The following is a 67,223-nucleotide window of genomic DNA, read 5'->3' on the forward strand; positions in this document are numbered from 1 at the left end:
TTGGGGGGGTTAGAGGTGGTTCGTTATAGGTTGGAAATTAACCCTAGCTGTCTATGTTTTTGAACATAACCTACATGACAACCAATCAAATGAGAGCATCCGTCCGCTACAGAGCAACCCAGAACACAGCATGCCATGCTTATGTAACTGCAGGGAAGAGACCACTGATGCAACAGCAGAATATATAGTGCCTTGCAAAAGTATTTGCCCCCCTTGAACTTTTCAAACTTTTGCCACATTTCAGGATTCAAACATAAATATATGAAATTTAAATTTTTTTGGGGGGGGGGCACAAGTGGGACACAATCGTGAATAAAATAAAATATCAAATAAACAACTGAAAAGTGGGGTATGCAATATTATTAACGCAAGGGGGCCGAATAATATTGCTCGCCCCACTTTTCAGTTTTTTATTTGTTAAAAAAGTTTGACACACAATAAATTTCATTCCACTTCACGATTGTGTCCCACTTGTTGTTGATTGCATGATTTTATGAGAAAAGTACACAGTGAAATTCTACCAAAATCATACAGGTGATAGCCAAGAGGTCCCTCTGTTTAATGACAGTGGAATGGTTTAGGCATTATGGGCAATTTTTGAGAAATCCATATTGGTAATATTTAGTATGAGTTTATGAGAAAAGTACACAGTGAAATTCTACCAAAATCATACAGGTGATAGCCAAGAGGTCCCTCTGTTTAATGACAGTGGAATGGTTTAGGCATTATGGGCAATTTTTGAGAAATCCATATTAGTAAATATTCAGTATGAGTTTATGAGAAAAGTAGACAGTGAAATTCTACCAAAATCATACAGGTGATAGCCAAGAGGTCCCTCTGTTTAATGACAGTGGAATGGTTTACGCATTATGGGTAATTTTTGAGAAATCCATATTGGTAGGTATTCAGTATGATTTTATGAGAAAAGTAGACAGTGAAATTCTGCCCAAATCATACAGTTAATAGCCAAGAGGTCCCTCTGTTTAATGACAGTGGAATGGTTTAGGCATTATGGGTAGTTTTTGAGAAATCCATATTGGTAGGTATTCAGTATAAATCCATGAGAATATTATACAATGAGGTCCCTCTGTTTAATGACAGTAAAATGTAATCTGTATTTCTACATGTCCACCAGGATTACTATTCAAAGCTAGTTAAGTGTTTATAGAAAAGTAAATAAATACGTAAATGTAGGAAATAATCAAAGCGTGTTTTGCCTCTTTAAAGTGATTTAAAACGAAATATATTCCTAATGTCTTGTTAATTTTGGCCCATTTAGTCCATTTTAGCAATGCGTGCATTTATTTAGTAACAGAGACATCGCTGCTCAAAGGCGGGTGTTAGACTCTCTATCTGTCCCAAAGCGGATGTGGTGTTCTCCGCAATGAAAAACCGTAATGACGCGCCTATACGTGCATTCGGATTTGAAGCGCGGATGGCTTGACCGTCAATTTCCAAAGTGCGGATAGCTTGACTCCAGTCCCTTGTTCTGCTAGCACACTTGCTCTTTAGCTAGCATAGATTTCCCTCAGCAAAATTTTAACAATGTTATAAGTTTAGACATAGAAATCGACACGTGAACATATTATTTTAGTCTATTCTCATGCACATTGCGGTCATACTATGCTTCATGACTGTATAATTGTCTCTAAACATTACTCTGTTAACCTGTGCTGCCCTTGAAGCGTTTTAGCACCAGAGGTTTACCAGTATCTAAGGCAAGGTATAGTTTAATAAATTGGAACAAATATATGTCATAAATGAATGAATGGGTCTACCAGCATAAGATGACAATGGTAATGAAGGTTTTTTCAGTGTGTTTAAAAAACTAGTTCATGTTTTAATATGAATGATAAGTGTAGGACTACTAAATTATATAAAGTACAGCTATTTTTTTTCTGGTAGGTAGGTGGCAGAATTTAGAACACTATGTATCAAGTACCCAAAGAGTCTCCCATGATTCTATTTGTGTGAGTATCTCTATGAAACCGTGTCAGAAAAATTATTGTAAATGTTTTTTTTTTCCTTTTTCCACTAGTTTACGAGTGTTCATATCTTCACAGGGTAGCTTGCAAAACTTGCAGTCCACATGTAATGGTTTTTGAAATATACATTTTACACATGTTGTGTCAGTTTGGTGTGTAGCTGTAGAATGATACAATAATACACAAGAGGGGGTGCTATAACGTGAGATATTGGCACTGGTGTGCTACGACTGCACAGAGTGACAATTTATCCTGTTATAGCATGAACTTTGAGTGAATTATTGCGATTATACCACAGTTCGTTATGGCACTTTATTATTAGGTTTTAAGATAAAGAAAACAGTGGAAATTTGTTTATCAATCTTCCGCGAACAAAAATAGTTCCATTCCATCACACTCTTTCCATTCCGTTTTGCTCTTTTCAACAAACTCTGGATCTTTAACTTGTGCGATGTTAAACCCATCTTAATCAGGACAGAAACAGAGAGAAACGCATCATGTCAATAAAATGTCCTGGTTTAACCATTGTTTACAGTGGATTCAGATTGTAGAGATATATATCGTACAACAAATTACCCCAAGTTCTCTTTGTTTAAGTTAAAAGTTAGTATATTGGAGTATCCCTCCAGAGCCGTGCTGGTGAATGAGAGCAGTGGAGAAAAAAAGACGTGCCTTGACTCGAGTTAAACACAATCACAGAAAACACATAGATGTATAAATTTACTTTTTTTTCTGAGATAAATTATTCTCTGAATGTCACAATTATTCTATTAGAAAAAAAAAACAAAATTAATTAAAATGACAGTCTTCATGACAGATTTGCGGTCATTACTTTATGTATAGGCAGTAATTACTGTTGGTCTGTGTACCTTTTCTATAAAGTGTTAATTTTGCCATTTCTGTAAGACCTATTTTGTCTCTCAATTAATATTTTTCTGTTGTTTTTTTTTAATTATATTTTTATTGGTCTCAACCGAAGTTTGGTCTTTTTTTTTTCCCAATCAAATTTGATTAAAATATCGTTGCTGTCCAATTAAACATGCATCTCCATTTTTGTGGATTTTTAGTTTACTACATCATTTGAACACAGCAGCTGTCCTTCCCACTGTGGGAAAATAATGAATGGACCAATAGAAATGCTCCGTAATTACTTGGGATAAACTATATTTACATTGACTTGTATTGAAAGTTGAGAATGTTCCTTCTTCTTTAAAGTTACTATTTTGGGAGATAAATGTTTTTAATTGGACAGCAATGATATACTGACGTTTCAGTCACATAATGTAAATTGTGAGGGATAAAAATAATTTAATATCTCTTGAAATATAGAAAGTACTTTTCTGTGCCAGTGTATTTAAGTGTTGCATTGTGCAGGTCATTTTTTCCACTTTTTTTTCTGTTTTTCCCCACTCTGGGATAGACGTGTTCAAGGACCTCGTTACCTTGAGACGTTTACAAAGGAGGTTGTGCAACATCCAGACAACACTACTACCCTTGTGCCACGACGAGCAAATAAAGCCTGGTTGTTTGATAATGGCCATGTGAAATCTGCAGTTGAATTTAACGTTGAATGGGGCGAATCAGAGGTGATGTCCACAATTCAGAGGGCTTTTATGCCACAGGTTCATAGTTGTAGGTGAGTGTGTAAAATATTAACCTACTTGGACCATGAAATGAACTGAATGCTATCCATATATTTATTTCATAAATTTCAATATGTTGTTTAATTAATTTTACATGTGAAGTTTGCAGTTGCTAATGGGTTGACACAGCAAACTTGTGAAACCCTCTCTAGCACCCCATCAGGAAATGAGTGGACGTATGTTAAAGAAGGTCTTCCTCCAGCGCTCCATATATGTGCAACCTGACAAAGTCCTCCTTCAACAATCTGTAAGTTTGCTTTTATGTCTTTATTTAACAGTGCAATCATTCAGTAATTAAGTATTTTTTTTCAGTAGATGTTAACGTGCGATGGCTCTCTGTGTTCTGAATGTAAAGACATTTGTGCTTTAGGAATTCCCAGTTTCTAATTAAAATGCCATGTTTTGTTCAGTCAAGTGAAAGTGGGGCGGAAAGTCCTGGATCTGAGAATGGAAGTTCAGATGCTTCCTCAAAAATGAGAATGTGACTGTTGGTGAGTAAAATTTATATTGTCAGCTGAGGATTGGACTGTGGTAGTGATTCAGGTAAATGTTAAATTTACCCATAACCCATAACAAAATGAAACATATGGCCAAAAAAAATTTTTTATCAGGTTTTTATTACTTTTCCCACTTTTTTCACAATTGCCTAAATGTATTTTTGTCTTGCTTTTTAAATAAAAAAAGAAACTACAAAACCTCAAGATTTCAGACTGGCTTAGATCATCATCAATAGAAGCCATGAACATCAATAGAGGATAAGGTTACATTGTGAATGGTCTTTTAAACCAGTGTTTTTTACAACCTATACCCCTTCAGACATTAAGCCACCAGTGTACCCTATTTCGCTCCTTATAAATACCCAAAGTCGTACTACAACTGCGGATTGAACCGCATCTGTGAAAGTGAAACTAAAGGCCACCACACAACATCTGGTAGCAGAGTGCTGCTAAAGAATTCCGGCAGGGAGAACCCAAACACGTTCAAGTTCATTTTCACACTTGTATACATTGAATCAAATAAAGTGTTCAGCATAATTTATCACGCTTGTTATCAGTTTATTACCTCTTCACAGACTGGCTGTTTTGGCACTGAAAGATATGAGCTGTAAAAGGCTAGGATAGCAATGTTAGCAGAGGTAACTCGGCATTAGCATTTGTTTGTCTTGCACATGTTCTCTACTGTGGCTTTCTGGGCTCTCAGTACAGCTTTAATTTAATGTTGTAATGGCAACATGTATGTGTACATCTGTTCAAAACTATAGTTTAGAATTTTTGGAAGTGGCGTGCCAGCAGTGCTGGCAATTTTACAGTGGCAGGCCACGATAGCGGAAACAATGTACCACCGAAGCACAATATGCCTTAAATTAGTATTAGTGCTGTAACTCTGTATTTGTACTCCCTCTTGACAGTTGAGCAGAACAATGTCTGCAAACGGCCATGCCTGGATAATTCTCTGACACTTTAAAATGCTTCCACACATCATATTTGCTTTATATTTAGATTTTATATTAGCAGTATTAATGATAAATTACTTGTCTTACACATTTTGACTGGCAGTCTGGCACATTTCACTGCAGGTTTTTGTGGCGTTGATATATTTTGATAAGATTTGCCATGATTTAACATGCTTTCAGGATATTAATGATCTTGGAACTATATGCATTATCAAGATACTGCTCCAAAGGGTACAGTAATGACATTGTGTTTTTGATTGTTTGAAAAGTAGTTCAGCAAGATGTGCTAAATATTGTGATGGATCAGCAGTTGCAAGACAGATGCAGATTAACGTCTGCTCTACCAGAGGAAAATGATGTGATATTGATCTCACAAACAGGTCCAAGTGAAACAGTCAGAGCAAGCACATTATACAGGTGTGTAATAGCGTAGTGGTAGTTGTAGAGGGTATACAGTGCTTTTCTTGCCACATCTTACTTAGCTCATTAATTATTTATACTTTCATACCTGTATTAAAAAAACATACAATTTAGGTGAGAGGTGTCATCACATTGACAGACACTTTTAGGTTAGGTATATACTACACTGTGCAGTAATAACTAGTGACTGGTGTAGTCTTTTATCATTATAGGAGATGAATAGTTCATATCATATCTAACAGTAATGTTACAAAAGAGAGGCCATATTTCAGCAGACTATGAAAATGAATCTAGGAAATGCAACATGTAATGCTCTTTAGCGTGGTTTGCTGGAATGTTGATAAATGTATATTTGTTGGTCCAGAACTATGTCCAATGTTATTTATTACTCATTTTAGTGAGTATGTAAGTTTGCTGGAAATAGAGGAGTATGAACCAGAAGAGGCAAGCCTCCAGGAAGCAATTGCAAACTCTCTATCTGAGACCAGTTTGGGGTCTTTGAAGTAAGACTGTTAAAATCTTATTGCTTTTAGTTTTATTTTTTGTGTGTGAAAAGTCGTTTTAAAAAGGATACACACGCTTGTAAAATGACATTTTTGTGATTTAACAACAAAAAAAAAATGAAACAGATAATCTTTAATGTGAACTTGCAACCTAGTCAAAACAATCGAACATTGGGGTAAAAAAAAAAAAAAAAAAAAAAAAAAAAAAAATACTTAAAATAAACAGGTTGTGTAAGTATGCACACCCCTATCCCAATACTCTGTTGAAACACTTAATTGCAGCAGTCGTTTTGAGTATTCCTGCTTGACACTTCGTTTCATAGCAGTATTTTCTCACCCTTTCTTGAATTTATCGTATTTGGTGAAACCATGCCTTGTTTTCATATTTTTTTTAAATCACAAATTCCTACTGTATTACAGGGGTGTGTAGATTAAATGTGTTCAAATTAATCAGCTAAAATCAATTCTTAAAATCTTGTTTCACTTTGGCTTGATGCATTTTAAAGATGATAGCAAGCAATTTGTGGAATTTCAGTCAATCTGGCAATTGTTGATTTTAGTTGGTAGAAAGCAAAGCAAACTGGTCTTTTATCCGATTAAAAAACTCTGGGTGAAGAGTTCAAGGTCAAGAGTTTTTGTGACCTTAATATTTTGGAGGGAAACACAATTATGGCAGAGTCTTGCACTAACGTCTTAGTAGCAGATAAAGAAATAAAAAGCCAAATGATTGACTGCATGCATATATTTCATGTTAATTTATCTGTTTATTTTTCTGTTGCAGCAATGATTGTCCAGCAATTAAAGACATTATCAGAGGGCTTAATCATCAACTCAATCCTAATGAAGTGATCTGATTTAATATAATCAAAAGGAATGTGTGGGATAGGGCCACAAGAGCAATGACAAGACCAAACTTTTCCCCTGACAAGTGGATGTTAAGTTCACAGATGACCATGGTATTTCCAAAGGTGCTGTAGACAATGGTGGATCCACTAGAGAATTTTTCAGATTATGTCTTCAAGAAGTAAAAGACTCTTGTGGAATGTTTGAGGGGGTGCCAGACATGAAGACATTGTCATGCGAAAAATGTAAATGCATTGAAGGTTTCAATGAAATTTTCAAAATATTGCATATAGTTTAATATTTTAATTAATTAATTTGTGTGTTTGTTTATTTATTTATATTTTGCAGCTATACGGTCCAATTGGGGGCGGCACGGTGGTGCAGCAGGTAGTGTCGCAGTCATACAGCTCCAGGGGCCTGGCGACTCAAAAGTGTCCGTAGGTGTGATTGTGTGAGTGAATGTGTGTGTGTGTCTATGTTGACCTGTGAAGGACTGGCGCCCCCTCCAGGGTGTATTCCCACCTTGCGCCCAATGATTCCAGGTAGGCTCTGGAGCCACCGCGACCCTGAACTGGATAAGCGGTTACAGATAATAAATGAATGAAAAAAAGGTCCAATTCGTACTTCCTGGCAGGCCAGCTAATGGCCATGTCAGTTGTACACGGAAGTCAGAGTCCTGCTTTCTTTTCCCCTGTACTATTTAATTCACTGGTCTGGGGTCCTGATAACATCAAAGTTACCATCTCAAATGTACCTGATGTGGAAACGAGTGAAAAGTTGCAATCGGTATGTCTTTTGTGTGATACATTCTTTGCAAATACGTTTGTGTTAAGTGTGAAACTGTGCAAATATCTGTGACCTCATGTTCATTTAGTTATTTTTATCCTATAAAAATAATCATTGAGTAATGGTTATTCATTTTTTCAGTGTGGGGGGGAAAAGCAGGAATATCAACAAAGCTTAGAAAATCTTAGAAATTGTTTGCATTTTCTGCTTCTCATGATTCAAGTAATCCCAAACACATTCAGTTATGTATAGGTTTGGAATCTCGGGTGGTCAGTATACTGTTTTGAGTATACTTCTTTGTTCATGGTTCTTTATTTATTTACTGAAGAACCATATTTTTTAAGTGTGACCAGGTTGCAGGTGGTTGTTTGGAGTACCCATTTTCTATGGAGCTTTTAATCATTTTTGAAATCCAGGTTTGGAAACTCCTGGTTTTATATTTATTTATTTATTTTCTCCTTCCTTACTCAAGACACTTATGTCTAATTTCCTCACAAACATTTCCTTTAGCCAGTGTAGAAGCATATGAGAAAGAAATGTTCAAGGTAGCTAAGCTGAATTTGTAGATGTTAGTGTCTCTTTGAAAGGAAACATTAATGTTAGTGATTGTTCTGGAAACGGCTATTGTAGGAAGGACACAGCTGCTAGTTTAAGGTTGGAAGAATGGAAGAATTAAAATGGTACTAGTGTGGACAAATGAAATACTGATGAAGCTTTTGGTAATTTTATCATAATAAGTTAAATGTGTGCCTTTTTCCCCTGACAGCGATAAATGAGTAATGTATGCTAAATGGCAATTTTGACAGAAAAATTAAATAAATTATTGGATGGTCTATAAGTACTATGTAACTATAATAACTGCTGTTATTGGGGTTTTAGATAAAATGTGCAAAGACAGACAAGGAGTTACAGGAAGCTGTGACTGCAGCATCATGTCTGATAAGTCTTGCAGGATGCAGACGCAAGATTACGCTGACCAACAAGAAAGAGGTGTGCACAGAACTGGCAGAATGGTATGTGCTTCAGAGGACAAGGGCACCATTTGAAAGGTATGGATTTAATTCAGTTTGATATTAACAGTCAGGGAAACAGATATTACTTACAACAAGCTAGACATGATATAATAATCAGTGAAAACAACAATGATGTGTTTCCATTTAAAAAATTGAATGTTTTTAAATCGTTTGTCTTTTATTAACTGAACCATTATTTGTGTATTATATTTCAAATGAAACTGTGGGTTTTTAATGTAATTGACAGTTCAGGCATACATTTATTTTTTCAGAAGTTATCCAAATAAGATATGGTCTTTTGTTATGTTTTGGTATTAAATTTAGGTTCCATGATGGTCTTCAAAGCTTGGGTGTCTTGGATGCACTTCAGAAATACCCAGAAATATTTTGAGAGATATTCATGAAAACAGGCATTCCACTGACTGCTGCAGCCATAGAGGTCCTCTTCAAGTGCAAGATGGCTGAGAGGGGTAGCAACAGGTTTGATGCACAGTGTCACACCTGGGGTTATTGGCGAGACTACCTCCAAGATGCAGAGGGTAAATATTGTTTATTTTTGTGAGAAGCAAATATATCTTTTCTGTGATTGAAAACATTTGATGTATATTTTAGTTGACCTAGAGGCAGTCACCTTGGAAGAAATCCTTGTCTTCACAACTGGATGTGACTCCATTCCTCCTCTGGGCTTTATCCCTTAAATTGTCTCTTGAGTTTGAAGAACACTCTGCATATCCAACAGCCAATACGTACGACAATATCCTCAGGGTGCCTATTAAAACTACATATGACGATTTTAAGTTAGCCCTGGATTTCGGCATTTGCAATGCAGCAGGCTTTGGAAAAGCATAAAATTTGACACCTCCAACACAATCGATCCATATTTTCAGTTACATATTCTGTGTTGTATTTTTATGATTTTCCTAAAATGAAAAATTGAATAACTTAAAGATGTGATTTCCATTTTCAGAGCAAACCATTTTTTTTTTGCTTGTTCTTATAATTTATGTTGGAGTGTGCTAGCATAAGAATTTTGAAGTCAATGCATGCTACGGTACCACACAACACTTTTCCATTAAAACAACACAACGCAGCTCTCCAGCTCTCGTTTCTGATAAAGGTGCGTTGGAAAGAAGTGAGCCATTCTTAATATAATTTACCTTTAAAAACTTTGCAAACATATTTATATTGATCTTTTTTTCGAAAAATACACAATGGATATCTAATTTGTATGAATCGTGTGTATGCTCAACCTAGCCTTTAATTTATATAAATAGGGAAGCGAGTTTGCTGAATATATGCAGGAATTAGAGGACAAAACATGGAATGGAAAGATGCTAGACAAATAGCTACTACACCTTTAAAACTAATGTGTGTATGTATGTGTTGCAGTGCCAGTGAAGATGAACCCAGAGAGAAGTATCCACAAAATAGTTAGCTTAATATATTACATACTACCATGGTTGCTACTTGCCCAGAATAGTACTGCAGGGGATGTTAAAAATTTCAGATTGTCTAAGGATAATTTGTTTTAACTTTTTTTGCTAATTTAATTTGTTATAGTCAAATGAGTAACAGCTCTGGTTATGTAGTGGTTTACGTGCTGTACACACATGTCACACTCACGTCCCATCTGGTCCGTTTTCTCAGCACATGGCTTTGTTTTGTTTATGTTCATGCCCCGCCTTTGTTCCGCCTCCTCGTCTTTTCCCTTGTTATCCGTTTCAGGTGTTTCTTGATTGTTGTCGTATTTAAGTCCCCTTCCCTTACTTCCTGGTGTCGTTCATTGTTCTTTGTTCCTTGTTCAGTTAGCGTTGTTCTTCGTATGGTTTGTAATGTTCTTCGTTTCTCCTGCTCGTTTTGCTTGCTTGTCCCTTGCTCGTTTCATGCCCCAGTCGAGTTGTGTTTGTTTCGTTTAGTTGTGTTAAATAAAGTCTGTGTTCTCAGCGTTTGCGTCCGCCCTCCTTCAAGTCCGCACCCCTCATCCCTTGTCGCCCCTTACAACACACCTGGATCCAACAAATTATTCTTGAATTGAAGTGTATGTTAGAGTACAGGAAAAACTAATGGTAACATATTCTAGTTAAATGTCTAGGTTTAAGTGTTATTTTGTTTTAGATTTAATCCTCCACAATCCATCAGCATTTCAGCCTAAACTTCTACATTTTATTATAGATGATCCACAGCATATTACAGTTAAAACTTAACATTTACAGTTAAAACTTAACATCAGGTAAAGATGTTAAGTTTTAACTGTAATATGCTGTGGATTTACTACAAGGTAGACTGGTGTTTTAATTTGAACTATATGAAAGACAGAGAATGTCCTCTAATTTTATTATGTCTATGTCAACTAATAGTAAAAGACATCTTAGAGTCATGAAATCCTTTGATTTGCGGTGAAGGAGTGCAAAGAGGCCACTTAGTGAAATTTACAAAGCTGTACAGGTATGACTTAAAGCATCATGAATGTGCAACATCATGGAAAATTGTGTGCTTGAACACTGGTCTCCTGGACAAGGGATACGTGCCATGCTCAAAAGAGTTCGTGATGTCAGAGGAATCCGACCTTGTTATAGGTTCCTAAACTTTTTCCATTATTAAAATAAGCATATCATTGAACAAACATTCATTTGTACACACGCACATCCATAACTAAAGTCAGTAAACCAATACTTAATGTCTGTCGTCTGATTTGTATGTGTAGGGATGATGTGGGTCAAATAATGAAGGACATTGATCCCAGTGGTCTAAATAGGAGATCTCCGGGGAAAAAGAAAATGGAACACAGAAAGTACTTAAGTCGTGGACCAAATAATACTTGGCATATTGATGGTAAAATTTATAAATACTTCTTGTGTGTATTTGACTAATAGAGCAAATTCATGGTAGCATTCACAGTAAAAACTATATCATTATTATTATTGGGTGCAGGGAATGACAAATTAAAATTCTTTGGAATCTGGGTTCATCTGGCTGTTGATGGGTATGTGCTGTTTGTTACAACATTCTAGTCTCTCTCTCTCTCTCTTTTCATTTTAAACACCTAAAAGTCATTTTCAGATAGATACAATAAAAATAAGTTGCGTAGGTTATTGCTGTGCTATGTTGTTGCTATGATATATCTAAACAGATTTTCTAGGAAGATTATTTGGCTTAAGGCTGGCACTTCTAACTGGAAGCAAAGGTTTATCTCAAGGTACTTCTACAGTGCTGTCCGTGAGCATCATGGTATGTATTTCTATTTATTTGATTTAAGTACAATAACGGATTTGATTTCAAATGTGCATTTTCTTATAGGTGTGTAGTGTTATTTTGATAAATGTGAGGAAAGGAGAACCTTCTCGTAGGTCAAATGCAGGTGGCATTTCACCTCCGGCAGGAAGGTGACCAGGCGCAGGACTGCTTCAGAATGGGGACCTTGGTGCATAATCAGTGCATGTTAATGTCCAAGACCTTTTAAAATCTGCTGCTTAATATCAAACTAATGTTTTTGATCTAGGGAATACAATCCATACGTGAGATCATAATAATAGTCATGAATCCAATTTAAATAATTGCTTTGACTGATTTTGTGCAGGACATTTTAAAAGAGAGGTGTGTGCTTTCACATTACATAAGAGTCATTCTATGCCAACTTATATGAGGGAAAACATTTGAACTTTAATTCATTGGTGGCATGGTGGTACTATAGGATGTGTCACTCTCGCTCAGCTCCAGGGTTGTGGATTCAAACCCTACCTCAGATCACTGTCAGTTTAGTGTATTCTCCCCATGTCTCTGTGTTTGTTTCCTCCTACAGTCCAAAATGCACCATTTGGTAGGTGGATTGGCCAGTCATAACAGTTTATAGTGAATGAGAAAGGGAATTTGTGAGTGTGTGGAAATATATTTTCAAAATAATCTATGCATAATACATGGCTCCAAACAGTAACCATTTCCCTCTGATAAATAGCATACGTCCTCAAAATTTAGTAAGGTTATTGGTTCATTTTTAAAGTAAACTTTTGTTTACTACTTACTCAAAATATTTAATGTTAAAACATAAACTTGACCATGAGCAATAGAGCATACATCATTTCAAAATAAAATTGAGACATGAAATTTTTCATAAATCATTTTGAAACCGGACTGATTACTTTTTACAGATGAAATTTTGAATATTTGGTATGTCCGCCAATAAATTGACCTGTTATTGAAAATTATAGCATAGGACCAGAATTTTATTTATACCCATTTAATAATTTTGTTAAGTTAGGTCATTTTGGGACTTCTTTTCATATTTCTTGTTTTATTAGAGAGCTGAATGTATCAACAGCACATTGAAGAAAACTTGGATCAAGAAATGGCAAGCAGCATTTGAAGTAATATGTCAAATTATTCTAGTTTGTCCATCATTTTTTCCTTTACAGTTGAATCCATCCATCCATCCATTATCTGTAACCGCTTATCCAATTTAGGGTCGCGGGGGGTCCAGAGCCTACCTGGAATCATCGGGCGCAAGGCGGGAATACACCCTGGAGGGGACGCCAGTCCTTCACAGGGCTTACAGTTGAATATTCATTACAATTACAAGTTTGAATACTGATAGCATCTCAATATTATTTGTAGACCATGATGGAGTATGGCCTGCTCGACTTGGACAATCCTGTGCAGACGTAAACTAATAAAGATAAGGAATATGACTCTTCAGTTACACACTTAGCTTTCTGATTTCTTTCATTTGCTTCAAGAAGAACTGATCATAGAGCAGATGATGTGGAACACACATGACATTCACCAGCAACGCAATGTTTCAGGACCTTTTGGGAAGCCAGATGTTCTGTTCATTTCACCACCACATGGTATTTCTCATGCTTCTCACATTATAAATAGGTAAACAAGCACTATGACAGAGTAACAACAACCTTTATGTTCCTACAGGCTTTGCTAATATGCTTTGCCATATAGATGATGATCTTCTACAGCAAGCAGAACAACTTGTATGTGGGGAGGACGAACATTCTTTGGTGGCAAATGAGTCCTTCAGAAGAATGTCACAGACCATTCTTTAGAACACAAAGTTCCCACCACCATCAGATGGGTGCCTGGCTGCTTACCTTATGCTACATGGAGAAATTCACTACTGCTCTTGAAAGAAAGAACTTTCGTATACCATCCACATTTGTAGAAGCTAATGAAATATATGATCTACTGTCTGAGGACATATTTAAATAGCATATATATTCAGTTCTAAATATTTTAATGTTATATTGAGGGGATAGCTTTTTGGTTTCAGTTCCTCAAAACAGTGAGCTGCGTGGCACTTTTTGTCAGATATGTATTAATTAGTCACTAAATTCAAAACATGTTAACTGATGCAAAATTTTATTTGCATCAACAAATTCAATTAAAATTACTTTGAAAAAGATGCAGCATACAACGTTTGAAATGGTTGTTCTGAGGAAATATTTAGCCTTTTGTGAATAATCCCATTCAAGTACTTAGAATTTACAAACAAAAATAAACAATACATTTTCACCACAAATCCCGCCACTATGTTGCCTGAAAAACTACCACTGACATTGGTTGTAGTCTGTTTCGTATATAGTATTCCAAGATAGAAAAAGAACCACCCACACACACCAAATTGACTAGATATTTCCCAAACACTGTCTGTGTGTGTGTAGTATTAAAACCTGGGAACTCTTAACAGAAAACTGAAAATTAAACTGACGAGAAATTGTCATATACATTGTCATATACACAAAGTACATATAGTGTACTTTGTGAACAGTACTCAAATATAGGAATAACAAAAATTAAGGTAAAATGCATTAATTTTATAATCACTTCAAACATCTGCCAGACACCTTGAGTTTTTGACGCCAGTGTTTACCATTTGTAGTCATAACGGTTCTTCATATCAGGCCCATTTACAGATTGTAGGTACTTTATAACAGAGGAAGCATCTAGTCTTGATGCAGGGTCATAGTCCAACATTAATGTAACAAACTGGTATGCCATATTCATGTGTTGGGTAGCATGTGGTTGCGCATTTACAGTCATCAGACTGCATAACTGCCTTTGGTTCTTCACTTTCCATGGTACGGACTGTCTAAGAAGCTCCAGGAATGTGGCTCCCAGAGACCAGAAATCAGAACTTCTGGTGGCCTGCTGAAATTGAAGAAGACATTCTGTAGCCATGTAAAGAAATGTTCCTCCTATTGGCCCCACCCCACCTTCAAGAAATCTGCTGCCTTGTCTTAGTACAACGGTGTCCCTAATGTTGGCAAAGCCCCAGTCTGTCAGCACTGCCTTCTTTGAGTAATGTTCAACCTGTTGGGTTTCATCACAATTTATTTTTGAGGTTACAAGCATATGGTTAGCTTCATGTAGTGATATTTTGCACAATAATGACAATATTTACCAAAATATTTACTGGCTTCAAATCTTGATGGATGACATTTTATATCCAAAAGTTACCATTAAATATCAAATGTAATTATTTCATTGGTACTTCATAGAGGTGTATGGTGCCGTTTTCATGTAAACTTCTTAATGCAAGATTTAAAACATTCCTTTATTGATATTTGTGTTCAAATTTCTTTCACCACAGGTACATAAAAATGATAAGATGTTCACCTTCACACAACTATGGTCACTGTGTAGCACATCATGCAGTGTTGTTCCATGTATATATTCATTTGCCAGCAAAAAGCAGCTCTCAACACGGGCAGCTGCCATGAGCAGAACAATGTTAGGATGACTCAGTCGCCTACAAAATAGAAGAGAAACCTGACGGTTCTTGACTACAGCCATTTCCCCCTGTCAATTTCAGATGAATAGTACATATCGTCTCATGTATAATATTCAAAATAATACAGATTTGGTTAAATTTGTTGGTACCCTTACAGCTCACTGAAACAATGCAATATTCCTCCTGAGAAGTGATCAAATTAATGTTCTAATCTGTAACTACGTGCCTTCAGTATGTCCTAGAGTAAAGCAAATTTAAATTGGAAAAAAAAAAAAAATAGTCACTCTGCTGTTTGGTATAATCACTTGCATCACACTCAGAAAAGTCTGATATTAACAATGCAACAATATGTTGTGATGGCAGTGGCATTTACAATGGATGGTCAATGGATTAGGAACCCCTACCTTGTATCTACACTCATTGTTCAATTTGTCTGTTCCATTGTCCATAGAGGTACTCTTTGTAGTTCTATGGTCAGGACCCTCAGAAAACCCCACACCCACAGAGCAGGTATGATGTAGTGGATCATTCTCAGTGCTGCAGTGACATTGATGCAGTGGTGGTATGTTAGTGTGTGTTGTGCTGGAATGAATGGATCAAACATGACAATGCTGGCAGAGTTTTTAAAGTCCTCAGTGTCACTGCTAGAATGAGAATACTCCCTCAACCAAAAATATCCATCCGACAGCATCCTGTAATTGTAGATCTATGAAGTGTGCCTGTATGGTCAGGGGAACTCATAAAAAGGACAGTGAGTGTAGATTATAAGATAAGGGTTCCTAATTCAGTGATTGTGCAATGCATAAAGAAATGCTCCCATTAAGGTAATTCTTAAGATGTCTGCAGGGAACTGACATGATAAAAGCAATCAAAAAGTTACTAAACATCCTAGTAACACTTGCATGTGTTCAATGGGAATGTAGCTTTGTTCAAGTTAATTATTAAAATTCAATATCTTACAGAGAGACATTTATTTCATGCTGTATGTCTTTCTCTTCCATGCCTGTTGACCCACATGAAACCTTCTTCACTGCAGCAGGTGTTCCTTGGAAGGAGCCAGCATACACCCTCCAAAATGTTCCCTCACCCAGCAGATTCTCCTCATTGTAACTTATAAGTGACTGATCAACATATGGCAATCTTGGAAGATACACTATAGGACATTAAAAGAAAAACATGAGTTCAAATTTTGCATTGATATTTAACTGGAACACTTAATATTGGCATGACAAAGTTCAGAATGTTAAATTATTTTTTATTTATCCAGCTACATTATTTCCTTAAAAATGTATTGTTAATTTCATAATAATAAATTACTTACGTGATGGCAATACTGTGACTATGTTTGAGGTTATGTAAAACACCTCTTTCTGTCCACAATTGCCTGTATCATTGGACTCTCCACCTCCATCCAAGACTCCACTTACTCCTGGCCCTGCACCTGTGGATGTCTCTGTGCCTCCTCCATTACTCTGGGCTTCAATGAGATCTGCACATATGAGTGCCCCAGAGTCTGCTCCTGTATGCTAGCTTTCAGTTGGAACTGCACATATGAGTGCCTTTGATTCTGCTCCTCAATGCTGGCCTTCAGGTGGATCTGCACATATGAGTGCCTCTGAGTCTGTTTCACTGCCTTGGTCCTCAACTGGATTTATGATATTACATATTCCAGAACTTTTATCTGTGGCAGTCCCAAAATCTTTAGATTGCCTTACATTTGAGATTGTGACAACATTTCTGGGTCTCTTGGACTGGAAATCCTATAAATAGCCACAAAAATAATAGAGCTGAATAGAATGTTAAGCAGCTGAGCCCATTGCGTGTGCAAATAATCTTTTTTTACAAGATGCTTCTAAAAGTTTTGATTAATTAACAAAAATGAATTACTAATATTTTACCAGATCTGAGTCCGTATCACTTTGAAAAATTTCTGGAATAAAAAAAAAAAAAAAAAAACAAAACAAAAAGATAGAACAAATCATTAAGGCTTTACCAATATGCAAACATAATAAAAGGCAAAAGTAAATCGGATAAACATAAGACCCAAGCCAGACCTTATATTTTCTTAAATAGAAGACACTGATGCATACCTGAGGTACTACAGCTTTCTCCTAAGCAGATGACTTCTGAAGCATAAAAAAAGGCAATGATTACTACTATTAAGAACAAGCTGATAACACAAATCTGAATTGTTCACAGGTGGAACTTAAAATCTTAATGCTCCCCTCATTAAAGGCTATTACATAAAATGTTTACAAATACACTGTCATATGCCTGAAACGTCAAAAAATCTTATGCAACAATGGGAAGTTTTTCACATTAACCATTATTTTACATTCAACATTCCACATAAATGGTTTCTCTACAGTGCACCATTACACATCAAAACATTGAATTCATTTTTTTACTTCCCCATAATTGAAATAGGCTATGTAGGCACTGTTTTGAAAATTGTTGAAATTTCCATTTAATTCCTCCTCCCAAAATTTAAAATACCTTGTTCTCTCCGGCCAATATAAAATGTTTTTTTCCAAGGTGCTGTTATGTCTGAAACAGATTTATACTCCTAGCTGAACTGCTCTCTTGTCCACCTAGTGCCATCTGCTTGGCAGAGTGTAAACGTACTTCCTTCTATCTCCTCCTCTGTCCAAAAGTTCTGCTTCCCACCATTTATGAGCTTGTCATAGCCTTTGGTGTCTGTCAGCATAATCCGTTTTGGAGCTTCATCAAGTATGATTTTGTGATACCTCCCTGGTTTTTTCATGGTTCTTGGTTTCCATTCCATGGGAGCCATTTTCACCTTGCAGTACGAAACAGTGTTTATGGTTATTATATATTAAAGGAATTTTTTTTTAACCTGGGACTTTATTAGCTGTTTTGCTAGCTGTATTAGCTGTTAAAAATTTGAGCTGACTCTGTTAGACAGATATCAGTATTCATTTAAGCTCAATGGTAATACAAAACTAATGCTAAATTAAGGAATTCAGCTAACTGTGTAAAGACAGACATGTAACTTTATGGAAACTTAATTTTGTTCTCCTTACCCATGAACTTCTGCCCAAACTTTTCACAATTTTTCTCTGCAATTAAAATAATATTATTCAGGATATGCAATCAAAATAAATAAAAAATATTGAGCTCAACTAGACACTTGGTGTAATATATGGAAATTCTACCCTGTTGGTTACCAGATTTTGCATCTGCTTCTCTGTTTTCACTCAGTAAATTTCTCATTTTGGCATCAAAGCCCTTTGGAGTAAGCTCACCTTTAAACGAATATTGAAAGAACAAACAAAGTTAACAACATTAAATGACTAGCTTAAAATCATATATGGCACGTGTAAAAAATGTTGTAAAATAAAGATAACTTCAAATGTAAGGGAATTAATTGTTTATTATTTGAAATTAAAAGACAACTTAACGTTGTTTTTAATAATTTGCGTTCTTTACAGACATAAAATTTATATTTTTTGTAACATTATTATTATTATTATATTTATTATTGGTAAAGTAAATCTAAAGTGTTCTTATATTAACTCAATAATGCAGAATTCATAAAATAAATATCTATAACAGAATTTGTACACAGTACTTTTGCACAGTACTGTATACACATACAGTATCTCACAAAAGTGAGTACACCCCTCACATTTCTGTAAATATCTTTTCATGGGACACCTCTATTGAAATGACACTTCAATATAGCTTAGAATATATAGTGTACAGCTTGTATAGCAGTATAGGTTTAATATGTTCTGAAGATACTCTACACACAGCCATTAATGCCCAAATAGCTGGCAACACAATTGAGTACACCTTACAGTGAACATGTCCAAATTGTCACCAAATCATGCCATCAAACCCTGCCAGGTGTCATGTGATGTGTTAGAGTTAAAAGGTCTCAGGCATGAATGGGGAGCAGGTGTGTTAAATTTGGTGTCACACTCTCATACTGGTCACTGGAAGTTCATCATGACACCTCGTGGCAAAGAACTCTTTGAGGATCTGAAAAAAGAATTGTTGCTCAACAAATAGATGGCCTAGGCTATAAGAAGATTGCCAACACCCTGAAAGTGAGCTGCAGCACGGTGGATAAGACCATACAACTGTCTAACAGGACAGGTTCCACTCAGAATAATCCTCGCCATGCTCAACCAAAGAAGTTGAGTACATGTACTCAGCATCATATCCAGGGGACTGGCCAAGCATATCTCCAGACCTAAACCCTATTGAGCATTTACATTTACATTTATGCATTTGGCAGATGCTTTTATCCAAAGCGACTTACAAAAGAGAATCTAACATTCAAACTACAGCACAATTTATAGAAATTACCTTACATTGAGTGCAATATACCAGGAAGTAATAAGTGCATGAAAGAAAGACTTTCAGTGCAAGTGATAGTCTCGGAAGAGCATCTCTTTTCAGTGCTGAAAAGTTATAATAAAATACTTATAAAAATGTGAGAGGTGTACTCCCTTTTGAGAAATACTGTGTATATATATATATATATATATATATATATATATATATATATATATATATGTGTGTGTGTGTGTGTGTGTGTGTGTGTATGTATATATTCATTCATTGTCTGAAACCACTTATCCAATTCAGGGTCACGATGGGTCCGGAGCCTATCCGGAATTACTGGGTGCAAGGAGGGAACACACACCAGAGGGGGCGCCAGTCCTTCACAGGAACACACACACACACATATTCACTCACACCTACGGACACTTTTGAGTCACCAATCCACCTACTCACATGTGTTTTTGGACCGTGGGAGGAAACTGAGCACCCGGATGAAACCCACACAGACACAGGGAGATCACACCAAACTCCTCACAGACAGTCACCCGGAGCGGGACTTGAACCCACATGAACCCATGAATGAATGAATAAATGCATAAAACATCATATAAAAATCAATATATTCTCAAGTGCAAGGAAAACATCTAAATTTGATTCTATATTAACATTCTTAAAATGGTGGCTAATGTTACTTTCTAAAACTGATATGTAGTGATAGTTTGAGTTAGCTTGGAGATAACTTGCATCATAAACTTCTTAGCCTCTATAACATTTCATTTAAGTTTGTGACATACCATTGTCCAGTTCTCTCTTGAGGACTTCGTAAGCCTTCACCTTTTCCATCTTTCATACAGAAAATAATGTTGTATTAGGAAAGACTGGGTTATCAAGATTGCACATCAGTCGTTTCTTGGTTTACTTTACTAGATGTTATTCATAATTACGTTCTCCATAGAAACAAATTAAACTGTAATTAAACCAAATATTAACAGTGCAGGCATATATTTTAAACATTTTTACTACTAATTAATCCATCCAAAAGGTTTTTACACATAACAGAATACACCCTAACATCCACAAAGCCTCACAAAATTGAATAAATATCCCACTGCTAATATAGTCCCCAAAATGCAAACATTTGCAAAGCAAATTTGTCCCACACAACAGACATAACTGGCAAAAACACTATATAAGACATTTTGTATTTTTCAAAAAAAAGGTCAATATAAATATGTTTGCAAAGTTCATTCATTCATTCATTCATTATCTGTAACCACTTATCCAGTTCAGGGTCGCGGTGGGTCCAGAGCCTACCTGGAATCATTGGGCGCAAGGCAGGAATACACCCTGGAGGGGGCACCAGTCCTTCACAGGGCAACTCAGACACACACACGCATTCACTCACACACCCACGGACACTTTTGAGTCACCAATCCACCTACCAACGTGTGTTTTTGGACTATGGGAGGAAACCGGGGGCACCCGGAGGAAACCCACGCGGACACAGGGAGAACACACCAACTCCTCACAGACAGTCACCCGGAGCGGAAATCGAACCCACAACCTCCAGGCCCCTGGAGCTGTGTGACCTGCTGAACCACTGTTTGCAAAGTTCCATCCATCCATTATCTGTAACCGCTTATCCAATTTAGGGTCGCGGGGGGTCCAGAGCCTACCTGGAATCATTGGGCGCAAGGCGGGAATACACCCTGGAGGGGACGCCAGTCCTTCACAGGGCAACACAGACACACACACATTCACTCACACACTCATACCTACGGACACTTTCGAGTCGCCAATCCACCTGCAACGTGTGTTTTTGGACTGTGGGAGGAAACCGGAGCACCCGGAGGAAACCCACGCGGACACGGGGAGAACACACCAACTCCTCACAGACAGTCACCCGGAGCGGGAATCGAACCCACAACCTCCAGGCCCCTGGAGCTGTGTGACTGCGACACTACCTGCTGCGCCACCGTGCCGCTTGTTTGCAAAGTTTTTACATGTAAATTGTATTAAATTATATTTTCTGAGGGAGTTTGGTCTAAACTCTGAAACATAATGATGGTTTTCCTGAGACTTGATGTCATTTTGTACGAGGAATAATGCGTTCTTTTCAGTGCCTTAGTACTGACTCTGAGGTCTGATGATGTCCTAAAATGTACACCGTACTATTGCATTTATTCAAGGTTCTCTGCAGATTCTGGCTTTCATTAAAAGAAACTGTGAAAAGGGCTTTTCTGCCTTCTTCTCATCTGTTTAAACATGTTTCTGTTTGCTGAAAATGAAGGTCTTATTCGTCATCTCTAAAAGATCTATTTCAGTTATTCTTATCATACTACGACGGTCTGTCCCTTCTGTCTTTCATTTTTAACAAACAGGAAAGGATTATTCTGTATGGGTCTTGTCTGTCAAAGGAAGCTTCAGTATGCTAAAAGCAGAGCTCCCAATAGCGTCTCTTAATACCATATTGAATTTATTCAACATTCTCTCTCCATTCTTACTTTCATTAAAAGAAACTGTGAAAAGGGCTTTTCTGCCTTCTTCTCATCTGTTTAAACATGTTTCTGTTTGCTGAAAATGAAGGTCGTATTCGTCATCTCTAAAATATCTATTTCAGTTCTTCTTATCATACTATGATGGTCTGTCCCTTCTGTCTTTCACTTTTAACAAGCAGGAAAGAGTTAGTCTGCATGGTTCATGACTGTCAAAGGAAGCTTTTCAGTATGGTCAAAGCAGTGCATTGCTTTCAACAGACTGAAGACTTTTTTGACAGGCAAAGAAAATGCTTAATAACACTTTCCATGTTGCATATAATTAAGCATAGAATGGACAGAGAATCATTCTAAGATTCAAATAAATGCATTAGATCAGAAAAAGATGCACAGAAGAATATTGCTTTCAAAACGCTGAAAACTGTCTTGAAAGACGAGTAGAATGCGTAATTACACTTTCCAAGTTCTTTGTAATGACATCTGGAATGGACAGAGAATAAGAGTATACTAAAAGAAACTGCAGTAGATTACAAAAACATGCACAGAACAGCATTGCTTTCAACAGACTGAAGATTGCCTTGAAAGACAAAGAGAAAGCAGAATGACACTTTCCAGGATATTTATAATAAAGTATAGAATGGACAGAGAACCCATCTAAGGTTTGAACAATTGCATTAGATCAGAAAGAAAAGCTCTGAAGAGAATTGCTTTTGACACACATAAGACTGTTTTGATAGACAAATAGAATGCTTAATAACACTTTCCATGTTGCTTATAATTAAGCATAGAATGGACACAGAATCAGTCTAAGATTCGAATAACTGCACTAGATCAGAAAAATACACACTGTAGTGCATTGCTTTCAACAGACTGAAGACTGTTTTGACAGGCATAGGGAATGCTTAATAACACTTTTCATATTGCTTATAAGTAAGCATAGAATGAACAGAGAATCAGTCTAAGATTCAAATAACTGCATTAGATCAGAAAAATGCACAGAAGAGCATTGCTTTCAAAACAAGGAAAACTGTCTTGAAAGACAAGTAGAATGCGGAATTACACTTTCCAGCTTGTTTGTAATGACATCTGGAATGAAGCGAGAATCCATCTGATATTGGAATAACTGTACTAGATCAGAAAAAGACACACTGTAGTGCATTGCTTTCAACAGACTGAAGACTGTTTTGATAGACAAAGAGAATGCTTAATAACACTTTCCAGGTTGCTTATGATGAAGCACAGAATGTACAGAGAATCAGTATAAGATTTGAATATCTGCACTAGATCAGAAAAAGACACACTGTAGTGCATTGCTTTCAACAGACTGAAAAGACTGTTTTGACAGGAAAAGAGAATGCTTAATAACACTTTCCATGTTGCTTATAATGAAGCATAGAATGGACAGACAATCATTCTAAGATTCAAATAACTGCATTAGATCAGAAAAAGATGCACAGAAGAGCATTGCTTTCAAAACACTGAAAACTGTCTTGAAAGACGAGTAGAATGCGTAATTACACTTTCCAAGTTCTTTGTAATGACATCTGGAATGGACAGAGAATAAGAGTATACTAAAAGAAACTGCAGTAGATTACAAAAACAGGCACCGAAGAGCAATGCTTTCAACAAACTGAAGATTACCTTGAAAGACAATGAGAAAGCAGAATGACACTTTCCAGGATATTTATAATAAAGCATAGAATGGACAGAGAACCCATCTAAGGTTTGAACAATTGCATTAGATCAGAAAGAAACGCTCTGAAGAGAATTGCTTTCAACACACGTAAGACTGTTTTGATAGACAAAGAGAATGCTTAATAACACTTTCCATGTTGCTTATAATGAAGCATAGAATGGACAGAGAATCAGTCTAAGATTCCAATAACTGCACTAGATCAGAAAAATACACACTGTAGTGCATTGCTTTCAACAGACTGAAGACTGTTTTGACAGGAAAAGAGAATGCTTAATAACACTTTCCATGTTGCTTATAATGAAGCATAGAATGGACAGACAATCATTCTAAGATTCAAATAATTGCATTAGATCAGAAAAAGATGCACAGAAGAGCATTGCTTTCAAAACACTGAAAACTGTCTTGAAAGACAAGTAGAATGCGTAGTTACACTTTCCAAGTTCTTTGTAATGACATCTGGAATGGACAGAGAATAAGAGTATACTAAAAGAAACTGCAGTAGATTACAAAAACAGGCACAGAAGAGCAATGCTTTCAACAAACTGAAGATTACCTTGAAAGACAATGAGAAAGCAGAATGACACTTTCCAGGATATTTATAATAAAGCATAGAATGGACAGAGAACCCATCTAAGGTTTGAACAATTGCATTAGATCAGAAAGAAACGCTCTGAAGAGAATTGCTTTCAACACACGTAAGACTGTTTTGATAGACAAAGAGAATGCTTAATAACACTTTCCAGGTTGCTTATAATGAAGCATAGAATGGACAGAGAATCAGTCTAAGATTCCAATAACTGCACTAGATCAGAAAAAGACACACTGTAGTGCATTGCTTTCAACAGACTGAAGACTGTTTTGACAGGCAAAGAAAATACTAATAACACTTTCCATGTTGCTTATAATTAAGCATAGAAAGGACAGAGAATCAGTCTAAGATTCGAATAACTGCATTAGATCAGAAAAAGACACACTGTAGTGCATTGCTTTCAACAGACTGAATAGACTGTTTTGACAGGCAAAGAGAATGCTTAATAACACTTTCCATGTTGCTTATAATGAAGCATAGAATGGACAGAGAATCAGTCTAAGATTCGAATAACTGCATTAGATCAGAAAAATGATGCTCAGAATAGCGTTGCTTTCAAAACAAGGAAAACTGTCTTGAAAGACAAGTAGAATGCGGAATTACACTTTCCAGCTTGTTTGTAATGAAATCTGGAATGAAGCGAGAATCCATCTGATATTGGAATAACTGTACTAGATCAGAAAAAGACACTCTGTAGTGCATTGCTTTCAACAGACTGAAGACTGTTTTGATAGACAAAGAGAATGCTTAATAACACTTTCCAGATTGCTTACGATGAAGCATAGAATGGACACAGAATCAGTCTAAGATTCCAATAACTGCACTAGATCAGAAAAAGATGCACAGAAGAGCATTGCTTTCAAAATGCTGAAAACTGTCTTGAAAGACGAGTAGAATGCGTAATTACACTTTCCAAGTTGTTTGTAATGACATCTGGAATGGACAGAGAATAAGAGTATACTAAAAGAAACTGCAGTACATTACAAAAACAGACACAGAAGAGCATTGCTTTCAACAGACTGAAGATTGCCTTGAAAGACAATGAGAAAGCAGAATGACACTTTCCAGGATAATTATAATAAAGCATAGAATGGACAGAGAACCCATCTAAGGTTTGACCAATTGCATTAGATCAGAAAGAAACGCTCTGCAGAGAATTGCTTTCAACACACGTAAGACTGTTTTGATAGACAAAGAGAATGCTTAATAACACTTTCCTTGTTGCTTATAATGAAGCATAGAAAGGACAGAGAATCAGTCTAAGATTCGAATAACTGCACTAGATCAGAAAAAGACACACTGTAGTGCATTGCTTTCAACAGACTGAAGACTGTTTTGACAGGCAAAGAGAATGCTTAATAACACTTTCCATGTTGCTTATAATGAAGCATAGAATGGACAGAGAATCAGTCTAAGATTCGAATAACTGCATTAGATCAGAAAAAATACACAGAAGAGCGTTTCTTTAAAAACAAGGAAAACTGTCTTTAAAGACAAGTAGAATGCGGAATTACACTTTCCAGCTTGTTTGTAATGACATCTGGAATAAAGCGAGAATCCACCTGATATTGGAATAACTGTACTAGATCAGAAAAAGACACACTGTAGTGCATTGCTTTCAACAGACTGAAGACTGTTTTGATAGACAAAGAGAATGCTTAATAACACTTTCCAGGTTGCTTATAATGAAGCATAGAATGGACAGAGAATCAGTCTAAGATTCCAATAACTGCACTAGATCAGAAAAAGACACACTGTAGTGCATTGCTTTCAACAGACTGAAGACTGTTTTGACAGGCAAAGAGAATGCTTAATAACACTTTCCAGATTGCTTACGATGAAGCATAGAATGGACACAGAATCAGTCTAAGATTCGAATAACTGCACTAGATCAGAACAAGACACACTGTAGTGCATTGCTTTCAACAGACTGAAGACTGTTTTGACAGGCAAAGAGAATGCTTAATAACACTTTCCATGTTGCTTATAATGAAGCATAGAATGGACAGAGAATCAGTCTAAGATTCGAATAACTGCACTAGATCAGAAAAAGACACACTGTAGTGCATTGCTTTCAACAGACTGAAGACTGTTTTGATAGACAAAGAGAATGCTTAATAACACTTTCCAGGTTGCTTATAATGAAGCATAGAATGGACAGAGAATCAGTCTAAGATTCGAATAACTGCACTAGATCAGAAAAAGACACACTGCAGTGCATTGCTTTCAACAGACTGAAGACTGTTTTGACAGGCAAAGAGAATGCTTAATAACACTTTCCATGTTGCTTATAATGAAGCATAGAATGGACAGAGAATCAGTCTAAGATTCCAATAACTGCACTAGATCAGAAAAAGACACACTGTAGTGCATTGCATTCAACAGACTGAAGACTGTTTTGACAGGCAAAGAGAATGCTTAATAACACTTTCCATGTTGCTTATAATGAAGCATAGAATGGCCACAGAATCAGTCTAAGATTCGAATAACTGCATTAGATCAGAAAAATGATGCTCAGAATAGCGTTGCTTTCAAAACAAGGAAAACTGTCTTGAAAGACAAGTAGAATGCGGAATTACACTTTCCAGCTTGTTTGTAATGACATCTGGAATGAAGCGAGAATCCATCTGATATTGGAATAACTGTACTAGATCAGAAAAAGACACTCTGTAGTGCATTGCTTTCAACAGACTGAAGACTGTTTTGATAGACAAAGAGAATGCTTAATAACACTTTCCAGGTTGCTTATAATAAAGCATAGAATGGACAGAGAATCAGTCTAAGATTCGAATAACTGCATTAGATCAGAAAAAGATACACTATAGTGCATTGCTTTCAACAGACTGAAGACTGTTTTGACAGGCAAAGAGAATGCTTAATAACACTTTCCATGTTGCTTATAATGAAGCATAGAATGGCCACAGAATCAGTCTAAGATTCGAATAACTGCATTAGATCAGAAAAATGATGCTCAGAATAGCGTTGCTTTCAAAACAAGGAAAACTGTCTTGAAAGACAAGTAGAATGCGGAATTACACTTTCCAGCTTGTTTGTAATGACATCTGGAATGAAGCGAGAATCCATCTGATATTGGAATAACTGTACTAGATCAGAAAAAGACACACTGTAGTGCATTGCTTTCAACAGACTGAAGACTGTTTTGATAGACAAAGAGAATGCTTAATAACACTTTCCAGGTTGCTTATAGTGAAGCATAGAATGGACAGAGAATCAGTCTAAGATTCGAATAACTGCACTAGATCAGAAAAAGACACACTGCAGTGCATTGCTTTCAACAGACTGAAGACTGTTTTGACAGGCAAAGAGAATGCTTAATAACACTTTCCATGTTGCTTATAATGAAGCATAGAATGGACAGAGAATCAGTCTAAGATTCGAATAACTGCATTAGATCAGAAAAAATGTACAGAAGAGCGTTGTTTTAAAACAAGGAAAACTGTCTTGAAAGACAAGTAGAATGCGGAATTACACTTTCCAGCTTGTTTGTAATGACATCTGGAATGAAGCGAGAATCCATCTGGTATTGGAATAACTGTACTAAATCAGAAAAAGACACTCTGTAGTGCATTGCTTTCAACAGACTGAAGACTGTTTTGATAGACAAAGAGAATGCTTAATAACACTTTCCAGGTTGCTTATAATGAAGCATAGAATGGACAGAGAATCAGTCTAAGATTTGAATAACTGCATTAGATCAGAAAAAGATACACTGTAGTGCATTGCTTTCAACAGACTGAAGACTGTTTTGACAGGCAAAGAGCATGCTTAATAACACTTTCCATGTTGCTTATAATTAAGCATAGAATGGACAGAGAATCAGTCTAAGATTCGAATAACTGCATTAGATCAGAAAAAATACACAGAAGAGCGTTTCTTTAAAAACAAGGAAAACTGTCTTTAAAGACAAGTAGAATGCGGAATTACACTTTCCAGCTTGTTTGTAATGACATCTGGAATGAAGCGAGAATCCATCTGATATTGGAATAACTGTACTAGATCAGAAAAAGACACACTGTAGTGCATTGCTTTCAACAGACTGAAGACTGTTTTGATAGACAAAGAGAATGCTTAATAACACTTTCCAGGTTGCTTATAGTGAAGCATAGAATGGACAGGGAATCAGTCTAAGATTCGATTAACTGCACTAGATCAGAAAAAGACACACTGCAGTGCATTGCTTTCAGCAGACTGAAGACTGTTTTGACAGGCAAAGAGAATGCTTAATAACACTTTCCATGTTGCTTATAATGAAGCATAGAATGGACAGAGAATCAGTCTAAGATTCGAATAACTGCATTAGATCAGAAAAAATGTACAGAAGAGCGTTGTTTTAAAACAAGGAAAACTGTCTTGAAAGACAAGTAGAATGCGGAATTACACTTTCTAGCTTGTTTGTAATGACATCTGGAATGAAGCGAGAATCCATCTGATATTGGAATAACTGTACTAGATCAGAAAAAGACACTCTGTAGTGCATTGCTTTCAACAGACTGAAGACTGTTTTGATAGACAAAGAGAATGCTTAATAACACTTTCCAGGTTGCTTATAATGAAGCATAGAATGGACAGAGAATCAGTCTAAGATTCGAATAACTGCATTAGATCAGAAAAAGATACACTGTAGTGCATTGCTTTCAACAGACTGAAGACTGTTTTGACAGGCAAAGAGCATGCTTAATAAAACTTTCCATGTTGCTTATAATTAAGCATAGAATGGACAGAGAATCAGTCTAAGATTCGAATAACTGCATTAGATCAGAAAAAATACACAGAAGAGCGTTTCTTTAAAAACAAGGAAAACTGTCTTTAAAGACAAGTAGAATGCGGAATTACACTTTCCAACTTGTTTGTAATGACATCTGGAATAAAGCGAGAATCCATCTGATATTGGAATAACTGTACTAGATCAGAAAAAGACACACTGTAGTGCATTGCTTTCAACAGACTGAAGACTGTTTTGATAGACAAAGAGAATGCTTAATAACACTTTCCAGGTTGCTTATAGTGAAGCATAGAATGGACAGAGAATCAGTCTAAGATTCGAATAACTGCACTGGATCAGAAAAAGACACACTGCAGTGCATTGATTTCAACAGACTGAAGACTGTTTTGACAGGCAAAGAGAATGCTTAATAACACTTTCCATGTTGCTTATAATGAAGCATAGAATGGACAGAGAATCAGTCTAAGATTCCAATAACTGCACTAGATCAGAAAAAGACACACTGTAGTGCATTGCATTCAACAGACTGAAGACTGTTGACAGGCAAAGAGCATGCTTAATAACACTTTCCATGTTGCTTATAATTAAGCATAGAATGGACAGAGAATCAGTCTAAGATTCGAATAACTGCATTAGATCAGAAAAAATACACAGAAGAGCGTTTCTTTAAAAACAAGGAAAACTGTCTTTAAAGACAAGTAGAATGCGGAATTACACTTTCCAGCTTGTTTGTAATGACATCTGGAATAAAGCGAGAATCCATCTGATATTGGAATAACTGTACTAGATCAGAAAAAGACACACTGCAGTGCATTGCTTTCAACAGACTGAAGACTGTTTTGACAGGCAAAGAGAATGCTTAATAACACTTTCCATGTTGCTTATAATGAAGCATAGAATGGACAGAGAATCAATCTAATATTCGAACAACTGCACTAGATCAGAAAAAGACACACTATAGTGCATTGCTTTCAACAGACTGAAGACTGTTTTGACAGGCAAAGAGAATGCTTAATAACACTTTCCATGTTGCTTATAATGAAGCATAGAATGGCCACAGAATCAGTCTAAGATTCGAATAACTGCATTAGATCAGAAAAATGATGCTCAGAATAGCGTTGCTTTCAAAACAAGGAAAACTGTCTTGAAAGACAAGTAGAATGCGGAATTACACTTTCCAGCTTGTTTGTAATGACATCTGGAATGAAGCGAGAATCCATCTGATATTGGAATAACTGTACTAGATCAGAAAAAGACACACTGTAGTGCATTGCTTTCAACAGACTGAAGACTGTTTAGATAGACAAAGAGAATGCTTAATAACACTTTCCAGGTTGCTTATAGTGAAGCATAGAATGGACAGAGAATCAGTCTAAGATTCGAATAACTGCACTAGATCAGAAAAAGACACACTGCAGTGCATTGCTTTCAACAGACTGAAGACTGTTTTGACAGGCAAAGAGAATGCTTAATAACACTTTCCATGTTGCTTATAATGAAGCATAGAATGGACAGAGAATCAGTCTAAGATTCGAATAACTGCATTAGATCAGAAAAAATGTACAGAAGAGCGTTGTTTTAAAACAAGGAAAACTGTCTTGAAAGACAAGTAGAATGCGGAATTACACTTTCCAGCTTGTTTGTAATGACATCTGGAATGAAGCGAGAATCCATCTGGTATTGGAATAACTGTACTAGATCAGAAAAAGACACTCTGTAGTGCATTGCTTTCAACAGACTGAAGACTGTTTTGATAGACAAAGAGAATGCTTAATAACACTTTCCAGGTTGCTTATAATGAAGCATAGAATGGACAGAGAATCAGTCTAAGATTCGAATAACTGCATTAGATCAGAAAAAGATACACTGTAGTGCATTGCTTTCAACAGACTGAAGACTGTTTTGACAGGCAAAGAGCATGCTTAATAACACTTTCCATGTTGCTTATAATTAAGCATAGAATGGACAGAGAATCAGTCTAAGATTCGAATAACTGCATTAGATCAGAAAAAATACACAGAAGAGCGTTTCTTTAAAAACAAGGAAAACTGTCTTTAAAGACAAGTAGAATGCGGAATTACACTTTCCAGCTTGTTTGTAATGACATCTGGAATAAAGCGAGAATCCATCTGATATTGGAATAACTGTACTAGATCAGAAAAAGACACACTGTAGTGCATTGCTTTCAACAGACTGAAGACTGTTTTGATAGACAAAGAGAATGCTTAATAATACTTTCCAGGTTGCTTATAATGAAGCATAGAATGGACAGAGAATCAGTCTAAGATTCGAATAACTGCACTAGATCAGAAAAAGACACACTGTAGTGCATTGCTTTCAACAGAGTGAAGACTGTTTTGACAGGCAAAGAGAATGCTTAATAACACTTTCCATGTTGCTTATAATGAAGCATAGAATGGACAGAGAATCAATCTAATATTCGAATAACTGCACTAGATCAGAAAAAGACACACTATAGTGCATTGCTTTCAACTGACTGAAGACTGTTTTGACAGGCAAAGAGAATGCTTAATAACACTTTCCATGTTGCTTTTAATGAAGCATAGAATGGCCACAGAATCAGTCTAAGATTCGAATAACTGCATTAGATCAGAAAAATGATGCTCAGAATAGCGTTGCTTTCAAAACAAGGAAAACTGTCTTGAAAGACAAGTAGAATGCGGAATTACACTTTCCAGCTTGTTTGTAATGACATCTGGAATGAAGCGAGAATCCATCTGATATTGGAATAACTGTACTAGATCAGAAAAAGACACACTGTAGTGCATTGCTTTCAACAGACTGAAGACTGTTTAGATAGACAAAGAGAATGCTTAATAACACTTTCCAGGTTGCTTATAGTGAAGCATAGAATGGACAGAGAATCAGTCTAAGATTCGAATAACTGCACTAGATCAGAAAAAGACACACTGCAGTGCATTGCTTTCAACAGACTGAAGACTGTTTTGACAGGCAAAGAGAATGCTTAATAACACTTTCCATGTTGCTTATAATGAAGCATAGAATGGACAGAGAATCAGTCTAAGATTCGAATAACTGCATTAGATCAGAAAAAATGTACAGAAGAGCGTTGTTTTAAAACAAGGAAAACTGTCTTGAAAGACAAGTAGAATGCGGAATTACACTTTCCAGCTTGTTTGTAATGACATCTGGAATGAAGCGAGAATCCATCTGGTATTGGAATAACTGTACTAGATCAGAAAAAGACACTCTGTAGTGCATTGCTTTCAACAGACTGAAGACTGTTTTGATAGACAAAGAGAATGCTTAATAACACTTTCCAGGTTGCTTATAATAAAGCATAGAATGGACAGAGAATCAGTCTAAGATTCGAATAACTGCATTAGATCAGAAAAAGATACACTATAGTGCATTGCTTTCAACAGACTGAAGACTGTTTTGACAGGCAAAGAGAATGCTTAATAACACTTTCCATGTTGCTTATAATGAAGCATAGAATGGCCACAGAATCAGTCTAAGATTCGAATAACTGCATTAGATCAGAAAAATGATGCTCAGAATAGCGTTGCTTTCAAAACAAGGAAAACTGTCTTGAAAGACAAGTAGAATGCGGAATTACACTTTCCAGCTTGTTTGTAATGACATCTGGAATGAAGCGAGAATCCATCTGATATTGGAATAACTGTACTAGATCAGAAAAAGACACACTGTAGTGCATTGCTTTCAACAGACTGAAGACTGTTTTGATAGACAAAGAGAATGCTTAATAACACTTTCCAGGTTGCTTATAGTGAAGCATAGAATGGACAGAGAATCAGTCTAAGATTCGAATAACTGCACTAGATCAGAAAAAGACACACTGCAGTGCATTGCTTTCAACAGACTGAAGACTGTTTTGACAGGCAAAGAGAATGCTTAATAACACTTTCCATGTTGCTTATAATGAAGCATAGAATGGACAGAGAATCAGTCTAAGATTCGAATAACTGCATTAGATCAGAAAAAATGTACAGAAGAGCGTTGTTTTAAAACAAGGAAAACTGTCTTGAAAGACAAGTAGAATGCGGAATTACACTTTCCAGCTTGTTTGTAATGACATCTGGAATGAAGCGAGAATCCATCTGGTATTGGAATAACTGTACTAAATCAGAAAAAGACACTCTGTAGTGCATTGCTTTCAACAGACTGAAGACTGTTTTGATAGACAAAGAGAATGCTTAATAACACTTTCCAGGTTGCTTATAATGAAGCATAGAATGGACAGAGAATCAGTCTAAGATTTGAATAACTGCATTAGATCAGAAAAAGATACACTGTAGTGCATTGCTTTCAACAGACTGAAGACTGTTTTGACAGGCAAAGAGCATGCTTAATAACACTTTCCATGTTGCTTATAATTAAGCATAGAATGGACAGAGAATCAGTCTAAGATTCGAATAACTGCATTAGATCAGAAAAAATACACAGAAGAGCGTTTCTTTAAAAACAAGGAAAACTGTCTTTAAAGACAAGTAGAATGCGGAATTACACTTTCCAGCTTGTTTGTAATGACATCTGGAATGAAGCGAGAATCCATCTGATATTGGAATAACTGTACTAGATCAGAAAAAGACACACTGTAGTGCATTGCTTTCAACAGACTGAAGACTGTTTTGATAGACAAAGAGAATGCTTAATAACACTTTCCAGGTTGCTTATAGTGAAGCATAGAATGGACAGGGAATCAGTCTAAGATTCGATTAACTGCACTAGATCAGAAAAAGACACACTGCAGTGCATTGCTTTCAGCAGACTGAAGACTGTTTTGACAGGCAAAGAGAATGCTTAATAACACTTTCCATGTTGCTTATAATGAAGCATAGAATGGACAGAGAATCAGTCTAAGATTCGAATAACTGCATTAGATCAGAAAAAATGTACAGAAGAGCGTTGTTTTAAAACAAGGAAAACTGTCTTGAAAGACAAGTAGAATGCGGAATTACACTTTCTAGCTTGTTTGTAATGACATCTGGAATGAAGCGAGAATCCATCTGATATTGGAATAACTGTACTAGATCAGAAAAAGACACTCTGTAGTGCATTGCTTTCAACAGACTGAAGACTGTTTTGATAGACAAAGAGAATGCTTAATAACACTTTCCAGGTTGCTTATAATGAAGCATAGAATGGACAGAGAATCAGTCTAAGATTCGAATAACTGCATTAGATCAGAAAAAGATACACTGTAGTGCATTGCTTTCAACAGACTGAAGACTGTTTTGACAGGCAAAGAGCATGCTTAATAAAACTTTCCATGTTGCTTATAATTAAGCATAGAATGGACAGAGAATCAGTCTAAGATTCGAATAACTGCATTAGATCAGAAAAAATACACAGAAGAGCGTTTCTTTAAAAACAAGGAAAACTGTCTTTAAAGACAAGTAGAATGCGGAATTACACTTTCCAACTTGTTTGTAATGACATCTGGAATAAAGCGAGAATCCATCTGATATTGGAATAACTGTACTAGATCAGAAAAAGACACACTGTAGTGCATTGCTTTCAACAGACTGAAGACTGTTTTGATAGACAAAGAGAATGCTTAATAACACTTTCCAGGTTGCTTATAGTGAAGCATAGAATGGACAGAGAATCAGTCTAAGATTCGAATAACTGCACTGGATCAGAAAAAGACACACTGCAGTGCATTGATTTCAACAGACTGAAGACTGTTTTGACAGGCAAAGAGAATGCTTAATAACACTTTCCATGTTGCTTATAATGAAGCATAGAATGGACAGAGAATCAGTCTAAGATTCCAATAACTGCACTAGATCAGAAAAAGACACACTGTAGTGCATTGCATTCAACAGACTGAAGACTGTTGACAGGCAAAGAGCATGCTTAATAACACTTTCCATGTTGCTTATAATTAAGCATAGAATGGACAGAGAATCAGTCTAAGATTCGAATAACTGCATTAGATCAGAAAAAATACACAGAAGAGCGTTTCTTTAAAAACAAGGAAAACTGTCTTTAAAGACAAGTAGAATGCGGAATTACACTTTCCAGCTTGTTTGTAATGACATCTGGAATAAAGCGAGAATCCATCTGATATTGGAATAACTGTACTAGATCAGAAAAAGACACACTGCAGTGCATTGCTTTCAACAGACTGAAGACTGTTTTGACAGGCAAAGAGAATGCTTAATAACACTTTCCATGTTGCTTATAATGAAGCATAGAATGGACAGAGAATCAATCTAATATTCGAACAACTGCACTAGATCAGAAAAAGACACACTATAGTGCATTGCTTTCAACAGACTGAAGACTGTTTTGACAGGCAAAGAGAATGCTTAATAACACTTTCCATGTTGCTTATAATGAAGCATAGAATGGCCACAGAATCAGTCTAAGATTCGAATAACTGCATTAGATCAGAAAAATGATGCTCAGAATAGCGTTGCTTTCAAAACAAGGAAAACTGTCTTGAAAGACAAGTAGAATGCGGAATTACACTTTCCAGCTTGTTTGTAATGACATCTGGAATGAAGCGAGAATCCATCTGATATTGGAATAACTGTACTAGATCAGAAAAAGACACACTGTAGTGCATTGCTTTCAACAGACTGAAGACTGTTTAGATAGACAAAGAGAATGCTTAATAACACTTTCCAGGTTGCTTATAGTGAAGCATAGAATGGACAGAGAATCAGTCTAAGATTCGAATAACTGCACTAGATCAGAAAAAGACACACTGCAGTGCATTGCTTTCAACAGACTGAAGACTGTTTTGACAGGCAAAGAGAATGCTTAATAACACTTTCCATGTTGCTTATAATGAAGCATAGAATGGACAGAGAATCAGTCTAAGATTCGAATAACTGCATTAGATCAGAAAAAATGTACAGAAGAGCGTTGTTTTAAAACAAGGAAAACTGTCTTGAAAGACAAGTAGAATGCGGAATTACACTTTCCAGCTTGTTTGTAATGACATCTGGAATGAAGCGAGAATCCATCTGGTATTGGAATAACTGTACTAGATCAGAAAAAGACACTCTGTAGTGCATTGCTTTCAACAGACTGAAGACTGTTTTGATAGACAAAGAGAATGCTTAATAACACTTTCCAGGTTGCTTATAATGAAGCATAGAATGGACAGAGAATCAGTCTAAGATTCGAATAACTGCATTAGATCAGAAAAAGATACACTGTAGTGCATTGCTTTCAACAGACTGAAGACTGTTTTGACAGGCAAAGAGCATGCTTAATAACACTTTCCATGTTGCTTATAATTAAGCATAGAATGGACAGAGAATCAGTCTAAGATTCGAATAACTGCATTAGATCAGAAAAAATACACAGAAGAGCGTTTCTTTAAAAACAAGGAAAACTGTCTTTAAAGACAAGTAGAATGCGGAATTACACTTTCCAGCTTGTTTGTAATGACATCTGGAATAAAGCGAGAATCCATCTGATATTGGAATAACTGTACTAGATCAGAAAAAGACACACTGTAGTGCATTGCTTTCAACAGACTGAAGACTGTTTTGATAGACAAAGAGAATGCTTAATAATACTTTCCAGGTTGCTTATAATGAAGCATAGAATGGACAGAGAATCAGTCTAAGATTCGAATAACTGCACTAGATCAGAAAAAGACACACTGTAGTGCATTGCTTTCAACAGAGTGAAGACTGTTTTGACAGGCAAAGAGAATGCTTAATAACACTTTCCATGTTGCTTATAATGAAGCATAGAATGGACAGAGAATCAATCTAATATTCGAATAACTGCACTAGATCAGAAAAAGACACACTATAGTGCATTGCTTTCAACTGACTGAAGACTGTTTTGACAGGCAAAGAGAATGCTTAATAACACTTTCCATGTTGCTTTTAATGAAGCATAGAATGGCCACAGAATCAGTCTAAGATTCGAATAACTGCATTAGATCAGAAAAATGATGCTCAGAATAGCGTTGCTTTCAAAACAAGGAAAACTGTCTTGAAAGACAAGTAGAATGCGGAATTACACTTTCCAGCTTGTTTGTAATGACATCTGGAATGAAGCGAGAATCCATCTGATATTGGAATAACTGTACTAGATCAGAAAAAGACACACTGTAGTGCATTGCTTTCAACAGACTGAAGACTGTTTAGATAGACAAAGAGAATGCTTAATAACACTTTCCAGGTTGCTTATAGTGAAGCATAGAATGGACAGAGAATCAGTCTAAGATTCGAATAACTGCACTAGATCAGAAAAAGACACACTGCAGTGCATTGCTTTCAACAGACTGAAGACTGTTTTGACAGGCAAAGAGAATGCTTAATAACACTTTCCATGTTGCTTATAATGAAGCATAGAATGGACAGAGAATCAGTCTAAGATTCGAATAACTGCATTAGATCAGAAAAAATGTACAGAAGAGCGTTGTTTTAAAACAAGGAAAACTGTCTTGAAAGACAAGTAGAATGCGGAATTACACTTTCCAGCTTGTTTGTAATGACATCTGGAATGAAGCGAGAATCCATCTGGTATTGGAATAACTGTACTAGATCAGAAAAAGACACTCTGTAGTGCATTGCTTTCAACAGACTGAAGACTGTTTTGATAGACAAAGAGAATGCTTAATAACACTTTCCAGGTTGCTTATAATGAAGCATAGAATGGACAGAGAATCAGTCTAAGATTCGAATAACTGCATTAGATCAGAAAAAGATACACTGTAGTGCATTGCTTTCAACAGACTGAAGACTGTTTTGACAGGCAAAGAGCATGCTTAATAACACTTTCCATGTTGCTTATAATTAAGCATAGAATGGACAGAGAATCAGTCTAAGATTCGAATAACTGCATTAGATCAGAAAAAATACACAGAAGAGCGTTTCTTTAAAAACAAGGAAAACTGTCTTTAAAGACAAGTAGAATGCGGAATTACACTTTCCAGCTTGTTTGTAATGACATCTGGAATAAAGCGAGAATCCATCTGATATTGGAATAACTGTACTAGATCAGAAAAAGACACACTGTAGTGCATTGCTTTCAACAGACTGAAGACTGTTTAGATAGACAAAGAGAATGCTTAATAACACTTTCCAGGTTGCTTATAGTGAAGCATAGAATGGACAGAGAATCAGTCTAAGATTCGAATAACTGCACTAGATCAGAAAAAGACACACTGCAGTGCATTGCTTTCAACAGACTGAAGACTGTTTTGACAGGCAAAGAGAATGCTTAATAACACTTTCCATGTTGCTTATAATGAAGCATAGAATGGACAGAGAATCAGTCTAAGATTCGAATAACTGCATTAGATCAGAAAAAATGTACAGAAGAGCGTTGTTTTAAAACAAGGAAAACTGTCTTGAAAGACAAGTAGAATGCGGAATTACACTTTCCAGCTTGTTTGTAATGACATCTGGAATGAAGCGAGAATCCATCTGGTATTGGAATAACTGTACTAGATCAGAAAAAGACACTCTGTAGTGCATTGCTTTCAACAGACTGAAGACTGTTTTGATAGACAAAGAGAATGCTTAATAACACTTTCCAGGTTGCTTATAATGAAGCATAGAATGGACAGAGAATCAGTCTAAGATTCGAATAACTGCATTAGATCAGAAAAAGATACACTGTAGTGCATTGCTTTCAACAGACTGAAGACTGTTTTGACAGGCAAAGAGCATGCTTAATAACACTTTCCATGTTGCTTATAATTAAGCATAGAATGGACAGAGAATCAGTCTAAGATTCGAATAACTGCATTAGATCAGAAAAAATACACAGAAGAGCGTTTCTTTAAAAACAAGGAAAACTGTCTTTAAAGACAAGTAGAATGCGGAATTACACTTTCCAGCTTGTTTGTAATGACATCTGGAATAAAGCGAGAATCCATCTGATATTGGAATAACTGTACTAGATCAGAAAAAGACACACTGCAGTGCATTGCTTTCAACAGACTGAAGACTGTTTCGACAGGCAAAGAGAATGCTTAATAACACTTTCCATGTTGCTTATAATGAAGCATAGAATGGACAGAGAATCAATCTAATATTCGAACAACTGCACTAGATCAGAAAAAGATACACTATAGTGCATTGCTTTCAACAGACTGAAGACTGTTTTGACAGGCAAAGAGAATGCTTAATAACACTTTCCATGTTGCTTATAATGAAGCATAGAATGGCCACAGAATCAGTCTAAGATTCGAATAACTGCATTAGATCAGAAAAATGATGCTCAGAATAGCGTTGCTTTCAAAACAAGGAAAACTGTCTTGAAAGACAAGTAGAATGCGGAATTACACTTTCCAGCTTGTTTGTAATGACATCTGGAATGAAGCGAGAATCCATCTGATATTGGAATAACTGTACTAGATCAGAAAAAGACACACTGTAGTGCATTGCTTTCAACAGACTGAAGACTGTTTAGATAGACAAAGAGAATGCTTAATAACACTTTCCAGGTTGCTTATAGTGAAGCATAGAATGGACAGAGAATCAGTCTAAGATTCGAATAACTGCACTAGATCAGAAAAAGACACACTGCAGTGCATTGCTTTCAACAGACTGAAGACTGTTTTGACAGGCAAAGAGAATGCTTAATAACACTTTCCATGTTGCTTATAATGAAGCATAGAATGGACAGAGAATCAGTCTAAGATTCGAATAACTGCATTAGATCAGAAAAAATGTACAGAAGAGCGTTGTTTTAAAACAAGGAAAACTGTCTTGAAAGACAAGTAGAATGCGGAATTACACTTTCCAGCTTGTTTGTAATGACATCTGGAATGAAGCGAGAATCCATCTGGTATTGGAATAACTGTACTAGATCAGAAAAAGACACTCTGTAGTGCATTGCTTTCAACAGACTGAAGACTGTTTTGATAGACAAAGAGAATGCTTAATAACACTTTCCAGGTTGCTTATAATGAAGCATAGAATGGACAGAGAATCAGTCTAAGATTCGAATAACTGCATTAGATCAGAAAAAGATACACTGTAGTGCATTGCTTTCAACAGACTGAAGACTGTTTTGACAGGCAAAGAGCATGCTTAATAACACTTTCCATGTTGCTTATAATTAAGCATAGAATGGACAGAGAATCAGTCTAAGATTCGAATAACTGCATTAGATCAGAAAAAATACACAGAAGAGCGTTTCTTTAAAAACAAGGAAAACTGTCTTTAAAGACAAGTAGAATGCGGAATTACACTTTCCAGCTTGTTTGTAATGACATCTGGAATAAAGCGAGAATCCATCTGATATTGGAATAACTGTACTAGATCAGAAAAAGACACACTGTAGTGCATTGCTTTCAACAGACTGAAGACTGTTTTGATAGACAAAGAGAATGCTTAATAATACTTTCCAGGTTGCTTATAATGAAGCATAGAATGGACAGAGAATCAGTCTAAGATTCGAATAACTGCACTAGATCAGAAAAAGACACACTGTAGTGCATTGCTTTCAACAGAGTGAAGACTGTTTTGACAGGCAAAGAGAATGCTTAATAACACTTTCCATGTTGCTTATAATGAAGCATAGAATGGACAGAGAATCAATCTAATATTCGAATAACTGCACTAGATCAGAAAAAGACACACTATAGTGCATTGCTTTCAACTGACTGAAGACTGTTTTGACAGGCAAAGAGAATGCTTAATAACACTTTCCATGTTGCTTTTAATGAAGCATAGAATGGCCACAGAATCAGTCTAAGATTCGAATAACTGCATTAGATCAGAAAAATGATGCTCAGAATAGCGTTGCTTTCAAAACAAGGAAAACTGTCTTGAAAGACAAGTAGAATGCGGAATTACACTTTCCAGCTTGTTTGTAATGACATCTGGAATGAAGCGAGAATCCATCTGATATTGGAATAACTGTACTAGATCAGAAAAAGACACACTGTAGTGCATTGCTTTCAACAGACTGAAGACTGTTTAGATAGACAAAGAGAATGCTTAATAACACTTTCCAGGTTGCTTATAGTGAAGCATAGAATGGACAGAGAATCAGTCTAAGATTCGAATAACTGCACTAGATCAGAAAAAGACACACTGCAGTGCATTGCTTTCAACAGACTGAAGACTGTTTTGACAGGCAAAGAGAATGCTTAATAACACTTTCCATGTTGCTTATAATGAAGCATAGAATGGACAGAGAATCAGTCTAAGATTCGAATAACTGCATTAGATCAGAAAAAATGTACAGAAGAGCGTTGTTTTAAAACAAGGAAAACTGTCTTGAAAGACAAGTAGAATGCGGAATTACACTTTCCAGCTTGTTTGTAATGACATCTGGAATGAAGCGAGAATCCATCTGGTATTGGAATAACTGTACTAGATCAGAAAAAGACACTCTGTAGTGCATTGCTTTCAACAGACTGAAGACTGTTTTGATAGACAAAGAGAATGCTTAATAACACTTTCCAGGTTGCTTATAATGAAGCATAGAATGGACAGAGAATCAGTCTAAGATTCGAATAACTGCATTAGATCAGAAAAAGATACACTGTAGTGCATTGCTTTCAACAGACTGAAGACTGTTTTGACAGGCAAAGAGCATGCTTAATAACACTTTCCATGTTGCTTATAATTAAGCATAGAATGGACAGAGAATCAGTCTAAGATTCGAATAACTGCATTAGATCAGAAAAAATACACAGAAGAGCGTTTCTTTAAAAACAAGGAAAACTGTCTTTAAAGACAAGTAGAATGCGGAATTACACTTTCCAGCTTGTTTGTAATGACATCTGGAATAAAGCGAGAATCCATCTGATATTGGAATAACTGTACTAGATCAGAAAAAGACACACTGTAGTGCATTGCTTTCAACAGACTGAAGACTGTTTAGATAGACAAAGAGAATGCTTAATAACACTTTCCAGGTTGCTTATAGTGAAGCATAGAATGGACAGAGAATCAGTCTAAGATTCGAATAACTGCACTAGATCAGAAAAAGACACACTGCAGTGCATTGCTTTCAACAGACTGAAGACTGTTTTGACAGGCAAAGAGAATGCTTAATAACACTTTCCATGTTGCTTATAATGAAGCATAGAATGGACAGAGAATCAGTCTAAGATTCGAATAACTGCATTAGATCAGAAAAAATGTACAGAAGAGCGTTGTTTTAAAACAAGGAAAACTGTCTTGAAAGACAAGTAGAATGCGGAATTACACTTTCCAGCTTGTTTGTAATGACATCTGGAATGAAGCGAGAATCCATCTGGTATTGGAATAACTGTACTAGATCAGAAAAAGACACTCTGTAGTGCATTGCTTTCAACAGACTGAAGACTGTTTTGATAGACAAAGAGAATGCTTAATAACACTTTCCAGGTTGCTTATAATGAAGCATAGAATGGACAGAGAATCAGTCTAAGATTCGAATAACTGCATTAGATCAGAAAAAGATACACTGTAGTGCATTGCTTTCAACAGACTGAAGACTGTTTTGACAGGCAAAGAGCATGCTTAATAACACTTTCCATGTTGCTTATAATTAAGCATAGAATGGACAGAGAATCAGTCTAAGATTCGAATAACTGCATTAGATCAGAAAAAATACACAGAAGAGCGTTTCTTTAAAAACAAGGAAAACTGTCTTTAAAGACAAGTAGAATGCGGAATTACACTTTCCAGCTTGTTTGTAATGACATCTGGAATAAAGCGAGAATCCATCTGATATTGGAATAACTGTACTAGATCAGAAAAAGACACACTGCAGTGCATTGCTTTCAACAGACTGAAGACTGTTTCGACAGGCAAAGAGAATGCTTAATAACACTTTCCATGTTGCTTATAATGAAGCATAGAATGGACAGAGAATCAATCTAATATTCGAACAACTGCACTAGATCAGAAAAAGATACACTATAGTGCATTGCTTTCAACAGACTGAAGACTGTTTTGACAGGCAAAGAGAATGCTTAATAACACTTTCCATGTTGCTTATAATGAAGCATAGAATGGCCACAGAATCAGTCTAAGATTCGAATAACTGCATTAGATCAGAAAAATGATGCTCAGAATAGCGTTGCTTTCAAAACAAGGAAAACTGTCTTGAAAGACAAGTAGAATGCGGAATTACACTTTCCAGCTTGTTTGTAATGACATCTGGAATGAAGCGAGAATCCATCTGATATTGGAATAACTGTACTAGATCAGAAAAAGACACACTGTAGTGCATTGCTTTCAACAGACTGAAGACTGTTTAGATAGACAAAGAGAATGCTTAATAACACTTTCCAGGTTGCTTATAGTGAAGCATAGAATGGACAGAGAATCAGTCTAAGATTCGAATAACTGCACTAGATCAGAAAAAGACACACTGCAGTGCATTGCTTTCAACAGACTGAAGACTGTTTTGACAGGCAAAGAGAATGCTTAATAACACTTTCCATGTTGCTTATAATGAAGCATAGAATGGACAGAGAATCAGTCTAAGATTCGAATAACTGCATTAGATCAGAAAAAATGTACAGAAGAGCGTTGTTTTAAAACAAGGAAAACTGTCTTGAAAGACAAGTAGAATGCGGAATTACACTTTCCAGCTTGTTTGTAATGACATCTGGAATGAAGCGAGAATCCATCTGGTATTGGAATAACTGTACTAGATCAGAAAAAGACACTCTGTAGTGCATTGCTTTCAACAGACTGAAGACTGTTTTGATAGACAAAGAGAATGCTTAATAACACTTTCCAGGTTGCTTATAATGAAGCATAGAATGGACAGAGAATCAGTCTAAGATTCGAATAACTGCATTAGATCAGAAAAAGACACACTGTAGTGCATTGCTTTCAACAGACTGAAGACTGTTTTGACAGGCAAAGAGCATGCTTAATAACACTTTCCATGTTGCTTATAATTAAGCATAGAATGGACAGAGAATCAGTCTAAGATTCGAATAACTGCATTAGATCAGAAAAAATACACAGAAGAGCGTTTCTTTAAAAACAAGGAAAACTGTCTTGAAAGACAAGTAGAATGCGGAATTACACTTTCCAGCTTGTTTGTAATGACATCTGGAATGAAGCGAGAATCCATCTGATATTGGAATAACTGTACTAGATCAGAAAAAGACACACTGCAGTGCATTGCTTTCAACAGACTGAAGACTGTTTTGACAGGCAAAGAGAATGCTTAATAACACTTTCCATGTTGCTTATAATGAAGCATAGAATGGACAGAGAATCAGTCTAAGATTCGAATAACTGCATTAGATCAGAAAAAATGTACAGAAGAGCGTTGTTTTAAAACAAGGAAAACTGTCTTGAAAGACAAGTAGAATGCGGAATTACACTTTCCAGCTTGTTTGTAATGACATCTGGAATGAAGCGAGAATCCATCTGGTATTGGAATAACTGTACTAGATCAGAAAAAGACACTCTGTAGTGCATTGCTTTCAACAGACTGAAGACTGTTTTGATAGACAAAGAGAATGCTTAATAACACTTTCCAGGTTGCTTATAATGAAGCATAGAATGGACAGAGAATCAGTCTAAGATTCGAATAACTGCATTAGATCAGAAAAAGACACACTGTAGTGCATTGCTTTCAACAGACTGAAGACTGTTTTGACAGGCAAAGAGCATGCTTAATAACACTTTCCATGTTGCTTATAATTAAGCATAGAATGGACAGAGAATCAGTCTAAGATTCGAATAACTGCATTAGATCAGAAAAAATACACAGAAGAGCGTTTCTTTAAAAACAAGGAAAACTGTCTTGAAAGACAAGTAGAATGCGGAATTACACTTTCCAGCTTGTTTGTAATGACATCTGGAATGAAGCGAGAATCCATCTGATATTGGAATAACTGTACTAGATCAGAAAAAGACACACTGTAGTGCATTGCTTTCAACAGACTGAAGACTGTTTTGATAGACAAAGAGAATGCTTAATAACACTTTCCAGGTTGCTTATAGTGAAGCATAGAATGGACAGAGAATCAGTCTAAGATTCGAATAACTGCACTAGATCAGAAAAAGACACACTGCAGTGCATTGCTTTCAACAGACTGAAGACTGTTTTGACAGGCAAAGAGAATGCTTAATAACACTTTCCATGTTGCTTATAATGAAGCATAGAATGGACAGAGAATCAGTCTAAGATTCCAATAACTGCATTAGATCAGAAAAAGATACACTGTAGTGCATTGCTTTCAACAGACTGAAGACTGTTTTGACAGGCAAAGAGCATGCTTAATAAAACTTTCCATGTTGCTTATAATTAAGCATAGAATGGACAGAGAATCAGTCTAAGATTCGAATAACTGCATTAGATCAGAAAAAATACACAGAAGAGCGTTTCTTTAAAAACAAGGAAAACTGTCTTTAAAGACAAGTAGAATGCGGAATTACACTTTCCAACTTGTTTGTAATGACATCTGGAATAAAGCGAGAATCCATCTGATATTGGAATAACTGTACTAGATCAGAAAAAGACACACTGTAGTGCATTGCTTTCAACAGACTGAAGACTGTTTTGATAGACAAAGAGAATGCTTAATAACACTTTCCAGGTTGCTTATAGTGAAGCATAGAATGGACAGAGAATCAGTCTAAGATTCGAATAACTGCACTGGATCGGAAAAAGACACACTGCAGTGCATTGCTTTCAACAGACTGAATACTGTTTTGACAGGCAAAGAGAATGCTTAATAACACTTTCCATGTTGCTTATAATGAAGCATAGAATGGACAGAGAATCAGTCTAAGATTCCAATAACTGCACTAGATCAGAAAAAGACACACTGTAGTGCATTGCATTCAACAGACTGAAGACTGTTGACAGGCAAAGAGCATGCTTAATAACACTTTCCATGTTGCTTATAATTAAGCATAGAATGGACAGAGAATCAGTCTAAGATTCGAATAACTGCATTAGATCAGAAAAAATACACAGAAGAGCGCTTCTTTAAAAACAAGGAAAACTGTCTTTAAAGACAAGTAGAATGCGGAATTACACTTTCCAGCTTGTTTGTAATGACATCTGGAATAAAGCGAGAATCCATCTGATATTGGAATAACTGTACTAGATCAGAAAAAGACACACTGCAGTGCATTGCTTTCAACAGACTGAAGACTGTTTTGACAGGCAAAGAGAATGCTTAATAACACTTTCCATGTTGCTTATAATGAAGCATAGAATGGACAGAGAATCAATCTAATATTCGAACAACTGCACTAGATCAGAAAAAGACACACTATAGTGCATTGCTTTCAACAGACTGAAGACTGTTTTGACAGGCAAAGAGAATGCTTAATAACACTTTCCATGTTGCTTATAATGAAGCATAGAATGGCCACAGAATCAGTCTAAGATTCGAATAACTGCATTAGATCAGAAAAATGATGCTCAGAATAGCGTTGCTTTCAAAACAAGGAAAACTGTCTTGAAAGACAAGTAGAATGCGGAATTACACTTTCCAGCTTGTTTGTAATGACATCTGGAATGAAGCGAGAATCCATCTGATATTGGAATAACTGTACTAGATCAGAAAAAGACACACTGTAGTGCATTGCTTTCAACAGACTGAAGACTGTTTTGATAGACAAAGAGAATGCTTAATAACACTTTCCAGGTTGCTTATAGTGAAGCATAGAATGGACAGAGAATCAGTCTAAGATTCGAATAACTGCACTAGATCAGAAAAAGACACACTGCAGTGCATTGCTTTCAACAGACTGAAGACTGTTTTGACAGGCAAAGAGAATGCTTAATAACACTTTCCATGTTGCTTATAATGAAGCATAGAATGGACAGAGAATCAGTCTAAGATTCGAATAACTGCATTAGATCAGAAAAAATGTACAGAAGAGCGTTGTTTTAAAACAAGGAAAACTGTCTTGAAAGACAAGTAGAATGCGGAATTACACTTTCCAGCTTGTTTGTAATGACATCTGGAATGAAGCGAGAATCCATCTGGTATTGGAATAACTGTACTAGATCAGAAAAAGACACTCTGTAGTGCATTGCTTTCAACAGACTGAAGACTGTTTTGATAGACAAAGAGAATGCTTAATAACACTTTCCAGGTTGCTTATAATGAAGCATAGAATGGACAGAGAATCAGTCTAAGATTCGAATAACTGCATTAGATCAGAAAAAGATACACTGTAGTGCATTGCTTTCAACAGACTGAAGACTGTTTTGACAGGCAAAGAGCATGCTTAATAACACTTTCCATGTTGCTTATAATTAAGCATAGAATGGACAGAGAATCAGTCTAAGATTCGAATAACTGCATTAGATCAGAAAAAATACACAGAAGAGCGTTTCTTTAAAAACAAGGAAAACTGTCTTTAAAGACAAGTAGAATGCGGAATTACACTTTCCAGCTTGTTTGTAATGACATCTGGAATAAAGCGAGAATCCATCTGATATTGGAATAACTGTACTAGATCAGAAAAAGACACACTGTAGTGCATTGCTTTCAACAGACTGAAGACTGTTTTGATAGACAAAGAGAATGCTTAATAACACTTTCCAGGTTGCTTATAGTGAAGCATAGAATGGACAGAGAATCAGTCTAAGAATCGAATAACTGCACTGGATCAGAAAAAGACACACTGCAGTGCATTGCTTTCAACAGACTGAAGACTGTTTTGACAGGCAAAGAGAATGCTTAATAACACTTTCCATGTTGCTTATAATGAAGCATAGAATGGACAGAGAATCAGTCTAAGATTCCAATAACTGCACTAGATCAGAAAAAGACACACTGTAGTCCATTGCATTCAACAGACTGAAGACTGTTTTGACAGGCAAAGAGCATGCTTAATAACACTTTCCATGTTGCTTATAATTAAGCATAGAATGGACAGAGAATCAGTCTAAGATTCGAATAACTGCATTAGATCAGAAAAAATACACAGAAGAGCGTTTCTTTAAAAACAAGGAAAACTGTCTTTAAAGACAAGTAGAATGCGGAATTACACTTTCCAGCTTGTTTGTAATGACATCTGGAATAAAGCGAGAATCCATCTGATATTGGAATAACTGTACTAGATCAGAAAAAGACACACTGCAGTGCATTGCTTTCAACAGACTGAAGACTGTTTTGACAGGCAAAGAGAATGCTTAATAACACTTTCCATGTTGCTTATAATGAAGCATAGAATGGACAGAGAATCAATCTAATATTCGAACAACTGCACTAGATCAGAAAAAGATACACTATAGTGCATTGCTTTCAACAGACTGAAGACTGTTTTGACAGGCAAAGAGAATGCTTAATAACACTTTCCATGTTGCTTATAATGAAGCATAGAATGGACAGAGAATCAGTCTAAGATTCGAATAACTGCATTAGATCAGAAAAAATGTACAGAAGAGCGTTGTTTTAAAACAAGGAAAACTGTCTTGAAAGACAAGTAGAATGCGGAATTACACTTTCCAGCTTGTTTGTAATGACATCTGGAATGAAGCGAGAATCCATCTGGTATTGGAATAACTGTACTAGATCAGAAAAAGACACTCTGTAGTGCATTGCTTTCAACAGACTGAAGACTGTTTTGATAGACAAAGAGAATGCTTAATAACACTTTCCAGGTTGCTTATAATGAAGCATAGAATGGACAGAGAATCAGTCTAAGATTCGAATAACTGCATTAGATCAGAAAAAGATACACTGTAGTGCATTGCTTTCAACAGACTGAAGACTGTTTTGACAGGCAAAGAGCATGCTTAATAACACTTTCCATGTTGCTTATAATTAAGCATAGAATGGACAGAGAATCAGTCTAAGATTCGAATAACTGCATTAGATCAGAAAAAATACACAGAAGAGCGTTTCTTTAAAAACAAGGAAAACTGTCTTTAAAGACAAGTAGAATGCGGAATTACACTTTCCAGCTTGTTTGTAATGACATCTGGAATAAAGCGAGAATCCATCTGATATTGGAATAACTGTACTAGATCAGAAAAAGACACACTGTAGTGCATTGCTTTCAACAGACTGAAGACTGTTTTGATAGACAAAGAGAATGCTTAATAACACTTTCCAGGTTGCTTATAGTGAAGCATAGAATGGACAGAGAATCAGTCTAAGAATCGAATAACTGCACTGGATCAGAAAAAGACACACTGCAGTGCATTGCTTTCAACAGACTGAAGACTGTTTTGACAGGCAAAGAGAATGCTTAATAACACTTTCCATGTTGCTTATAATGAAGCATAGAATGGACAGAGAATCAGTCTAAGATTCCAATAACTGCACTAGATCAGAAAAAGACACACTGTAGTCCATTGCATTCAACAGACTGAAGACTGTTTTGACAGGCAAAGAGCATGCTTAATAACACTTTCCATGTTGCTTATAATTAAGCATAGAATGGACAGAGAATCAGTCTAAGATTCGAATAACTGCATTAGATCAGAAAAAATACACAGAAGAGCGTTTCTTTAAAAACAAGGAAAACTGTCTTTAAAGACAAGTAGAATGCGGAATTACACTTTCCAGCTTGTTTGTAATGACATCTGGAATAAAGCGAGAATCCATCTGATATTGGAATAACTGTACTAGATCAGAAAAAGACACACTGCAGTGCATTGCTTTCAACAGACTGAAGACTGTTTTGACAGGCAAAGAGAATGCTTAATAACACTTTCCATGTTGCTTATAATGAAGCATAGAATGGACAGAGAATCAATCTAATATTCGAACAACTGCACTAGATCAGAAAAAGATACACTATAGTGCATTGCTTTCAACAGACTGAAGACTGTTTTGACAGGCAAAGAGAATGCTTAATAACACTTTCCATGTTGCTTATAATGAAGCATAGAATGGACAGAGAATCAGTCTAAGATTCGAATAACTGCATTAGATCAGAAAAAATGTACAGAAGAGCGTTGTTTTAAAACAAGGAAAACTGTCTTGAAAGACAAGTAGAATGCGGAATTACACTTTCCAGCTTGTTTGTAATGACATCTGGAATGAAGCGAGAATCCATCTGGTATTGGAATAACTGTACTAGATCAGAAAAAGACACTCTGTAGTGCATTGCTTTCAACAGACTGAAGACTGTTTTGATAGACAAAGAGAATGCTTAATAACACTTTCCAGGTTGCTTATAATGAAGCATAGAATGGACAGAGAATCAGTCTAAGATTCGAATAACTGCATTAGATCAGAAAAAGATACACTGTAGTGCATTGCTTTCAACAGACTGAAGACTGTTTTGACAGGCAAAGAGCATGCTTAATAACACTTTCCATGTTGCTTATAATTAAGCATAGAATGGACAGAGAATCAGTCTAAGATTCGAATAACTGCATTAGATCAGAAAAAATACACAGAAGAGCGTTTCTTTAAAAACAAGGAAAACTGTCTTTAAAGACAAGTAGAATGCGGAATTACACTTTCCAGCTTGTTTGTAATGACATCTGGAATAAAGCGAGAATCCATCTGATATTGGAATAACTGTACTAGATCAGAAAAAGACACACTGTAGTGCATTGCTTTCAACAGACTGAAGACTGTTTTGATAGACAAAGAGAATGCTTAATAACACTTTCCAGGTTGCTTATAGTGAAGCATAGAATGGACAGAGAATCAGTCTAAGAATCGAATAACTGCACTGGATCAGAAAAAGACACACTGCAGTGCATTGCTTTCAACAGACTGAAGACTGTTTTGACAGGCAAAGAGAATGCTTAATAACACTTTCCATGTTGCTTATAATGAAGCATAGAATGGACAGAGAATCAGTCTAAGATTCCAATAACTGCACTAGATCAGAAAAAGACACACTGTAGTCCATTGCATTCAACAGACTGAAGACTGTTTTGACAGGCAAAGAGCATGCTTAATAACACTTTCCATGTTGCTTATAATTAAGCATAGAATGGACAGAGAATCAGTCTAAGATTCGAATAACTGCATTAGATCAGAAAAAATACACAGAAGAGCGTTTCTTTAAAAACAAGGAAAACTGTCTTTAAAGACAAGTAGAATGCGGAATTACACTTTCCAGCTTGTTTGTAATGACATCTGGAATAAAGCGAGAATCCATCTGATATTGGAATAACTGTACTAGATCAGAAAAAGACACACTGCAGTGCATTGCTTTCAACAGACTGAAGACTGTTTTGACAGGCAAAGAGAATGCTTAATAACACTTTCCATGTTGCTTATAATGAAGCATAGAATGGACAGAGAATCAATCTAATATTCGAACAACTGCACTAGATCAGAAAAAGATACACTATAGTGCATTGCTTTCAACAGACTGAAGACTGTTTTGACAGGCAAAGAGAATGCTTAATAACACTTTCCATGTTGCTTATAATGAAGCATAGAATGGACAGAGAATCAGTCTAAGATTCGAATAACTGCATTAGATCAGAAAAAATGTACAGAAGAGCGTTGTTTTAAAACAAGGAAAACTGTCTTGAAAGACAAGTAGAATGCGGAATTACACTTTCCAGCTTGTTTGTAATGACATCTGGAATGAAGCGAGAATCCATCTGGTATTGGAATAACTGTACTAGATCAGAAAAAGACACTCTGTAGTGCATTGCTTTCAACAGACTGAAGACTGTTTTGATAGACAAAGAGAATGCTTAATAACACTTTCCAGGTTGCTTATAATGAAGCATAGAATGGACAGAGAATCAGTCTAAGATTCGAATAACTGCATTAGATCAGAAAAAGATACACTGTAGTGCATTGCTTTCAACAGACTGAAGACTGTTTTGACAGGCAAAGAGCATGCTTAATAACACTTTCCATGTTGCTTATAATTAAGCATAGAATGGACAGAGAATCAGTCTAAGATTCGAATAACTGCATTAGATCAGAAAAAATACACAGAAGAGCGTTTCTTTAAAAACAAGGAAAACTGTCTTTAAAGACAAGTAGAATGCGGAATTACACTTTCCAGCTTGTTTGTAATGACATCTGGAATAAAGCGAGAATCCATCTGATATTGGAATAACTGTACTAGATCAGAAAAAGACACACTGTAGTGCATTGCTTTCAACAGACTGAAGACTGTTTTGATAGACAAAGAGAATGCTTAATAACACTTTCCAGGTTGCTTATAGTGAAGCATAGAATGGACAGAGAATCAGTCTAAGAATCGAATAACTGCACTGGATCAGAAAAAGACACACTGCAGTGCATTGCTTTCAACAGACTGAAGACTGTTTTGACAGGCAAAGAGAATGCTTAATAACACTTTCCATGTTGCTTATAATGAAGCATAGAATGGACAGAGAATCAGTCTAAGATTCCAATAACTGCACTAGATCAGAAAAAGACACACTGTAGTCCATTGCATTCAACAGACTGAAGACTGTTTTGACAGGCAAAGAGCATGCTTAATAACACTTTCCATGTTGCTTATAATTAAGCATAGAATGGACAGAGAATCAGTCTAAGATTCGAATAACTGCATTAGATCAGAAAAAATACACAGAAGAGCGTTTCTTTAAAAACAAGGAAAACTGTCTTTAAAGACAAGTAGAATGCGGAATTACACTTTCCAGCTTGTTTGTAATGACATCTGGAATAAAGCGAGAATCCATCTGATATTGGAATAACTGTACTAGATCAGAAAAAGACACACTGCAGTGCATTGCTTTCAACAGACTGAAGACTGTTTTGACAGGCAAAGAGAATGCTTAATAACACTTTCCATGTTGCTTATAATGAAGCATAGAATGGACAGAGAATCAATCTAATATTCGAACAACTGCACTAGATCAGAAAAAGATACACTATAGTGCATTGCTTTCAACAGACTGAAGACTGTTTTGACAGGCAAAGAGAATGCTTAATAACACTTTCCATGTTGCTTATAATGAAGCATAGAATGGCCACAGAATCAGTCTAAGATTCGAATAACTGCATTAGATCAGAAAAATGATGCTCAGAATAGCGTTGCTTTCAAAACAAGGAAAACTGTCTTGAAAGACAAGTAGAATGCGGAATTACACTTTCCAGCTTGTTTGTAATGACATCTGGAATGAAGCGAGAATCCATCTGATATTGGAATAACTGTACTAGATCAGAAAAAGACACACTGTAGTGCATTGCTTTCAACAGACTGAAGACTGTTTTGATAGACAAAGAGAATGCTTAATAACACTTTCCAGGTTGCTTATAGTGAAGCATAGAATGGACAGAGAATCAGTCTAAGATTCGAATAACTGCACTAGATCAGAAAAAGACACACTGCAGTGCATTGCTTTCAACAGACTGAAGACTGTTTTGACAGGCAAAGAGAATGCTTAATAACACTTTCCATGTTGCTTATAATGAAGCATAGAATGGACAGAGAATCAGTCTAAGATTCGAATAACTGCATTAGATCAGAAAAAATGTACAGAAGAGCGTTGTTTTAAAACAAGGAAAACTGTCTTGAAAGACAAGTAGAATGCGGAATTACACTTTCCAGCTTGTTTGTAATGACATCTGGAATGAAGCGAGAATCCATCTGGTATTGGAATAACTGTACTAGATCAGAAAAAGACACTCTGTAGTGCATTGCTTTCAACAGACTGAAGACTGTTTTGATAGACAAAGAGAATGCTTAATAACACTTTCCAGGTTGCTTATAATGAAGCATAGAATGGACAGAGAATCAGTCTAAGATTCGAATAACTGCACTAGATCAGAAAAAGACACACTGCAGTGCATTGCTGTCAACAGACTGAAGACTGTTTTGACAGGCAAAGAGAATGCTTAATAACACTTTCCATGTTGCTTATAATGAAGCATAGAATGGACAGAGAATCAGTCTAAGATTCGAATAACTGCATTAGATCAGAAAAAATACACAGAAGAGCGTTTCTTTAAAAACAAGGAAAACTGTCTTTAAAGACAAGTAGAATGCGGAATTACACTTTCCAGCTTGTTTGTAATGACATCTGGAATGAAGCGAGAATCCATCTGGTATTGGAATAACTGTACAAGATCAGAAAAAGACACACTGCAGTGCATTGCTTTCAACAGACTGAAGACTGTTTTGACAGGCAAAGAGAATGCTTAATAACACTTTCCATGTTGCTTATAATGAAGCATAGAATGGACAGAGAATCAATCTAATATTCGAACAACTGCACTAGATCAGAAAAAGATACACTATAGTGCATTGCTTTCAACAGACTGAAGACTGTTTTGACAGGCAAAGAGAATGCTTAATAACACTTTCCATGTTGCTTATAATGAAGCATAGAATGGCCACAGAATCAGTCTAAGATTCGAATAACTGCATTAGATCAGAAAAATGATGCTCAGAATAGCGTTGCTTTCAAAACAAGGAAAACTGTCTTGAAAGACAAGTAGAATGCGGAATTACACTTTCCAGCTTGTTTGTAATGACATCTGGAATGAAGCGAGAATCCATCTGATATTGGAATAACTGTACTAGATCAGAAAAAGACACACTGTAGTGCATTGCTTTCAACAGACTGAAGACTGTTTAGATAGACAAAGAGAATGCTTATTAACACTTTCCAGGTTGCTTATAGTGAAGCATAGAATGGACAGAGAATCAGTCTAAGATTCGAATAACTGCACTAGATCAGAAAAAGACACACTGCAGTGCATTGCTTTCAACAGACTGAAGACTGTTTTGACAGGCAAAGAGAATGCTTAATAACACTTTCCATGTTGCTTATAATGAAGCATAGAATGGACAGAGAATCAGTCTAAGATTCGAATAACTGCATTAGATCAGAAAAAATGTACAGAAGAGCGTTGTTTTAAAACAAGGAAAACTGTCTTGAAAGACAAGTAGAATGCGGAATTACACTTTCCAGCTTGTTTGTAATGACATCTGGAATGAAGCGAGAATCCATCTGGTATTGGAATAACTGTACAAGATCAGAAAAAGACACACTGCAGTGCATTGCTTTCAACAGACTGAAGACTGTTTTGACAGGCAAAGAGAATGCTTAATAACACTTTCCATGTTGCTTATAATGAAGCATAGAATGGACAGAGAATCAGTCTAAGATTCCAATAACTGCACTAGATCAGAAAAAGACACACTGTAGTCCATTGCATTCAACAGACTGAAGACTGTTTTGACAGGCAAAGAGCATGCTTAATAACACTTTCCATGTTGCTTATAATTAAGCACAGAATGGACAGAGAATCAGTCTAAGATTCGAATAACTGCATTAGATCAGAAAAAATACACAGAAGAGCGTTTCTTTAAAAACAAGGAAAACTGTCTTTAAAGACAAGTAGAATGCGGAATTACACTTTCCAGCTTGTTTGTAATGACATCTGGAATAAAGCGAGAATCCATCTGATATTGGAATAACTGTACTAGATCAGAAAAAGACACACTGCAGTGCATTGCTTTCAACAGACTGAAGACTGTTTTGACAGGCAAAGAGAATGCTTAATAACACTTTCCATGTTGCTTATAATGAAGCATAGAATGGACAGAGAATCAATCTAATATTCGAACAACTGCACTAGATCAGAAAAAGATACACTATAGTGCATTGCTTTCAACAGACTGAAGACTGTTTTGACAGGCAAAGAGAATGCTTAATAACACTTTCCATGTTGCTTATAATGAAGCATAGAATGGCCACAGAATCAGTCTAAGATTCGAATAACTGCATTAGATCAGAAAAATGATGCTCAGAATAGCGTTGCTTTCAAAACAAGGAAAACTGTCTTGAAAGACAAGTAGAATGCGGAATTACACTTTCCAGCTTGTTTGTAATGACATCTGGAATGAAGCGAGAATCCATCTGATATTGGAATAACTGTACTAGATCAGAAAAAGACACACTGTAGTGCATTGCTTTCAACAGACTGAAGACTGTTTAGATAGACAAAGAGAATGCTTAATAACACTTTCCAGGTTGCTTATAGTGAAGCATAGAATGGACAGAGAATCAGTCTAAGATTCGAATAACTGCACTAGATCAGAAAAAGACACACTGCAGTGCATTGCTTTCAACAGACTGAAGACTGTTTTGACAGGCAAAGAGAATGCTTAATAACACTTTTCATGTTGCTTATAATGAAGCATAGAATGGACAGAGAATCAGTCTAAGATTCGAATAACTGCATTAGATCAGAAAAAATGTACAGAAGAGCGTTGTTTTAAAACAAGGAAAACTGTCTTGAAAGACAAGTAGAATGCGGAATTACACTTTCCAGCTTGTTTGTAATGACATCTGGAATGAAGCGAGAATCCATCTGGTATTGGAATAACTGTACTAGATCAGAAAAAGACACTCTGTAGTGCATTGCTTTCAACAGACTGAAGACTGTTTTGATAGACAAAGAGAATGCTTAATAACACTTTCCAGGTTGCTTATAATGAAGCATAGAATGGACAGAGAATCAGTCTAAGATTCGAATAACTGCATTAGATCAGAAAAAGATACACTGTAGTGCATTGCTTTCAACAGACTGAAGACTGTTTTGACAGGCAAAGAGCATGCTTAATAACACTTTCCATGTTGCTTATAATTAAGCATAGAATGGAAAGAGAATCAGTCTAAGATTCGAATAACTGCATTAGATCAGAAAAAATACACAGAAGAGCGTTTCTTTAAAAACAAGGAAAACTGTCTTTAAAGACAAGTAGAATGCGGAATTACACTTTCCAGCTTGTTTGTAATGACATCTGGAATAAAGCGAGAATCCATCTGATATTGGAATAACTGTACTAGATCAGAAAAAGACACACTGCAGTGCATTGCTTTCAACAGACTGAAGACTGTTTTGACAGGCAAAGAGAATGCTTAATAACACTTTCCATGTTGCTTATAATGAAGCATAGAATGGACAGAGAATCAATCTAATATTCGAACAACTGCACTAGATCAGAAAAAGATACACTATAGTGCATTGCTTTCAACAGACTGAAGACTGTTTTGACAGGCAAAGAGAATGCTTAATAACACTTTCCATGTTGCTTATAATGAAGCATAGAATGGCCACAGAATCAGTCTAAGATTCGAATAACTGCATTAGATCAGAAAAATGATGCTCAGAATAGCGTTGCTTTCAAAACAAGGAAAACTGTCTTGAAAGACAAGTAGAATGCGGAATTACACTTTCCAGCTTGTTTGTAATGACATCTGGAATGAAGCGAGAATCCATCTGATATTGGAATAACTGTACTAGATCAGAAAAAGACACACTGTAGTGCATTGCTTTCAACAGACTGAAGACTGTTTAGATAGACAAAGAGAATGCTTATTAACACTTTCCAGGTTGCTTATAGTGAAGCATAGAATGGACAGAGAATCAGTCTAAGATTCGAATAACTGCACTAGATCAGAAAAAGACACACTGCAGTGCATTGCTTTCAACAGACTGAAGACTGTTTTGACAGGCAAAGAGAATGCTTAATAACACTTTCCATGTTGCTTATAATGAAGCATAGAATGGACAGAGAATCAGTCTAAGATTCGAATAACTGCATTAGATCAGAAAAAATGTACAGAAGAGCGTTGTTTTAAAACAAGGAAAACTGTCTTGAAAGACAAGTAGAATGCGGAATTACACTTTCCAGCTTGTTTGTAATGACATCTGGAATGAAGCGAGAATCCATCTGGTATTGGAATAACTGTACAAGATCAGAAAAAGACACACTGCAGTGCATTGCTTTCAACAGACTGAAGACTGTTTTGACAGGCAAAGAGAATGCTTAATAACACTTTCCATGTTGCTTATAATGAAGCATAGAATGGACAGAGAATCAGTCTAAGATTCCAATAACTGCACTAGATCAGAAAAAGACACACTGTAGTCCATTGCATTCAACAGACTGAAGACTGTTTTGACAGGCAAAGAGCATGCTTAATAACACTTTCCATGTTGCTTATAATTAAGCACAGAATGGACAGAGAATCAGTCTAAGATTCGAATAACTGCATTAGATCAGAAAAAATACACAGAAGAGCGTTTCTTTAAAAACAAGGAAAACTGTCTTTAAAGACAAGTAGAATGCGGAATTACACTTTCCAGCTTGTTTGTAATGACATCTGGAATAAAGCGAGAATCCATCTGATATTGGAATAACTGTACTAGATCAGAAAAAGACACACTGCAGTGCATTGCTTTCAACAGACTGAAGACTGTTTTGACAGGCAAAGAGAATGCTTAATAACACTTTCCATGTTGCTTATAATGAAGCATAGAATGGACAGAGAATCAATCTAATATTCGAACAACTGCACTAGATCAGAAAAAGATACACTATAGTGCATTGCTTTCAACAGACTGAAGACTGTTTTGACAGGCAAAGAGAATGCTTAATAACACTTTCCATGTTGCTTATAATGAAGCATAGAATGGCCACAGAATCAGTCTAAGATTCGAATAACTGCATTAGATCAGAAAAATGATGCTCAGAATAGCGTTGCTTTCAAAACAAGGAAAACTGTCTTGAAAGACAAGTAGAATGCGGAATTACACTTTCCAGCTTGTTTGTAATGACATCTGGAATGAAGCGAGAATCCATCTGATATTGGAATAACTGTACTAGATCAGAAAAAGACACACTGTAGTGCATTGCTTTCAACAGACTGAAGACTGTTTAGATAGACAAAGAGAATGCTTAATAACACTTTCCAGGTTGCTTATAGTGAAGCATAGAATGGACAGAGAATCAGTCTAAGATTCGAATAACTGCACTAGATCAGAAAAAGACACACTGCAGTGCATTGCTTTCAACAGACTGAAGACTGTTTTGACAGGCAAAGAGAATGCTTAATAACACTTTTCATGTTGCTTATAATGAAGCATAGAATGGACAGAGAATCAGTCTAAGATTCGAATAACTGCATTAGATCAGAAAAAATGTACAGAAGAGCGTTGTTTTAAAACAAGGAAAACTGTCTTGAAAGACAAGTAGAATGCGGAATTACACTTTCCAGCTTGTTTGTAATGACATCTGGAATGAAGCGAGAATCCATCTGGTATTGGAATAACTGTACTAGATCAGAAAAAGACACTCTGTAGTGCATTGCTTTCAACAGACTGAAGACTGTTTTGATAGACAAAGAGAATGCTTAATAACACTTTCCAGGTTGCTTATAATGAAGCATAGAATGGACAGAGAATCAGTCTAAGATTCGAATAACTGCATTAGATCAGAAAAAGATACACTGTAGTGCATTGCTTTCAACAGACTGAAGACTGTTTTGACAGGCAAAGAGCATGCTTAATAACACTTTCCATGTTGCTTATAATTAAGCATAGAATGGAAAGAGAATCAGTCTAAGATTCGAATAACTGCATTAGATCAGAAAAAATACACAGAAGAGCGTTTCTTTAAAAACAAGGAAAACTGTCTTTAAAGACAAGTAGAATGCGGAATTACACTTTCCAGCTTGTTTGTAATGACATCTGGAATAAAGCGAGAATCCATCTGATATTGGAATAACTGTACTAGATCAGAAAAAGACACACTGTAGTGCATTGCTTTCAACAGACTGAAGACTGTTTTGATAGACAAAGAGAATGCTTAATAACACTTTCCAGGTTGCTTATAGTGAAGCATAGAATGGACAGAGAATCAGTCTAAGATTCGAATAACTGCACTGGATCAGAAAAAGACACACTGCAGTGCATTGCTTTCAACAGACTGAAAACTGTTTTGACAGGCAAAGAGAATGCTTAATAACACTTTCCATGTTGCTTATAATGAAGCATAGAATGGACAGAGAATCAGTCTAAGATTCCAATAACTGCACTAGATCAGAAAAAGACACACTGTAGTCCATTGCATTCAACAGACTGAAGACTGTTTTGACAGGCAAAGAGCATGCTTAATAACACTTTCCATGTTGCTTATAATTAAGCATAGAATGGACAGAGAATCAGTCTAAGATTCGAATAACTGCATTAGATCAGAAAAAATACACAGAAGAGCGTTTCTTTAAAAACAAGGAAAACTGTCTTTAAAGACAAGTAGAATGCGGAATTACACTTTCCAGCTTGTTTGTAATGACATCTGGAATAAAGCGAGAATCCATCTGATATTGGAATAACTGTACTAGATCAGAAAAAGACACACTGCAGTGCATTGCTTTCAACAGACTGAAGACTGTTTTGACAGGCAAAGAGAATGCTTAATAACACTTTCCATGTTGCTTATAATGAAGCATAGAATGGACAGAGAATCAATCTAATATTCGAACAACTGCACTAGATCAGAAAAAGATACACTATAGTGCATTGCTTTCAACAGACTGAAGACTGTTTTGACAGGCAAAGAGAATGCTTAATAACACTTTCCATGTTGCTTATAATGAAGCATAGAATGGCCACAGAATCAGTCTAAGATTCAAATAACTGCATTAGATCAGAAAAATGATGCTCAGAATAGCGTTGCTTTCAAAACAAGGAAAACTGTCTTGAAAGACAAGTAGAATGCGGAATTACACTTTCCAGCTTGTTTGTAATGACATCTGGAATGAAGCGAGAATCCATCTGATATTGGAATAACTGTACTAGATCAGAAAAAGACACACTGTAGTGCATTGCTTTCAACAGACTGAAGACTGTTTAGATAGACAAAGAGAATGCTTAATAACACTTTCCAGGTTGCTTATAGTGAAGCATAGAATGGACAGAGAATCAGTCTAAGATTCGAATAACTGCACTAGATCAGAAAAAGACACACTGCAGTGCATTGCTTTCAACAGACTGAAGACTGTTTTGACAGGCAAAGAGAATGCTTAATAACACTTTCCATGTTGCTTATAATGAAGCATAGAATGGACAGAGAATCAGTCTAAGATTCGAATAACTGCATTAGATCAGAAAAAATGTACAGAAGAGCGTTGTTTTAAAACAAGGAAAACTGTCTTGAAAGACAAGTAGAATGCGGAATTACACTTTCCAGCTTGTTTGTAATGACATCTGGAATGAAGCGAGAATCCATCTGGTATTGGAATAACTGTACTAGATCAGAAAAAGACACTCTGTAGTGCATTGCTTTCAACAGACTGAAGACTGTTTTGATAGACAAAGAGAATGCTTAATAACACTTTCCAGGTTGCTTATAGTGAAGCATAGAATGGACAGAGAATCAGTCTAAGATTCGAATAACTGCACTAGATCAGAAAAAGACACACTGCAGTGCATTGCTTTCAACAGACTGAAGACTGTTTTGACAGGCAAAGAGAATGCTTAATAACACTTTCCATGTTGCTTATAATGAAGCATAGAATGGACAGAGAATCAGTCTAAGATTCGAATAACTGCATTAGATCAGAAAAAATACACAGAAGAGCGTTTCTTTAAAAACAAGGAAAACTGTCTTGAAAGACAAGTAGAATGCGGAATTACACTTTCCAGCTTGTTTGTAATGACATCTGGAATGAAGCGAGAATCCATCTGATATTGGAATAACTGTACTAGATCAGAAAAAGACACACTGTAGTGCATTGCTTTCAACAGACTGAAGACTGTTTTGATAGACAAAGAGAATGCTTAATAACACTTTCCAGGTTGCTTATAGTGAAGCATAGAATGGACAGAGAATCAGTCTAAGATTCGATTAACTGCACTAGATCAGAAAAAGACACACTGCAGTGCATTGCTTTCAACAGACTGAAGACTGTTTTGACAGGCAAAGAGAATGCTTAATAACACTTTCCATGTTGCTTATAATGAAGCATAGAATGGACAGAGAATCAGTCTAAGATTCGAATAACTGCATTAGATCAGAAAAAATGTACAGAAGAGCGTTGTTTTAAAACAAGGAAAACTGTCTCGAAAGACAAGTAGAATGCGGAATTACACTTTCCAGCTTGTTTGTAATGACATCTGGAATAAAGCGAGAATCCATCTGATATTGGAATAACTGTACTAGATCAGAAAAAGACACACTGTAGTGCATTGCTTTCAACAGACTGAAGACTGTTTTGATAGACAAAGAGAATGCTTAATAACACTTTCCAGGTTGCTTATAGTGAAGCATAGAATGGACAGAGAATCAGTCTAAGAATCGAATAACTGCACTGGATCAGAAAAAGACACACTGCAGTGCATTGCTTTCAACAGACTGAAGACTGTTTTGACAGGCAAAGAGAATGCTTAATAACACTTTCCATGTTGCTTATAATGAAGCATAGAATGGACAGAGAATCAGTCTAAGATTCCAATAACTGCACTAGATCAGAAAAAGACACACTGTAGTCCATTGCATTCAACAGACTGAAGACTGTTTTGACAGGCAAAGAGCATGCTTAATAACACTTTCCATGTTGCTTATAATTAAGCATAGAATGGACAGAGAATCAGTCTAAGATTCGAATAACTGCATTAGATCAGAAAAAATACACAGAAGAGCGTTTCTTTAAAAACAAGGAAAACTGTCTTTAAAGACAAGTAGAATGCGGAATTACACTTTCCAGCTTGTTTGTAATGACATCTGGAATAAAGCGAGAATCCATCTGATATTGGAATAACTGTACTAGATCAGAAAAAGACACACTGCAGTGCATTGCTTTCAACAGACTGAAGACTGTTTTGACAGGCAAAGAGAATGCTTAATAACACTTTCCATGTTGCTTATAATGAAGCATAGAATGGACAGAGAATCAATCTAATATTCGAACAACTGCACTAGATCAGAAAAAGATACACTATAGTGCATTGCTTTCAACAGACTGAAGACTGTTTTGACAGGCAAAGAGAATGCTTAATAACACTTTCCATGTTGCTTATAATGAAGCATAGAATGGACAGAGAATCAGTCTAAGATTCGAATAACTGCATTAGATCAGAAAAAATGTACAGAAGAGCGTTGTTTTAAAACAAGGAAAACTGTCTTGAAAGACAAGTAGAATGCGGAATTACACTTTCCAGCTTGTTTGTAATGACATCTGGAATGAAGCGAGAATCCATCTGGTATTGGAATAACTGTACTAGATCAGAAAAAGACACTCTGTAGTGCATTGCTTTCAACAGACTGAAGACTGTTTTGATAGACAAAGAGAATGCTTAATAACACTTTCCAGGTTGCTTATAATGAAGCATAGAATGGACAGAGAATCAGTCTAAGATTCGAATAACTGCATTAGATCAGAAAAAGATACACTGTAGTGCATTGCTTTCAACAGACTGAAGAGTGTTTTGACAGGCAAAGAGCATGCTTAATAACACTTTCCATGTTGCTTATAATTAAGCATAGAATGGACAGAGAATCAGTCTAAGATTCGAATAACTGCATTAGATCAGAAAAAATACACAGAAGAGCGTTTCTTTAAAAACAAGGAAAACTGTCTTTAAAGACAAGTAGAATGCGGAATTACACTTTCCAGCTTGTTTGTAATGACATCTGGAATAAAGCGAGAATCCATCTGATATTGGAATAACTGTACTAGATCAGAAAAAGACACACTGTAGTGCATTGCTTTCAACAGACTGAAGACTGTTTTGATAGACAAAGAGAATGCTTAATAACACTTTCCAGGTTGCTTATAGTGAAGCATAGAATGGACAGAGAATCAGTCTAAGAATCGAATAACTGCACTGGATCAGAAAAAGACACACTGCAGTGCATTGCTTTCAACAGACTGAAGACTGTTTTGACAGGCAAAGAGAATGCTTAATAACACTTTCCATGTTGCTTATAATGAAGCATAGAATGGACAGAGAATCAGTCTAAGATTCCAATAACTGCACTAGATCAGAAAAAGACACACTGTAGTCCATTGCATTCAACAGACTGAAGACTGTTTTGACAGGCAAAGAGCATGCTTAATAACACTTTCCATGTTGCTTATAATTAAGCATAGAATGGACAGAGAATCAGTCTAAGATTCGAATAACTGCATTAGATCAGAAAAAATACACAGAAGAGCGTTTCTTTAAAAACAAGGAAAACTGTCTTTAAAGACAAGTAGAATGCGGAATTACACTTTCCAGCTTGTTTGTAATGACATCTGGAATAAAGCGAGAATCCATCTGATATTGGAATAACTGTACTAGATCAGAAAAAGACACACTGCAGTGCATTGCTTTCAACAGACTGAAGACTGTTTTGACAGGCAAAGAGAATGCTTAATAACACTTTCCATGTTGCTTATAATGAAGCATAGAATGGACAGAGAATCAATCTAATATTCGAACAACTGCACTAGATCAGAAAAAGATACACTATAGTGCATTGCTTTCAACAGACTGAAGACTGTTTTGACAGGCAAAGAGAATGCTTAATAACACTTTCCATGTTGCTTATAATGAAGCATAGAATGGACAGAGAATCAGTCTAAGATTCGAATAACTGCATTAGATCAGAAAAAATGTACAGAAGAGCGTTGTTTTAAAACAAGGAAAACTGTCTTGAAAGACAAGTAGAATGCGGAATTACACTTTCCAGCTTGTTTGTAATGACATCTGGAATGAAGCGAGAATCCATCTGGTATTGGAATAACTGTACTAGATCAGAAAAAGACACTCTGTAGTGCATTGCTTTCAACAGACTGAAGACTGTTTTGATAGACAAAGAGAATGCTTAATAACACTTTCCAGGTTGCTTATAATGAAGCATAGAATGGACAGAGAATCAGTCTAAGATTCGAATAACTGCATTAGATCAGAAAAAGATACACTGTAGTGCATTGCTTTCAACAGACTGAAGACTGTTTTGACAGGCAAAGAGCATGCTTAATAACACTTTCCATGTTGCTTATAATTAAGCATAGAATGGACAGAGAATCAGTCTAAGATTCGAATAACTGCATTAGATCAGAAAAAATACACAGAAGAGCGTTTCTTTAAAAACAAGGAAAACTATCTTTAAAGACAAGTAGAATGCGGAATTACACTTTCCAGCTTGTTTGTAATGACATCTGGAATAAAGCGAGAATCCATCTGATATTGGAATAACTGTACTAGATCAGAAAAAGACACACTGTAGTGCATTGCTTTCAACAGACTGAAGACTGTTTTGATAGACAAAGAGAATGCTTAATAACACTTTCCAGGTTGCTTATAGTGAAGCATAGAATGGACAGAGAATCAGTCTAAGAATCGAATAACTGCACTGGATCAGAAAAAGACACACTGCAGTGCATTGCTTTCAACAGACTGAAGACTGTTTTGACAGGCAAAGAGAATGCTTAATAACACTTTCCATGTTGCTTATAATGAAGCATAGAATGGACAGAGAATCAGTCTAAGATTCCAATAACTGCACTAGATCAGAAAAAGACACACTGTAGTCCATTGCATTCAACAGACTGAAGACTGTTTTGACAGGCAAAGAGCATGCTTAATAACACTTTCCATGTTGCTTATAATTAAGCATAGAATGGACAGAGAATCAGTCTAAGATTCGAATAACTGCATTAGATCAGAAAAAATACACAGAAGAGCGTTTCTTTAAAAACAAGGAAAACTGTCTTTAAAGACAAGTAGAATGCGGAATTACACTTTCCAGCTTGTTTGTAATGACATCTGGAATAAAGCGAGAATCCATCTGATATTGGAATAACTGTACTAGATCAGAAAAAGACACACTGCAGTGCATTGCTTTCAACAGACTGAAGACTGTTTTGACAGGCAAAGAGAATGCTTAATAACACTTTCCATGTTGCTTATAATGAAGCATAGAATGGACAGAGAATCAATCTAATATTCGAACAACTGCACTAGATCAGAAAAAGATACACTATAGTGCATTGCTTTCAACAGACTGAAGACTGTTTTGACAGGCAAAGAGAATGCTTAATAACACTTTCCATGTTGCTTATAATGAAGCATAGAATGGACAGAGAATCAGTCTAAGATTCGAATAACTGCATTAGATCAGAAAAAATGTACAGAAGAGCGTTGTTTTAAAACAAGGAAAACTGTCTTGAAAGACAAGTAGAATGCGGAATTACACTTTCCAGCTTGTTTGTAATGACATCTGGAATGAAGCGAGAATCCATCTGGTATTGGAATAACTGTACTAGATCAGAAAAAGACACTCTGTAGTGCATTGCTTTCAACAGACTGAAGACTGTTTTGATAGACAAAGAGAATGCTTAATAACACTTTCCAGGTTGCTTATAATGAAGCATAGAATGGACAGAGAATCAGTCTAAGATTCGAATAACTGCATTAGATCAGAAAAAGATACACTGTAGTGCATTGCTTTCAACAGACTGAAGACTGTTTTGACAGGCAAAGAGCATGCTTAATAACACTTTCCATGTTGCTTATAATTAAGCATAGAATGGACAGAGAATCAGTCTAAGATTCGAATAACTGCATTAGATCAGAAAAAATACACAGAAGAGCGTTTCTTTAAAAACAAGGAAAACTGTCTTTAAAGACAAGTAGAATGCGGAATTACACTTTCCAGCTTGTTTGTAATGACATCTGGAATAAAGCGAGAATCCATCTGATATTGGAATAACTGTACTAGATCAGAAAAAGACACACTGTAGTGCATTGCTTTCAACAGACTGAAGACTGTTTTGATAGACAAAGAGAATGCTTAATAACACTTTCCAGGTTGCTTATAGTGAAGCATAGAATGGACAGAGAATCAGTCTAAGAATCGAATAACTGCACTGGATCAGAAAAAGACACACTGCAGTGCATTGCTTTCAACAGACTGAAGACTGTTTTGACAGGCAAAGAGAATGCTTAATAACACTTTCCATGTTGCTTATAATGAAGCATAGAATGGACAGAGAATCAGTCTAAGATTCCAATAACTGCACTAGATCAGAAAAAGACACACTGTAGTCCATTGCATTCAACAGACTGAAGACTGTTTTGACAGGCAAAGAGCATGCTTAATAACACTTTCCATGTTGCTTATAATTAAGCATAGAATGGACAGAGAATCAGTCTAAGATTCGAATAACTGCATTAGATCAGAAAAAATACACAGAAGAGCGTTTCTTTAAAAACAAGGAAAACTGTCTTTAAAGACAAGTAGAATGCGGAATTACACTTTCCAGCTTGTTTGTAATGACATCTGGAATAAAGCGAGAATCCATCTGATATTGGAATAACTGTACTAGATCAGAAAAAGACACACTGCAGTGCATTGCTTTCAACAGACTGAAGACTGTTT

At 36.1% G+C, this 67,223-nt stretch overlaps 1 protein-coding gene across 2 annotated transcripts; it reads left to right on the forward strand.

Annotated features, from left to right (window-relative positions):
- The first annotated feature begins 10,934 nt into the window (after nucleotides 1–10,934).
- Nucleotides 10,935–16,610, forward strand: LOC136705308 (uncharacterized). Of its 2 annotated transcripts, none has more exons than XM_066678768.1 (6): nucleotides 10,935–11,222; nucleotides 11,351–11,478; nucleotides 11,578–11,629; nucleotides 11,777–11,874; nucleotides 13,377–13,487; nucleotides 13,567–16,610. In XM_066678768.1, exons 1-6 carry the CDS (start codon nucleotides 11,113–11,115, stop codon nucleotides 13,695–13,697), a joined length of 630 nt encoding a protein of 209 aa, XP_066534865.1. In that variant the 5' UTR covers nucleotides 10,935–11,112; the 3' UTR covers nucleotides 13,698–16,610. The 2 variants fall into 2 exon arrangements, with proteins under 2 accessions (XP_066534865.1, XP_066534866.1); XM_066678769.1 differs by having other exon boundaries at nucleotides 13,380–13,487.
- Nucleotides 16,611–67,223: the final 50,613 nt, after the last annotated feature.

Source organism: Hoplias malabaricus, chromosome 8, assembly GCF_029633855.1.
Source record: "Hoplias malabaricus isolate fHopMal1 chromosome 8, fHopMal1.hap1, whole genome shotgun sequence".
Classification (NCBI taxonomy): domain Eukaryota; kingdom Metazoa; phylum Chordata; class Actinopteri; order Characiformes; family Erythrinidae; genus Hoplias; species Hoplias malabaricus.

What these genes read in the sequence shown, in the direction of transcription:
- LOC136705308 (XM_066678768.1), top strand. Translation starts at nt 11,113, where the DNA reads ATGTGCAACATCATGGAAAATTGTGTGCTTGAACACTGGTCTCCTGGA. An exon ending in TGCTGTCCGTGAGCATCATG is followed by an intron (nt 11,875 to 13,376) that starts GTATGTATTTCT and finishes ATTTGCTTCAAG; the next exon opens with AAGAACTGATCATAGAGCAG. An exon ending in GTTCATTTCACCACCACATG is followed by an intron (nt 13,488 to 13,566) that starts GTATTTCTCATG and finishes ATGTTCCTACAG; the next exon opens with GCTTTGCTAATATGCTTTGC.